Genomic DNA, 72089 nt, shown 5'->3' with positions numbered 1-72089 from the left:
AATTCCTCTTTCTATGCATTTGTTAGAACTCCCAGACATGCAATACAAGCAGGGCCAGTGGAATTATATGATTTTACCACTCCTGCATCTTCCTGAATTTGCCACAAAATCCATTATTTGCTGCATAATCCGCATATTTATTTGTAAAAAAGCGTTTGTAGCATAAATGGATCAAAAATGCAGACACACGTGTTGCCAGACAGCAGAAGTTCCTTCGCAAAGGTTGACTACCTATCTTTATGTTGCTTAGCCAAGCCTGTGGTAAGCACCACAACTCCTGTCCTGCAACCCCCAATCCCAGGATGAGCACCTCCCCACACAGATCCCCCACACTCCTGATGCCCTCGGAGCCCCACATAATACCACCACCACCAATCCAGCCCCAGATCCAACACCCCAGCCCTACTATCCTCACACATCATCCACCTACTCTCCCGCAAGTCTTATACTTCAGTCTCTTTTACTTATAAAGTCCCAAAGGCGAGACCTATTGGCTATGCCAATGCTTGTTTTCATTACCAAAAAGGCAAAGCTATCCACACAGTTCCTCATAACACAATTTAACTCCACACATTTCCAACCCACATGACATTATTTGACACCAAACCACATAATTCAACTCAACAACACAATTACACAACACATCACGTACATCCAAATACACCACTGAATTACACATGATGCCTCACAATTCAAGAGCACACCACATAAATAAACTCCACTACATACAAATTCCAAATACCGTTCCACATAATTACACACCATAACACACAATCCCACTCCACATACTTCCAATACACCCAATACCACATAACTGCTAGCCACATATTTCCACTGCACAGCATGGAACATAATTCAGTACACAAATCCATTGCACACCGCACAATTCCACTACACACATTTCCACAACTGACAATTCCAACCCCAACCACACAATTCATCTACACATCACATGCAGACACTCCATAACACATGGGTAAAAGACATTGTTGTTTACAATGCCAATATCTCACTCAAGCAAGACCCATTGCATTTCCATTGCTTGTTATTTTTGCAGCAGTCAATCAGCTGCACACTGCTACCCAGTGCTCATTGAGCCCATTTGTTAGGCATCCCTTTCATGCATTATTTATTCAATTCATCATTCTAAAATGGATGTTGGCAATATTTGAAAGGTAAATGAAGGATAAAATACATGAAAAATAATTGCAGCAATTAACTGTGTGAATATGCATGCACATATGCCCATGGCTCTCTTGCAATGTTTGTTGTTATAGTTTGACTAAAAAGATTCCTTGATGGATGCACCTGGGTGCTCATAAATGTATCTTCATGTGGAGAGCTGGGCTGCCACCTTGAAATAGCTTGTCAATCTGTAACAAATTCATTGCAAGATATCCGCAAGCACATGAGCATGTGAGTTCATACACAGCTGCAATCTCGCAATTTTTTAAGACATTTACCATATAAAATACCAAAATGACGTCCTTGTGTCTGCATGCATGCACACGCACGGATGGTCCTCATGGACTATTTTGGTCATACATTATGTCAAACCAAACACTGGCAAAGGCCATGCGTCTGCATCCGTCTGTTAAAGGTTAGACCTATCATATGAACCAATGTTTGTTTTATGTGGCATCCATACAGTGTTGCAGTGAGTCCTATTACATCACTGAGCACTACCTGTGGGAGTAAAGGCAGAAGAAAGGAAATAATGGGTTCCCTCGCTTCAGGTGTGAAAGGGTAGCAAGGGAAGGTCATTGAACAGCAGTGATGTGTGAAGTCACTAAGATGTGGAGGGCTGGGTGATTTTTGGATAAGTGGGATATGTATATGTTTGAATTCCAGTTTTCACATTTGGGTTTTCAGCTGGAGGTTTGGAGTACCAATGTCAGCCTTCTTTTGCCTTATGATACTTGTAGTTTGTATTTGCAATGCTTAGAGCAAAGGTCCATACACCTCACATGTGACAACTTGAAATCACTGATCTAGTACCTAGTTGGCAGTGAACCATTATTCTAAGTTAGTATATGTTGTATCATGTGAATTCTTCCCCGAGTATGGTTTTCTGGCACAACGAACTGTGTGGGGTGCCTTGCCACATGTTTCTGAAGCTTACAGCACAGAGTCTAAGTCATTCTCTGATGATTTGTTCTGTGCATTGTGTTGTGGTCTGTCTCTAGCTAAAGAGGCAATGACGTCTGAAATAGAATACATGTCCATTGCACATGGAAATTAATTAGAGTAAAACACAAAAATCCATACATGATGGATCGTGGGAACCCAGCCAGAAAAAGTTGCAAGGTTTGTCCAGATTTTGGGCGTACCTTTGTAGAAAAGAAAAATTATTTTCTTGAGTCCCCTCACTCACCCAAGGTTGCCCCTAGGTGACATGCTTCATCATTGGGGCCATCCCAAGCATCTACTGCTTGGGGCTTGCTGCGACTTGCGAAGGAGACGTAGGAGCACTGATTTGTGAATCTATGTGTAGTGCAGTGTGGTGGTGGTGTGGTGAATAGTGATAGTTAAAAATACCTAACTAGTAAGCTAACGTTTTATTCCTGCACTTAGTCGGTATGGTAATAAGGGGGTAGATAAAGGGAAAAAAAACGTTATGTGGTCATGATCCCTAATATGCTGTCGACATGTTTCAAGGTGTCCCCTACACATTTTCTTCAGGACAACTTGAGGGGATGTTGTCATCAGTGATGTCATTAGTGACGTCATTGACCATGTCATGAGTGATGTAATATGTCACGTCATCACCAGTGCATTGCGGGAGCGCGTGTTATAGTTAGCTCAACAATCTATAACAGGTTCATTTCTCTGGTTTTACATAAGTCAAATATCCAATTAACTATAATTTCCCTGAAACCTATGGTTTTTTCAGTGAATTTCTAAGGTTTTTTAAATACGAATTCCAAACTATAAGGTCTGTAAAACCTATGTTTTTTTCAGTGAATTTCAATGTTTTTTTAAATGTTAATTTCATATGTTAATATTTATAAAACCTATATATTTTTTTATTTTTTTGGAATATTTTGCAACTCTATTATCCTTTTGTTTTATTTAGAAAAATTATCTAATTTTTTATATCTTCCCCAAAAAGTATGTACATATATATTTTTTATTTAGAAAACTAGACTCCCTTACCGGTAGTGTACCAAGCTCCATCACCACGCGAATCCTATCCACGATATTGCGAAACTCGTTAAGGATGCGCATTTCGTATCCGACGACTTCGTAGAACCCTAACATCATATAAGTATAAGGTCACGCCTGCTCCTATTTTGGTATGACGGCTGCGCGGTACCAATACGCATGTTATGTCAACTACGTATACGGTCGTGCCAGCTGCGCGTTCCGTTTGTGATCAGTGCACGCTGCCAGGCCCTGTGTTACGTCATAGAAAAATGATATTGCGCCGGGTACGCCATTTCCTCATTTATTTTTTTATGTCTCCAAACTATATCTAAATAAGTTTAAAGTGTATATGAGAGCAAGCGATAATCTAAAATATTTTCCATATTTCTATATTTCTAACTGTGTTAACCTTATATTATGGTAAATATATTTTCTCAAAATTGCGTCGGGTGCGGCCTCCTTGCGCACTCGGTGCGTGCTTTCCATTTGACCGTAAAAAAAGCTTTGATTGGTTCATAATGTTTCCCATTGTAAGAGTTGGAGGACCCCACCCAATTTAGTCATTCTCTCTACAGCGTTTGATGAGAGACACCTCTTCTGCTTACAGAGTTTTTTTGCAAACTTTTTTACTGTGTACACGTATGTTATAGTACACACAACATACAATGATCATTTTGATCAATAATCATGCTCTGTACAGTAGCCTTCCACGTGTGATAGCCATGCATCTGAAATGTTACATCAAAAAACAAATGTGTGTTGCATGATTCTCCTGATGTGTGTATGCGCGCATTATTGTTCTGCCTTCTGCCTGGGTATTGGTGGCTCGAAGGGGTATCATCAGACACAGGCAGAGTGCAAATCCTTGATCACATGTGGCAAACAGTATAGAGTAATGTGTAGATTTGTGTTGCAGTATGCTCTGTTGTCAGGCTTTACCAGTATAGTAGTGTGTCATATGTGAGACTTTCAGATTCTCGTTTGACATGCATTGCTTGACTGTAATGAGCATTATCACTGTGTATGACGTAGCCTCACTGCTGATCCTCCCTCCATCCGAGCACATCCACATGTGTGTGCTTCGCGATAGCAACACTTTCAATAATACCATACACCATTGACATGCGTGTCTGCGCATATCCACAAGCTTCACAACAACATGTGATGTTCTCCGTTCAATGTTTTCGGACAGCATCTCATTAGCGATAGTTGCCGCCCTCCGGGTACATGCTACATTAATGTAAATTGCGGATTGTGCAACATCAAAACTGCAACAGGGACACACACATAAGTACACTTCCTGCCCAGGCAGGAACTGAACAACAACCAGTTCCCCGGAATAATTATTTACACCCCTACGCTGGCCTGGCGTACGCAAGCCCAGCCCACTTTGCGTATGTATAAATAGGATAACAACAACACCACAGGTCCCAGTTATTCCACACTGCTTCAGGTGATATGGCCGCATCCACCTCAACATATCACAATGCGCAATAAAAAAAAGGGATCCATGAGGTGTACATCATCCTGGCATTCAAAACTACATCTGAATTGTGAACCCTACTGTCCATCGTGTTTGGACACAAACCAATGACAGCAGGTGAGCAGTGGGGCCTGGGTGCTTAGGGTCTGCAATTGAGCGCGGTGCTGCGGAAGGGATGGGGTGCATCAGCCCGGGTGCAGAGGTGCAAACAAGCGATGTTGCCGTGCGTAATGATGTGATCTCTGACCTCATTCAGTCCCATCTCTGTCTCATTTTAAGGACGTGGTGGACCGTACTGTAGGACTGAGCAAGCGGGCAGGGCTGCCCTACATACATGGGCCGTTGTCTTTTGGGGCACTGTAGGAGCTCATTACTAAGTGTACATGCACACAGGCTTGCCCAACTCTATTGCACGCACACATTATCCTTCTAGGATGCACTCTGTTCCTTTTTTATGTGAACGTTGGCATAATATATTATTTTTTACCCTTGTGTATTCTTGTGCACTCCAACTCCTCTTTGAACCACGAGTACCACTAACAGTTGGTAGATTGTGCTTCAAGAAGGAAGGATGCACTCAACTGGTGTTCTCTCTTAAGCTTGAAATACACCTTCATATACCTTAAGACGTTTCCACCAGTATATTATTTCTCCCTTTTCAGACACTGACGCCTTCCATTGTGGTATCAAGACACCATCCCCGACCGGAGACCTGCTGTGCCACCCTAAGAGCGACACCCCAGAGTTAGAGCTCGTACTGGCAAGTCGTTGGACACACCGGTTGTGGCAGGTGAGCAGTGAAGCCTCGGTATGCAGAAGCTGCAATTGAGAACAGTGCGGGGGAAGGGACTGGGGTGCACAGGTGCAGACAAGCAATGTTCGGGTAGATAATACTAGAATCTCTGGCCTCAATCATATATCTGTTTCATTTGAAAGACTTGCTGGACCACACTGTTTCTCGCGGACCCCAGCATCCCAGACACACGTGTGACGGGAGGTGAACAGTGAGGTCTGGGTGCAGTAGGCCGACGCTCTGTCTCCTCCTCCCTCTGTTCTTTTGACTCTCCCTCCCCTTCTCCCTTCCACCCACTCGCTCTCTATCCCATTCTCACTTTCTTCCTTTCATTCTGACTACCTTTAATTTTAGGTCTCACCTACGCAGTGCGCATGCACTGCATAGGAGACCTTTAGTCGTCGTGCAGCTCTTTTTAAAAAGCCAATACTTGTGCTTGTGGCGGCATAGGGCTTGCGGGAATGCATAGCCACGCGCCACAAGCACGAGTATGTGCTTTGAAAAAGAGCAGGATGGGTGATCACACACCCGCTCATCGCCAGCACACTCACTCAAGCGCCTCTGAGCACTACTCGCCTGCTTTTTAAAATTTTCTTTTAGCACGCACAAAACTCCAGGGCTTGTTATTTCATTCTATTTATTTTTACGTTTTTAGAGCACCTAAGTGGTGCCTTACGAGAACTTCAGGGCGCGTGCTGGCATTGCCTATTTTCTGATGCCAGCTCATGAGCACGGCTTAAGGCTGCCTCTGGTCTCATGCGGTGAGCCAATGGTGGTGAGTTTTGGGGATAGGAACCTCATACTGTGAGCAGGAGCCAGTGTCACTGGGCAGGGTCCCTTGGGTCAAAGGGCAAGGAGCCTTTAGTCTTGTGCAGAGGGCGCTTGCTTGAAACGTACAGTGCGCAGAGCTTTAAGTGGGCATGGTCCCTCCTGGTCTTAGACCTGCCAGCAATTAACAAGCATTTGCAATGCAATAGGTCTCGCATTTACGCGAGTTTGAGCTATTCGCAATGCAAATAACAATTCCTTTTATTTTAGTTTTTTTTTAAAACATCAATAAAATGCATTGTCATTTACAATGCCAAAAGCTTAAACTTGCGTTAATGCGAGACATAAAGCATTGCAAATACTTGTTCTCTTGGACATGGCACACATACTTATGTTTCTCTTTTCTCTTGCATGCTTTGTACGCTGCTTCCGGAGGAGTCTCACCCACTTCTTTCATGTTTTACTGTTGTTCGAATTACAGTTACATTTCCATTTATTTGTGTTGGTTTAATAAAAGTTATTTTATTTTACCAATACATAAGTGAGTGTATGGGTCTTCAATTTCTAATAACACTTGTCTGTAGTTTATTGTGAAAATCGGCAGTTGATAGTAGGTTATGAGGGCAAACATTGTTTATTTTGCGGTGCACCTACCAAATATAAACCAACAGACTATTACATAAATGAAGCCTGGGTAATTCTACAATGGCAAGGGTTCTATGAGTGTATCACTTTATAACACAATGAGTACTGCCCGTGTGATTTCAGAACCAATAAGGCACTGCCTAGGGCCACCGAGGCTTCAAGGACTGGCGAGGTCCACCCTGCATATTTAAGTAAAGTCCCGGAGTTGCTGTTCCCCGGTCTTGACTTGGCCTCGAAGTCCCCTGAACAATTCGTAAACAATACCCGGGAAGGTGTCGATCCCCTAGTCTGCGAAACCTGTCTGTGCCCCCCCGCACCTAATTTACATATGAGATTAAGGTCCCCAGTGCTGCAGAGACCACGCAATATAATAATAGGATTGGCCCCGGAACATTACCCACCAGTGGGCTCATTTAAATGAACAGGTGAGACCCGCTTAATTTTTTTTCTCCATTTTTACCATCCGGATCTGATTTATTGAAGCAATATGAGGTTTTCCTCCTCGCTTCAATGAGCCAAACAAGAATTTTCTATCACAGGGTGGAAGCAATGCTCCCGCCCTGTAATAGTCAACATAAATGTCCCGCGGATGCAGACCCCGGGACACTGTATGACCTGCGCCTGGGAGGTGGCGCTCCACAGGGTCATGATGCATTGGTTAATGCATAACTACAGAATTAGTCTAAACGAATACTACCACTACTTGCACACGTGTAGAACAGCAACCAGAGTGTAGTGAAGAGGCAGAGGAAGCCCAAAATCAAAAAATATAAATCCTACCAGAGGTAGGATCACATAGTTCTATCAGCCGACGACCCTGGGATGAGTCGAAACATCTTCACTAAGAAAACGGGTCTTCAGCAGAACGCAAGCAAGCTCAAAATCTTAGTTAGTGCTGCCTTCTTTTTACCTTCTCGCCCCTCGTCGCCAAACTTATGTAGTGAAGAGGAGGACAGCAGTGGATCCGATAAGTAGATTTATTGCAGGAAAAGAAGACAGCTTAAACAGTTACCAACAGGACCAGACAGCAAGGCAACCGTCTTCTCCAGCATCATGTACAAACTCCCCGAGATTCCCCTCATGACAGCCCTACATTCTAACATTACATACTTACATTATAGTAGCATTACATACTAACATTCTACTATGACTTACATTGGAATACTACATAGAGCACATGACTTTACAGCAATGAGTTCACGGTTTAATCCCCCAGACCAGTAGGGGTCAGTAGTTCGCTTCCCCCTCCCTGTATACTATAATCACATACTAACACTACTTACACAGTTATAAACGCATACTAACACTACTTACACAGTTATACTACAGCACCCAGTATGCTACAGTGCCCACAGCCCGTCACTTTACAACAATCAGCTCGGTTTGATCCCCGAGTCTTCACACCAGTAGGCGTGAGTACTTCGCTTCCCACTTCCGGTACAGTATAAACGCACGGTAGAGGTCAGTAGTTTGCTTCCCACTCCCTGTATGGTATAAACGCTTACTAACACTACTTCCAGAGGTATGCTACAAACACTAGAGCACATAACTTTACAGCAATGACCTCACGATTTAGGCTCTCGGTTTTATACCCGAGTATAGAAGCATCTCATCTCAGCACCATGTCACTCTGAGCAACACTGCACTTTCAGTCCGGTATGAGTGACTACTTCACTTCATACTCCCCCACAGAGGTTACAGTGCTCCTATCCTCCTGTTTCCTATTCTTTCCGCCCTTTTTTCCCCTTACTCGTTTCAACGTGATCACAAAATGGCTGCCAACACTTCCTAGTTGCAACAGCTCGCACCGCTCGCAGCCAATAAGCAGCAAGCTCGTGCTCGTAACACCTCAGCCAATCAGATGGCAGAATTCCCAAATATCGATATCTGTAAATTTAGATATTTCTCCAAAACTACTGAACGTATTTACACCAAGTAAACAAAAGCGTGCTTTCTAGACCAAGACCCTTCTCCCTGCCAAATTTGGGGTATTTCTGTTCACCCGTTCGACCTATAGCCTTGTCTAAAGTTTCCTATGGAAATGAACATGGAGAAAACATGTTTTGGGACCTCCTTTTTTTTTGCCCCCCCTTGATGAATCACCCCCAAAAATTCAACATAGGGGCTGATATGAACAAAGAATTAGTTTGGGAAATTTCATGCAGATTCATCAATTGAGGCCAAAGTTGTAAGCAAAACAAAAAATGCTCTTCCTAACTATAACTACCTACAGGCAACCGCCAGTAGGTAATATATGTATGTGTGTGCATATACACTCAAATATATATACAAAGGTAGAAGGAGCTTCAATGAAAACTTGGTTAACAACTAAATAGGGCTTCTTCAAATGCATTACATGTCGTGCTTGTAAATTTGGTGTAAACACAACAAAATACAGCACTCCATTTAAAGAAAAGGAACTTGACATTAAGGGCAAATATAACTGACGTACGGATTTTGCAGTTTATGTTCTCACGTGCACCTGTGGGCTGAGGTATGTGGGAAGTTCGAAGCTCCAGGTGCACGTGAGAATATTACAACATATTAGAGCCATCATGAACTGCGATCCAACCTATCCAGTCGCAAAACATTTTAAATCTGTACATAATAGGGATATTAATTGTTTAACCTACTATGTAATTGACGCTGATCCTATGCCATGTAGAGGGGGCAATAGGGAAAATTGTTGAGACAATTGGAAACAAGATATATTTTAAATTTGGATAGTAAATATCCTAACGGTCTCAACAATACGTAGGATTTACACACATTCCTTTAAACAATCGATTTGACTTTATCATTTAAATATGCTTAGGAGACCATTTAAGAAACTTGTAACATCTAGTTCACTCTTACAGGCTTGTAAATGAGTGAGGCCTCTCAATAACATGGATACAGGATATGGGGTATTTACATGCATTTAGCCCCATCAGTCAGCCTCCAATTCTATATGTGATTCATTGGTTTTAAATGAAAAAAAAATCATTATTCTTTTTGCACATATGATCCGCACTAAGCACTTTTTAAATTGCTAATGGAATCGTTTGCATGACGATTAGATATATTGAGGTTTACACTTGGGATCAGGTATAGACAAGAATGATATTTTAATCTGGACAACAGAAATTATTTAATGATTTTATTGGGGGACAATTCGTGGCAGCTATTCTTATATAGGCTTATTTTTGCACAGATGTGACTGCATTGAGGCAGGAGATTTGCATGATGCTGAGTTAAAATATTAGCAGCATACTAAAAATCTTGCACATTTTGCACAGATAAATGGACTTATTCTGATAAGAGAGAAGCCCATTGTACGCATGGTTGATTTGCACAATGCGGCAGCATTTAAGCTGTGATTTGCACATTCAGTCATCAATGTAAACTAAAGGAAAAGAAATAATTACGTTTTTTGCACAAACCATAATATAGTGTTATGTGATTATAAAAATAAGCTTGATGTTAAATGATATGTTACAAGAATATATATTATTTATTGTATGGATTTTTTAAATAGTATTTATTGCGTATTTTGCACGTACTATTAAGCATTTATGCTGCTATATTTCAATAACATTGCTGCTACACTCCAAAAATGTTTTACTGTCTAGAATTGTAATCATGCATAACAACGAAGATTCTAAAAATAACGGAAGATTCCACGAAATTGATTGTTTTTCACTGAAGTGTGTCGTCACTGTTTATGATCACGTGGTTTTGAAAGGTGAAAAAAACATGTATAAATAAACTGACAAGTACTGCATGCCCGTTATGTGAACAAGGGTATTCGTTACCAGAAACGTGTCATGCTGAGTGAGAGAAGGGATAATAAACCTACCTGAGAAGCTCTACATTGCCTGGTGGTCCGTTATTTCTGTGTTGCCGTCCTGGAGAAACAGAAAGTATCTGTATATATATATATGTGATCAAGATCACATCTTAGCGATCGAAACGCGTCATGGCAGACACTTATCTGTTTCAATTTTGAGGTGAAGGAACAAATAAAAGCACTTTTGTGAACAAGCAACATCAGTGCGTTGGCGTTTTGTGGTCCGTACCTGGATGGTCCCATGGAGTGAATAAGCTGGGCCGGGACTGTGCAAATTTATATATATATATATATATATATATATATATATATATATATTACCTACTGGCGGTCGCCAGTAGGTAGTTATAGTTAAGACCTAGTTTCCATAGGAAATCCGCAACATTCTATTGCGAATAACTTTGGGGCCGGTTGATGAATCTTTGCGAATTTCTCAAAGAAGATGGCCCGCTCCGCTCCTTCACTGAAAGTTTTGGGGGGATTTGTCAAGTGGGGGCTGAGAAAAAACAGCTGAACGGAATTACAAGAAATTTGGCAAAATGGTAGAGTCTGATTCGCAGTTCACGCTTTTGGTCAAATGGTGTAAATCCCTCCAGTAGTTCCTGAGAAAATCAAAAAAATCAACAAAAAAAAGATATATATTAAGGCAAAAAAATCGCGGGGTACGTGTACCTTCCCGAGCACGAGCTGCATGCTGATTGGCTGTCAACTGTCTGCCAACACTCCTAACCAGAATTTGTTGGCAGCCATCTTGTGCCTCGGTAGACTGAGGCACTAGAAAGAAGAAAAACAAATGTTTAGAACTCAAAAAGGGGGCAGGGTAGAAGCACCCTGACCTCCTAAGCCTGCTCAGGTTGGTCCCACAAGGACCCCCAAGGCCCCCCCCCCAATTTTTTTTGGGCAAAAAATCGGGCGGTACGTGTACCTTTCCGAGCACGAGCTGCATGCTCAATGGATTTCAACACTCCAAACCAGGAAGTGTTGGCAGCCATCTTGTGCTCGGTAGACCAAGGCACAAGAAAGCAGTAAAACAAACGTGTAGAACGCAAAAAGTGGGCAGGGTAGAAACACCCTGACACCTTAGGCCTGCTCAGGTGGTCCCATGAGTGATGTCACTGACCATGTCAGGAGTGATGTAATATGTGACATCATCAGCAGTGCATCGCGGGCGCACGAGTTATAGTTAGCTGAACTAACTATAACGGGGGAATTTCAAAGGTTTTGTATGAGTGAAATGTCCAGCTAACTATAACATGTGCGAAACCTATGTTTTTTTCAATGAATTTGCAAGGTTTTTTAAACGCTAATTCCTAACTATAACCTGTGTGGAACCTATGGTTTTTTCAGTGAATATATATATATATATATATATATTTTATGTGTGTGTATGTGTGTGTATATGTGTGTGTGTGTGTTTGTGTGTAGCCAAGTTCTAGTGAATCCATTCACCGGGTAAATGCCTGGTGCTGCCTAGGACCACAAAGTTCCAGCTGCAGCACCCACTGGCTGGTCATGAGGTTGATTTGCCCGCACTGCGATCTGTGTGTGTCCTATGGGTCTTGGTTTGTGCTCACAGGGAGATAGCTCAGTGGGTGTGGCTAAAGGTTCAAGTAACTATAGATTGCGGTCATTGGGGTGCGCCAGTGTTCTGATCATTTTAACATTGTAAAGTGTCCTATTGAAATCTTATTATTAGTTGGCACTAAAGACTTTGGGTTCATTCATTCAAGTCCCATCTTAACAGACTCGTAGCAGGGGGTATTAAGAGGTCAGTTTACAGCCACATTTGTTTTTTAAAATGCATTTGAGCTGCAAATGTAAACACCCCCCTTTAAAATCAAAGTTTTGTTATTATTACTTATTCCGATATTGGAAGGTTGATGTAATTAAATATTGCAGGTCATCAGTGCTCCTGCCAGACACCCTTCTTCAGTGCTTTCCTAGAATCGTTGGCACTTACATCGAAGCGCTCTGCTCAATTGTTCCCAGCTGTTATTCATAACTCGTAATAATACTCCTTTATTAGCAACAACTTAATTAAGAAGTTGATGAATCTAGAAATTGAAACCTATTTCTGACAGTTTGTTTCCTCCTCTTGAGAGACAAAGCATTACTGTAAGCTACAACAAACTCCAAACAAACAACTACTGTCTGCTTTTAATAAGAATGTGGCATAGGAAATCATGTTCCAGCTGGCTGATACCTTGAAAGCACGTGGGCGTGCTCCTTTTCTCTTCTCCATGTTTGTTTTCTCTTGTGCCCACCGCTGGGCATCGCCAGCTCCCATGCAGGGGTACTTTGCTAGGCTCGCACAGTTGGTCATGTTCAGATTTAGTCCAGCTGCTAAGTATTTCCTCCCCCTCAAGCAGCTGTTGACTATCATGGATATGGCCTTGTTGGTGTGGCACATTATACCAAGATGAGAGAGGATGCTATTGAAGAATGGGCCATACATGATGTCAATATCCTTCATGAGTGCTATAAGGATGTTCTATTGGTAAAATTAAGATGTATCAAGATTGCCATTGTTGGTTTTTATAGTTTTATTTGCTGCTTGCAGGTCTCATAAGACCGAATGAAGCTTTCCTGGCTTGAAGTACAGACCCTCATGACTGGTATTGGGGGCTTGAAAGGCATGCAGGCAGATCCCGGTTTCTGAGGCCCTAGTGCCCCAGCAGCCCAATGGGCCCTTGTCCAGCAGCACCTGAGCCAGAGCCCAGCAGCAGACTAGCCACCAGAGACCAGCAGCACCTGAGCCAGAGCCCAGCAGCAGACTAGCCCCAGAGCCCAGCAGCACCTAAGCCAGAGCCCAGCAGGACCTGAGCCAGAGCCCAGCAGCACCTGAGCCAGAGCCCAGCAGCACCTGAGCCAGAGGCCAGCAGCACCTGAGCCAGAGCCCAGCAGCAGACTAGCCCCGGAGCCCAGCAGCACCTGAGCCAGAGCCCAGCAGAACCTGAGCCAGAGTCCAGCAGGACCTGAGCCAGAGCCCAGCAGCACCTGAGCCAGAGCCCAGCAGCACCTGAGCCAGAGCCCAGAAGCAGACTAGCCACCAGAGCCCAGCAGCACCTGAGCCAGAGCCCAGCAGAAGACTAGCCCCAGAGCCCAGCAGCACCTGAGCCAGAGCCCAGCAGCAGACTAGCCACCAGAGCCCAGCAGCACCTGAGCCAGAGCCCAGCAGCAGACTAGCCACCAGAGCCCAGCAGCACCTGAGCCAGAGCCCAACAGCACCTGAGCCAGAGCCCAGCAGCACCTGAGCCAGAGCCAAGCAGCAGACTAGCCACCATAGCCCAGCAGCACATGAGCCAGAGCCCAGCAGCAGACTAGCCACCAGAGCCCAGCAGCACCTGAGCCAGAGCCCAGCAGCACCTGAGCCAGAGCCCAGCAGCACCTGAGCCAGAGCCCAGCAGCACCTGAGCCAGAGCCCAGCAGCAGACTAGCCCCAGAGCCCAGCAGCACCTGAGCCAGAGCCCAGCAGCAGACTAGCCCCAAAACCCAGCAGCACCTGAGCCAGAGCCCAGCAGCACCTGAGCCAGAGCACAGCAGCAGACTAGCCCCAAAGCCCAGCAGCACCTGAGCCAGAACCCAGCAGCACCTGAGCCAGAGCCCAGCAGCACCTAAGCCAGAGCCCAGCAGCACCTGAGCCAGAGCCCAGCAGCAGACTAGCCCCAGAGCCCAGCAGCACCTGAGCCAGAGCCCAGCAGCACCTGAGCCAGAGCCCAGCAGCAGACTAGCCTCAGAGCCCAGCAGCACCTGAGCCAGAGCCCAGCAGCCCAATGTGCCCCAGCAGCACCTGAGCCAGAGCCCAGCAGCAGACTAGCCCCAGAGCCCACACCAAAGAGAAATGGATGGACTTTTGATGGAAAATGTCCCTATGTTTATACACGCCCATTGGGGATTGGTTAAGGAAAACATGTTGTTAGTATACACCAGCTAAATGCCCCTCACAGCTTTGTATGGATTGTGTGGAAGAAGTTACTGGTCATGTAGGCCCCATAAAATAGTACTGCAGCTGAATGTCACACCAGGTGTGCATTTGCATTTTTTTTTTTTGCATTTCTTTTTAGATTGTGCAAATTCAACCCAAAGGTAATGACGCACTTTACATGGGAATCAGTTACATTACACAAGGACACTTTCATGTTTTTTTGGCACCACGAGGTTAAGTGATATTTCCAGAATCACAGGATGTTGTTGAGCCGATGCCGAGACTCCTTCCTTGTTTTTCCACTGTTGGCAGCTCTTGGTGTTACGACACATCCTCTTCCCTTTGCTCCGACAGGGAAGGCATGACCATGTAAGGACAGCGATGAAGACTATGGGGAACTCTTGGCCATATTATCAAGAAAGGGCGATACACTATCGCTGCTTTTATTGGCAGGAAACTGCCGCTAAAGCGGCAATAATGGGCTTGATAATATGGCATTTCTTGATAATATGGCCCTCTGTCCTTGTGCAGGTCATAATGTGGCCCAAGCGAGGGCGTGTTTAAACCTCCCAGTAAGGCATTTAAAATGATTCCTATTGTTTTCTAAAACACCAGCCTACCTTTGCTGAAACATTTGCGCACTCACTCTTTCGGTCAAGGGTGCCTAGAGGTGATCCATTTCCGCATGTTGTGCTATCCTAGTATCATATTCCATTCATCAGTTCCTCCCAGTCATTCAGTCTGGGTTGGTCATTGGGGAGTGGGAGCTTTCTTCCCGTGCCCCCAGTCCTCCTCCTCACCCAGGTGTGAAGTCCTGGACTCGCTTCATTCTGCACCGGCAGGGGTAGAGCCTGTCTAAGCCCATTGGGCCACACGCACTTGGAATGCATCCCTGTACCTGAGGCGACCAGGATGCCAGCTACACCAAGGTGAAACTCCACCCCTAGCAGAGGAAGACGGATTGAGACAGTCCATATGAATAAACACTCGACTTCAACACTGCCAACACGTATGAACAGAGAATTGGTAAGTAAAGCCTGTGTTCATAGAAGCAATCACAGGCAGACCCCAAAGAAGTGGCCGAGCCCAGGAAGGGTGAGAGGGCGGGGCTAGCGGTATGGATGGTGAACTGAGCAGAGCAGTCAAGATCGTGTACAGAAGGCAATGTGGAAATAATGAAAACAACAAGATGAAGGCATGCAAGCAGCATGTGCGCCGCTGCTTTCTCCCGGGCCATACTACATGGGAGTGAACTATATTTAACTAAGGTGGGACATTCACTAATCTTTTGCCATATGGAGGCGACAATTTTTACATGACAAAGACAAAAGCCAATCCAAAGCGTGGGAGGAGTCAGGCTCCACAAGGTACAGACAACAGGTCATCGTCCAGTGCAAGCACTGTAGGCTCGACCTAAAAAGCACATCATTTCATTGTAGCACTGCTTCTGAACCTATATAGGCAGTGTTCTCTAACGGTACCGGTTAGCCTTTAAGGTACTTGACATCTACATAATGGATACATCCCTAATGAAGATTGCAACTGGAACTTGGTGTGAATGAAACCTTTACAGTGATTCAAGTTGTGAACTCCTCTGGAAGAGTGTTGGCGCGCTTCGGCCGGATACATTTAGGCCTTCTCAGGACATTTGCAAGGGCGTGAAAGAACATGCCTGAATTTGTGCCTAAAGAAACGTATGGGAGTTGCCTCTATTGCTGTGTCTCTGGCTATATGAATTTACATGAGCACTACAAGATTATGCAAAATACATATTGTCCCTTAGGATGTCACCTCTATCAAGGGCAGCATTGTGAAAGTCATCTGTAGTTCAGCGTGAGGGAGCAGCCATAGCACACCTATTCTTTCGAAGAGTACAGATGTGTCCATTGTAATGTAATGGTGGTTGGTGATATCTCCGAATAGGACACTTTACCCCACACACTTTTACTCCGCGTGCCATTACCCTGCAGTTTTTACACCGCAAAATATTTTACAACACAGGGCTTTGCAACGCAATCCATTACAATGCATTCCCCATTACATTAGAGCAGGTGATCGCATTGTGGAGGGATTTCACTTGTTTGAAGGGGGAAATTAATCTCAGGAGGGGAAACCCTGCAAAAGAGTGTGAGTTCAGAGGTTTAGGATGGTGGGCAAATAATTTTTGTGGCAGGGATCGAGAGTTTAGAGAAATAGGTGATGGTGGATTGGCCCTTGGGTACATGAAGCTGTGATGAGGCAACAGCCTGGCACAAAACAGATTGCTGTGAGCCAAAGGAGTCTCCTGACCTGAGCCCTGGAGGCCCAGCAGTAAATGTCACCTGGATCTCTGGTACCAGCATTGTCCTGGGAATCCACTTCACCTCAGGTTAACTGGGCGAGAGGAGGAAGAGGAGGAGAATGGGTTGGGCATAGTAAGTAATTGCAGGAGGTAAGAGGATAAAAGGAAGGGCTGCTAGAAGGGAAGGCAGAAGAAGCTGTGGACAGGAGCTGCAATTGTGAAGAGAAACTGAAGTTTGTGAAGCTGAGGTGAGAAGAGGGCGAGGTGGAGTATTTATTTTGTGAGGGCGTGGCACCCAGAAACCACAACGATTCAGGTCTAGAGTGTGGGTTGAAACATTGCATCCTTTGGCTAGTCCTGACTTTAGACACAAAATACTTTGCATTCTAGGACATTTAGAGCCTTACTGAGCCCTTGCCCATTTGGTCTGGTATTAAAAACTTTAAGGCAATCTGCCTTCTGGTTTAAGGATTGCCTTACTGTAAGTGATCCCATTCCACCTTATTAGCATCATGAAAGATAAGCATGTTTATTAACTGGCCCTGTTCATGAAACCTTCTGTGCTGCAGCTTCTTCTCCCAGGTAAATACATTCAGGACACTCAAAGTAGTTCTACAGAGCTCAGGTGGACAGTGAGCTGCAAGGGGCAAACTGTGAGGGACAAGCTGCAAGGGACAAACAGTTATGGACAAGGGACAAACTTTGAGGGACAAGCTGCGAGAGACAAACTGTGAGGGACAACCTGCAAGGGACATACTGTAAGGGACAAGCTGCAAGAGACAAACTGTGAGGGACAAGCTGCAAGGGACAAACTGTGAGGGCCAAGCTGCAAGGGACAAACTGCAAGGACAAGGGACACACTGTGCATCACAAGCTGCAAGGGACAAGCTGTGAGGGATAAGCTGCAAGGGACAAGCTGCAAGGGACAAACTGTGAGGGACAAGCTGCAAGGGGCATATTATAAGGGACAATATGCAAGCAACAAACTGTAAGGGACAAGTTGAAAGGGGCAAACTGTAAGGAACAAGGTGCAATGGGCATACTGTGAGTGACAAACTGCAAGGGACAAACTGTAGGGGACACGCTGAAAGGGACAAACTGTAAGGGACAAGCTGCAAGCGACAAACTATGAGGGACATGCTGCAAGGGACATATTGCAAGGGACAAACTGTGAGCATCAAGCTGCAAGAGACAAACTGTAAGCGACAAGGGACAAACTGTGTGAAACAAGCTGCAAGGGACAAACTGTGGGGCAAGCAGCAAGGGACAAACTGTGGGACAAGCCGCAAGAGACAAACTGTGGGACAAACTGCAAGGGACAAACTGTAGGGGACACGCTGAAAGGGACAAACTGTAAGGGACAAGCTGCAAGCGACAAACTGTGAGGGACATGCTGCAAGGGACAAACTGTGAGGGCCAAGCTGCAAGGAACAAACTGTGAGGGACAAGCTGCAAGAGACAAACTGTAAGCGACAAGGGACAAACTGTGTGGGACAAGCAGCAAGAGACAAACTGTGGGACAAGCTGCAAGGGACAAACTGTGAGCAGCAAGCTGCAAAGGACAAACAGTGAGAGGCAAGCAGCAAAGGGCATACTGCTAGGGGCAAGTTGCATGGGACATATTGCAAGGGCCAAACTGTGAGGGACAAGCTACTAGGGACATAGTACAAGGAACATACTGTAAGTGACAAGCTTCAAGGAACAAACTGTGAAGGACCAACTGCAAGGGACGCACTGTAAGGGACAAGCTGCAAGAGACAAAGTGTAAGGGACCAACTGCAAGGATCAAACTGAGAGGGATAAGCTGCAAGGGACACACTGTGAGGGACACGCTGCAAGGGACACACTGTGAGGGACAAGCTGCAAGGGACACACTGTGAGGGACAAGCTGCAAGGGACACACTGTGAGGGACACGCTGCAAGGGACACACTGTGAGGACAAGCTGCAAGGGACACACTGTGAGGGACAAGCTGCAAGGGACACACTGTGAGGGACAAGCTGCAAGGAACATACTGTTTGGGACAAGCTGCAAGGGACATACTGTAACGGACAAGGTGCTAGGGACAAACTGTGATGGACAAGCTGCAAGGGACAAACTGTCCTTGAGGCACAAAAACCCGCTGCTGCCTTTTGCCATTATGAGGCGATTCAGGTGGGCCACTATGTGGCATGGTAAATCTACCCCTCACCACCCCTGGTGTTACTGATATTGGGGGCAGGGGAAGAAAGGAAAAAACTGCCCCATTACAAATTGGATACTAAGGGTTCACTTATAAAAGGGAGGGCACTGAAGAATCGGGAACACTGCACCCAGGGGCATATTACCAACGTTAAGCGATATTTATCGCTAACGATGCTTAGCAACGAATTTTTTAACGCTAAGCATCGTCAGAAATTATCGCAGATAAACCTTGCTATTATCAAGGTTTATCGCAAATGCGATAAAAAACGGCCACAATCCATGAATTTCGCTGAAAAGTCAGCGATATTCATGCATTACCGAGCTAATGCTCTTAGCCATGTTATCCACCTCCCATTGGATAACATGGCTAAGAACTGCTCAGGGCAGGTGTTAGTTTTTGGAGATATTCGCGCTTAGCGCGAATATCTCCAAAAGTTGGTAATAGGAGATAGCGATGTTAGCGACTGTTTCCAGTCGCTAACATCTTGGCACGCCCACTTTGCATGTCATTAGTGATAAATATCACTGACATGCAAAGTGGGGCCCAAGATGGTCGCTATCTCCAACTAGCTGTCGCTAACTGGTGTTAGCGACAGCTAGGTAATAGGGAGATAATTTTATCTCCGCTTTCTTGGCTTTTAAAGCCAAAAAAGCAGAGATAAACCCCCTTGATAATATGCCCCCAAGTTCCTTGTGTAATTCTTAATATCTCCCAGAAGTTCACATCCAGCGCATAGATACACTCACTGGTGATTGGTCACGCTATATCCAATTGATTGACTGATTAAGGAGTTTCACAAAGAACACTGCCTGGTATTAAATAGGGAAACTCAAGCTGAATTAACAAAGATCCCCAGATTCAGTGTATTTCTCCCAATTCCGATGGAGCCCATAACTCCCAAATTGTAATCGGCATCTAGGCGATCAAGAAGTTACAACCTGTAACAAGCCATCGGTGAACAACCAGAGACCAGCTGGGGATGTGGCATGTCAAGGATCCAGGGGCGTAGGTTCCGGGTGGGGTGTTCAGGGTGTTACACCTCCCTAATAAATGTATTCTGTAGCAGTGGTGGCTGGAAGGGAACGAGATGGCGGGGTTGAAACCCCTCCCCCCAAAAAACACTTACCTCTTCGGCTGGGAGCGTCTTTCCTCCGCTTCCCTGCCGACGTCGCCGAACAAAAGCAGGAACTGGAAGCAGACACAGATTCCCTCCCGAAGCGAATTACAACACTGAATGCAGTGTTGTGATTGGTCTGAGCGCCCTGGTTTGGTCCTCAAATGGGGAATGGCAGACTGGGCATGTTCCTCACCAGGCTGTGTAATGTAGCCTGGTGGGGAACATCCTTAGTGTGCATGACTGTTTGGCCGGCCAAAATGGCTGGCCAAAAAGTCACCAACACTTAGAGTGTGCCCACCACTCTTCCCTCTGTGACCTTAGCCCGCCCGCCCTAACCCAGCCCGCAGTTACCCCCCCAAATTATAATAATGAAGTTATTATCATTTTTTTATTCTTTTTTCTATGCTTTGAAAGAAGTAGGGCGACCCTCCTCCGCCTTAGCGGAGGAGCCGCCCCAGTTTTTGCAGTAAATTGTAGTAAATCGTTGGCTACAGGTGCTTTAAGTTGGATTTGGAGAGGTGTTTGTCGGATTTCCCATGGGATTCTACATATACATGTAAAAAACACCCAGCCACACCCTCTAGTCTCTGTTTTAAAGGTCTTAACATATGGTTATTTTACAAAATATTGAGTTGTAACTACCCCCAATATTGTCAGTCCTCTCCCTTCCTGCTGCTCTTTAAGCAGCCCTTGTACTATGCTCCTCATATAATGTATTTCAACCAGCGTGATTGTTGGGAAATCTGAAGCCCAACCCCCATTGCCACCCAATCCTACTGACAAAGCTCCTTCCCTGCATGGGTCCTCTTGCAAACACTTTTTAACTTCTCACTCCCTAACCTGCCTACTACGGCTTCCTCCCACTGATGCAATTCAAACGCATAAGGCCTGCCTACTCCTCATCCTGCCCACTCCTCGCTCTCCTCTTTACCCTTCCCTTTCTTTCCTCCTTTGCCCTCCTCTCATTCCCAGTCTTTCTCGCTCAACCTTAACCTTGCCTGATTCCTTGTCTCTCCGTTCAGTCCTCCTCCTCCACCTTTAGCTGTTTTATCCCATTAAACTCTCTTCCTCTGACACTCTCCTCCTGCTGACTTTACTATACTTCCTCTGTAGCAACCCCAGCACTGGATTATTCTTGAGGGGATTCAAAAGGATATATTACAACATGAAAATATAGTTTATTAGTATAAAGTATTATTTCACAATCTTTTACAAATATCCTGAGTGAGACAAAATATTTCAGCAAAAGAAAACAAACAATTGACTCTCAAGTAATGAGATCATGACTAGAGACGGATCGTTTTTATTAGGATGACCACCGGCCGACACGTGTTTCTCTGAGTTAAATGGCTTTGACTTCCTCAGGGTAATGTTTTATTGACAACTCAAAACGTTCATCAATTTCGTCATCTATCTAGAACTCACATTTAAAGTTAGCCTTAGTGGCGCTCATTGTCCTCATCTAAGCAACTATCAACCGCACAGTACTTAAGTGCACAGTTATATTCATCTAATGAAAAAGGATTTAATCTAATTCTACGGCTCGTCACCAATCTTCATGAGGAACAGGTAAATACTACCAGGGGCGGCTACTCAGCTAAGGCGGAGGAGCGTCGCCCCACTGCTCTCAGAGCAGGAAAAAGGGAAAATAAAAGGATAATAACATTGTTACAATCGTTTTGTTTTTCGTAGCTACGGGGCTGGGTTAGGGCGGGGCAGGGCAGGTGTCACACGGGGAGGAATGGTTCATGCACTTAAGTGCGCATAATGGTTTCGCCAGGAGTCTTGGGCCGGCCAAACAGTCATGTGCACTTAGCATGTTCTCCACCGGGCTGTAATACACAGTCTGGGTAAAAAACATGCACATGCTCCCAGTCCCTCTCTGAGCGCCGAACCACAGTGCTCAGACCAATAACCATGCTGCATTGCAGAGTTGTGATTGGCTTAGGGGAGCCTGTGTGATTTCTGCTTCCAGGACTCATCAGGAAGCAAAGCAACGACGGAGGAGAGACTGCGGCTGTGAGGAGATAAGTCTTTTAAAAAATATATTTTGTCCCCCCTGCCCGTCCACCCCAATTCCCTGCTAGCCACCACTGAAGGCTACCAAAGAAATCCAAACCTGCAATTTGAAAACCACTATGCATCCGTGCTGGTACTCAGTGAGGGCCGGATGTATCATTCTATTTCAATGCCCGTGCATCTCTCATGGTGTCACAAGGGCAACACAATACTTTGGTCAGATTTACCAAACAACGCACGCAAGGCCATGTTGCCTGGCCCTGCATCACTTGGTAAATCTGGAGTCACACACAGCGGTGCGAGTCCCTGCCTTGCATTGCCTGGCCCTGCATCGCTTGGTGAATCTGGAGTAACGCACGGCGGTGCGAGCCCTTGCCTTGCATTGCCTGGCCCTGCGTCGCTTGGTGAATCTGGAGTAACCCACGGCAGTGCGAGTCCCTGCCTCGCATTGCCTGGCCCTGCATCGCTTGGTAAATCTGGAGTAACGCAAGGCAGTGCGAGTCCCTGCCTTGCATTGCCTGGCCCTGCGTCGCTTGGTGAATCTGGAGTAACCCACGGCAGTGCGAGTCCCTGCCTTGCATTGACTGGCCCTGCGTCGCTTGGTGAATCTGGAGTAACCCACGGCAGTGCGAGTCCCTGCCTTGCATTGCCTGGCCCTGCATCGCTTGGTAAATCTGGAGTCACACACAGCGGTGCGGGTCCCTGCCTTGCATTGTCTGGCCCTGCATCGCTTGGTAAATCTGGACTAACACAAGGCAGTGCGAGTCCCTGCCTTGCATCGCTTGGTAAATCTGGAGTAACGCACAGCGGTGCGGGTCCCTGCCTTGCATTCCCTGGCCCTGCATCGCTTGGTAAATCTGGAGTAACGCACGGCAGCGAGAGTCCCTGCCTTGCATTGCCTGGCCCTGCATCGCTTGGTAAATCTGGAGTAACGCATGGCAGTGCGAGTCCCTGCCTTGCATTGCCTGGCCCTGCATCGCTTGGTAAATCTGGACTAACACAAGGCAGTGCGAGTCCCTGCCTTGCATTGCCTGGCCCTGCGTTGCTTAGTAAATCTGGAGTAACACAAGTCAGTGCGAGTCCCTGCCTCGCATTGCCCTGCCCTGCATTGCTTGGTAAATCTGGAGTAACGCAAGGCGGTGCGAGTCCCTGCCTTGCATTGCCAGGCCCTGCGTCGCTTGCTGAATCTGGAGTAACCCACGGCAGTGCGAGTCCCTGCCTCGCATTGCCTGGCCCTGCATCGCTTGGTAAATCTGGAGTAACGCAAGGCAGTGCGAGTCCCTGCCTTGCATTGCCTGGCCCTGCGTCGCTTGGTGAATCTGGAGTAACCCAAGGCAGTGCGAGTCCCTGCCTTGCATTGCCTGGCCCTGCGTTGCTTAGTAAATCTGGAGTAACACAAGTCAGTGCGAGTCCCTGCCTCGCATTGCCCTGCCCTGCATCGCTTGGTAAATCTGGAGTAACGCAAGGCGGTGCGAGTCCCTGCCTTGCATTGCCAGGCCCTGCGTCGCTTGCTGAATCTGGAGTAACCCACGGCAGTGCGAGTCCCTGCCTCGCATTGCCTGGCCCTGCATCGCTTGGTAAATCTGGAGTAACGCAAGGCAGTGCGAGTCCCTGCCTTCCATTGCCTGGCCCTGCGTCGCTTGGTAAATCTGGAGTAACGCACGGCGGTACGAGTCCCTGCCTTGCATTGCTCTGCCCTGGGAAGGCGTTCCGTGGGTAGCGAGTTGGCGTTCCACCCATCCACCTACAGACTTTGGCACATTCCCTGATTTACCATTACTGGTGGACCTGGGAATGTGTCAGAATGCTCCGCCTTCTCCTCGCTCTTTGTACGTGTGCTGCATTCAGAGAAAAAGCTTCAAAGGATTGATATTGTGTAGCAAGGTGTCCCTGTATGCACAAAACCATCCTGCCTGCAATGGATAAACCCTTGCACCGTGATGCAACCGTGCCTGCGTTGCTGCTAGGCAGGAGACTGTGCACCAGCGCAGGCAGAGAGCAAGGTGCCCCTTTCTGCACAAAACCATCCTGCCTGCAATGGATACACCCTTGCACCGTGATGCAACCGTGCCTGCTTTGCTGCTAGTAAGTGGACTGTGCACCAGCGCAGGCAGAGAGCAAGGTGTCCCTTTATGCACAAAACCATCCTGCCTGCAATAGATAAACCTTGCACCGTGATGCAACCGTGCCTGCGTTGCTGCTAGGCAGCAGACTGTGCACCAGCGCAGGCAGAGAGCAGAAATGTGCTATATCTTGGTAAATATGGGGCGTTCCTGCCCTCGTCCTTTCACGCAGCGCAGTGCAGCAAGGTGGGTGGCTGTGTTGCGTTGCGTGAAATATTAATAAATCTGCCCTAACAGTCCAAACACACAGGTCGAGCAAAGGATTTGTGCCTCAAAAATCCACACGATACAAAAGGGGATGATGGACGGAGTGTTTGAGCAAATCAAACACTCACCCCCAGTCAACTGATCTGGGTTTAATCCATCAGCATTCTTTAGCCCACTCAGCCACCCCAGTTCAGACATGGCTATATGCAAATCAGTCTGACCCTGTGCCTCATGGGAACAGTCCAGCCCGAACTGCCAAGCCATGTCTTCCCTGGACCGGAAACAAGCACCCTGGGACCGGTTTCGGATTCATAATCCTCATCAGCCAGGCTATCTTGAATCCAGTGGCCAAGTGAGCAAGGGACTCACGTATGAGCATACCCTGCCACACTTAGGGCGAACAAAGCAATACAAAAGGGGATGATGGACGGAGCGTTTGAGCAAATCAAACACTCACCCCCAGTCAACTGATCTGGGTTTAATCCATCACCATTCTTTGCCCACTCAGCCACCCCAGTTTAGACATGGCTATATGCAAATCAGTCTGACCCTGTGCCTCATGGGAACAGTCCAGCCCAAACTGCCAAGCCATGTCTTCCCTGGACCGGAAACAAGCATCCTGGGACCGGTTTCGGATTCATAATCCTCATCAGCCAGGCTATCTGGATTCCAGTGGCCAAGTGAGCAAGAGACTCACGTCTGAGCATACCCTGCCACACTTAGGGCGAACAAAGCGATACAAAAGGGGATGATGGACAGAGCGTTTGAGCAAATCAAACACTCACCCCCAGTCAACTGATCTGGGTTTAATCCATCACCATTCTTTAGCCCACTCAGCCACCCCAGTTCAGACATGGCTATATGCTAATCAGTCTGACCCTGTGCCTCATGGGAACAGTCCAGCCCGAACTGCCAAGCCATGTCTTCCCTGGACCGGAAACAAGCATCCTGGGACCGGTTTCGGATTCATAATCCTCATCAGCCAGGCTATCTTGAATCCAGTGGCCAAGTGAGCAAGGGACTCACGTCTGAGCATACCCTGCCACACTTAGGGCGAACAAAGCGATACAAAAGGGGATGATGGGCGGAGCGTTTGAGCAAATCAAACACTCACCCACAGTCAACTGATCTGGGTTTAATTCATCACCATTCTTTAACCCACTCAGCCACCCCAGTTCAGACATGGCTATATGCAAATCAGTCTGACCCTGTGCCTCATGGGAGCAGTCCAGCCCGAACTGCCAAGCCATGTCTTCCCTGGACTGGAAACAAGCATCCTGGGACCGGTTTCGGATTCATAATCCTCATCAGCCAGACTATCTTGAATCCAGTGGCCAAGTGAGCAAGGGACTCAAGTCTGAGCATACCCTGCCACACTTAGGGCGAACAAAGCGATACAAAAGGGGATGATGGACGGAGCGTTTGAGCAAATCAAACACTCACCCCCAGTCAACTGATCTGGGTTTAATCCATCACCATTCTTTGACCCACTCAGCCACCCCAGTTCAGACATGGCTATATGTAAATCAGTCTGACCCTGTGCCTCATGGGAACAGTCCAGCCCGAACTGCCAAGCCATGTCTTCTCTGGACTGGAAACAAGCATCCTGGGACCGGTTTCGGATTCATAATCCTCATCAGCCAGACTATCTTGAATCCAGTGGCCAAGTGAGCAAGGGACTCACGTCTGAGCATACCCTGCCACACTTAGGGCGAACAAAGCGATACAAAAGGGGATGATGGACGGAGCGTTTGAGCAAATCAAACACTCACCCCCAGTCAACTGATCTGGGTTTAATCCATCACCATTCTTTGACCCACTCAGCCACCCCAGTTCAGACATGGCTATATGTAAATCAGTCTGACCCTGTGCCTCATGGGAACAGTCCAGCCCGAACTGCCAAGCCATGTCTTCCCTGGACCGGAAACAAGCATCCTGGGACCGGTTTCGGATTCATAATCCTCATCAGCCAGGCTATCTTGAATCCAGTGGCCAAGTGAGCAAGGGATTCACGTCTGAGCATACCCTGCCACACTTAGGGCGAACAAAGCGATACAAAAGGGGATGATGGACGGAGCGTTTGAGTAAATCAAACACTCACCCCCAGTCATCTGATCTGGGTTTAATCCATCACCATTCTTTAGCCCACTCAGCCACCCCAGTTCAGACATGACTATATGCAAATCAGTCTGACCCTGTGCCTCATGGGAACAGTCCAGCCCGAACTGCAAAGCCATGTCTTTCCTGGACCAGAAACAAGCATCCTGGGACCGGTTTCGGATACATAATCCTCATCAGCCAGGCTATCTTGAATCCAGTGGCCAAGTGAGCAAGGGACTCACGTCTGAGCATACCCTGCCACACTTAGGGCGAACAAAGCGATACAAAAGGGGATGACGGACGGAGCGTTTGAGCAAATCAAACACTCACCCCCAGTCAACTGATCTGGGTTTAATCCATCACCATTCTTTAGCCCACTCAGCCACCCCAGTTCAGACATGGCTATATGCAAATCAGTCTGACCCTGTGCCTCATGGGAACAGTCCAGCCCGAACTGCCAAGCCATGTCTTCCCAGTGGCCAAGTGAACAAGGGACTCACGTCTGAGCATACCCTGCCACACTTAGGGTGAACAAAGCGATACAAAAGGGGATGATGGCCACTGGATTCAAGATAGCCTGGCTGATGAGGATTATGAATCCGAAACCGGTCCCAGGATGCTTGTTTCCGGTCCAGGAAAGACATGGCTTGGCAGTTCGGGCTGGACCGTTCCCATGAGGCACAGGGTCAGACTGATTTGCATATAGCCCTGTAAGGGGTGTCCGGGGGGCCCATGGGACCCCCTCTATCCCCACCAGCGGGCTGCGTCACGGGGTGTACTGCTTTAAGGTGGCGTACTGTCAGTGCGCCTCCAGAGGGCTTCTTTGCCTCTGTCCCTGCATCTATGGCGCTGGCGAAGAGGCAATAGGATTCCCTCATTTGAATGGGGCACGACCCCTGCAGATAGCACTAGCGCTTTATGTGCGCCAGCGTTATCGGTATTACAAAAGGGGACGCACAAGTCTGAGGCCCCTTCTGTAATACCAGAGTGCCCCGGGAAATCGCAAAGTGGGCGCAACCACCCATTGCGCCCCCGGGTCACTCTCCATAATACGGCCCCAGTTGTGTTACAGACATACACATTCATTTTTGTTAGGCACGGGGAGATTTTGTCCAGAATTACAGAATGTTGAGGGTCACTGCAGAGACTCAAACTCAGTACCCCAACCTGAACGCTCTTGTCATTTGGCCACGTCCTCTCCTTATTAGTGTTTAATTGGTAAAACAAATAAGTGCTGGGGTCCAATGGTTTGCTCTGAAGTATCTGGCGCTATCTAACTTTAGAGTGTGAAATACTGAGGCTGCCAGGGCCGGACTGGCCGTAGCGGGCACCTGGCGTTACCCCAGTGGACCGCCAGGGTGGGTGCCGGATTTGGGCCCCAGGGCGGCCGTATTTGTTACTAAGGGCCTGCAGTACCGGCCCCTGGTAACAAAATCGTCCAAAACCGGTGCATGCAAACAGCTTGGCCACACCCCCTCAGCCCCCCAGGGGGGTCAGCCGAGCAGTTTGCCAAGGACGGTTTGGGTTCCCAGTCCGGCCCTGAAGGCTGCGTTGCCTTGATTCCTCCTCAGGCCTCTCATATCCACCACCCAGGGGCTTCCTGCCCCATCTCACTCCTGCAGGTTCTTACTCATCCCTACTTTCTCCCTTTGTGACTGTTTTTCCGTTTCTCCTTCCTTCCTCCTTGAGCGTGTTTCTTTCTCTTGCTCTAGGGATAATAAGTGTCGGTCCCCCAAAAGAGTTCTGGGGGCCCCTACCTGCAACCACCAGCTCAAATTAAGCATGAGTGGTAGACTTGTGATGCTGCTGAAGGTTGGTAAATCAAAAAAAATATATATATTGAAAAATAGTAAGTTGTAAAATCTATTACAAATATATTGAAAAAAAATAACGCTTGGACATGGCAAAACCAATGTAAATGGCATTTTCAACACCCAGCAACAGTGTCAGACTCGCTCTGCACACTGAACCCTTTCAAGAGCAGGGAAGGTTTTGAGTGTGTCTGACGGGGCCGCGAAACTCCTCCTGGCGAGCAGCAGGCGGGGCTTAGCTCAGTAACGATCAATAACGCGCAATACAGCAGTGTCATATGCATTATTAAGTTGTATGTAAGCACATTGCAATCTATTATCTCTCTTCCTTAAAAACACACTTACCTTTACAATATTTGTGTTGTCAGTTCTCCTGCTGCAATATTTTAGGAGCAATATGTTTGTGGCTGATAGTCAACCAATCATCTTCCTCATCACTTTACTTCGCCAGTAGAACAAATCAGCATATAAAGTATTCGACAAACAATACACATAGAATCGTAATATACAAACTTTAAGAGTACAAATATGTGTACAGTTCTTTCACAATTTCCAATTAAACCTCTATGATTTGGCACAGCACAGCTCAAAAGAGAGAGAATAAGTATAAAGAATACATATATTACTTTCATTGTATTTCATATACAGAAGTTGTTTTCTCCTTTTTAAGGCACACCATCAAAACAAGCCAGGCAACAGCATGTGAAAAGGACCAGGCAACGACTGCAAGAAATAGAGAGCGCGGCGACATTGACTAAAATAAAAACTAGGGATGACCGGGAGGAGGTATCTTTTCCTTTCCTCATTATACGACTACAGAAGTACCAGAGATGAGGATCCCCTTGAGAGGACCCTGCATCACATGGGCAAAGTGAAGGAGCATCTCCAGAGTAAGAACTGGAAGGGAAGCCTCACAGGAGGGGAGTGAACTTCAAACCAAACCTCAGCAATACAGATCTGTGTTGTGCGTTCACAACAAAGCATAGATATGTAGTGCCAATTTTATTGGTTCCTGGTGCAAAATGATATTGTATGACCCAAGATTTCATATAATTAGAGCCCCACCTATCTCTGTTGGTTTAGGCAGTCCAGCAGAATTTCTTGAGTTAGCTTTAAGGATCCTCTTCTCCAATCTGGATGCCATAAGAGAGTCGGAGCAGAGCGGATCTGATCCAAATTGTAAGGGCCATCCAGGTCAAAGGGACAATTCTAGCTGGAGCACGATTAGGGGACGCCTACCAATCTTTTCCGAAAGCTGTCCGCCATTCGATGTGAGTCAGATGTATTCGTCATCCCCACACGACTGCCCCATATGTAGTGACCGATATCCATTTTGCCTCATAAATATTTTTAATTGTATCTTTGGATCCAATCGTTTTTATGAATCTAAACGGAGCCCCTCTACGTCCTTCCATTAGAAGCTCTCTGTTCTCCACCATGTTTTGCCATGTATTTCTTTAGTCAATTAGTACTCCCAAATGGGAGAAAGTATCCACCACCTCCAATTTTCTTCCTTCTATAGTTAGTCTTGGGTGTTTTTCAAGTCTCGCTCCTACCACAAGCACATAAGCCGTAGATTAATTTACCCTGAGGTCTAGGTTCTTCATGAATTTAGTATATGTTTCTATGAGGGTCTGCAGTGTGTTGCCAGTTCGTGCCACTAGCACCGCATCATCTGCATATAGGAGTAACAGGACTGAAGATGAGTTAATAAAAGGGACATCTGAGGTAGACCCACCAGCGTGGCTTTCACACCATTAAGCTATAGTGAGACTAGGAAGTGGGCAAGTACACACCCCTGTCTCACCCCACTGGTGATTCCAAAGTGTCTTGTACATTCGCTCTGTCTACCGTAATGGACACACGCTGAAGCCGAAGTGTACATCTCTCGAATGTAATTGATTATGGACTTCTCCCCACCCATACCTTCCATTATTGCCCATAGTTTATCGTGGGCCATGCAATCGAAGGCGGATGATAGATCCATAAATGCCATGTAAAGATGGTCTTCCTTAGCCACAGTGTACTTGGCAATTAACAAATTTAGGTTGAGGCACTGGCACACGATATTACATCATCAAACAACCTCTTGGTTGCAAAGTATATTTCTTTGCAAATATCAACAGATAAGGTATTAAAGTAGGCAAAATGGCAATTAGCAACAAAAAAATATTCAAATAAAATTCTAGGTATCACAATGCATTATGAAATCACATCTAAGAAAAAAATTGGTTAAAAGAAAGATTTATTGTTCTTCATATATCATGAACCTGGGGCCTCCCTAGTGGTTACAATCTAAAAAGATAAAAGATCTTGTCTCCATTTAATGAGACAATTGCAATTAGTTAAAAACAGTCGACGCAGCGTTTCGGTGTAGTTTCCACCTTCATCAGGACGTAACAATTTCTTGTATTTACAATCTTATTGTATTCATAGGGTTATGTGTCATCACTTCCGGTATACTACAATAAATCTTTCTAACATTGTGCTGTTATCATTAATACATTTATGTATTTTAAGTTGCAGTGATCATGAACGAAAGTCATGATTTCTTAATTTGTGAACATATATTAGAAAGTACTGTGTTGCTGAGATATGAATGAGCCAGCAAGTTCTACTGTTTCTATGCCCAGGTGCATAAAGATAGGGCAATCGCCAAGCCTATGCTACATTCCATAAAGTTATATGGAATAGAGTACCCCCTACTATTCATTCTAAGGGCCTAATTATGTGCTTTTTGGTCCATTGGACCTCCAAACATGCGGTGGAGGTGCAGTGGCAGTCAGGTACTGCCGGATTACGACTAAGGTGGTCAGACCGCCATAGGACCACTGCAACCGGTGGCATGGTGGTCTGAAGCCACAATATGCTTGGCGGTGTCGCTGCAGCAGTGCAAAACATATTCGAGTTTCCTCACTGGTAATGGTCTCGTGGCAGTGCTCAAGCCATGAAAATGCGGGTGTGGAGGAAACTAAGTTAGGGGCCCCTGTTGCCTCTGAGCCTATGGATACAGGGGGGGGCACATGATGTATGAGATTGTATGGTTGCAGACATAAAAAGTGAAAGGAAAGTCTGTTGGGCAAAATTAAATACACCAGAAATCAGTTAGTAATTTGAAATACAAATATAATAGAATCAGTTAAATGTTACATCAGAATAAAAAATGTTGTAGCTCAAACTGCAGAGAGTCCATCTTTCCTGTTATGACCCAGACCGTTTTAAAAATAAACTTGTTAACATAAATATTTTCTTTCTGCTGATCACTGTTTATTTTAGAAAAGGAGATCATTAGAATGAAAAATCAGTTAGCATTTTCCTTCTTTAAACAGCAGCTGAAATAATGCACCATCATCTGTCAGCAATGATCCTTTGTGACTTGCCTTTCATCTTGGCTGCTGGCTCCGGCATGCAACATCGCGACACAACTGTGGTAACTTACTGCATCTGAGCAGCAATGCCATTTTGTTAATACAGAAACATCACAACTTGACTGGAATAAGGTAATCAGAAGCAGGATTTTAGACAGGAATTGCAGGCTACAATGAGAGTCATAAGGTTAGAAGATGAATATGGAAATTATTTATTGAGCACAAACAATGACCCTGAGTGTTATCTCACGCTGGCACAACACACACATTACAGACAAACATCCATGAAAGGTCAACAACAAAATTTAAAAAATCTGAAGATTAAAAGAGTTGCCTAAATAAGTACTTTTTCAAATTTGCAGTAGACATCTTACCTCTTGCTCTCCTGGGGGAGTCAGTTCATATATTTAGTGGTGCAGACAGAAAAGAACTAGTACCTGGACCAATTTCTCCAGCTTTTGGGGATAATAAACAGAAGCTATGTACTGCACCTCAAATATGTCAGGAATGTATTCTACAAATGTGTTTTTCAGAAAAGGGCAGCATACTCTGTAGAATGCAGAGATACAGAAAGAACACAGACCTCCGGATAGAGAGACAGTTAAGCTCCACTTCATTCATATCTGATCCTGACTGCCTGGCCTAGGACCTGAAGATCAGAGGGAGACACGTCCGACGTCACTGAATCTCGCTCTGTCACTAGGGCATGTCCCAGCCCTCTGCTGCATGGCCTGGCAGCCGACCCCAACTCCTGAATCTCCTTTCCAGCTAGGATCAACTGAAGCCAAGAACACTGCATGCTCCAGAAATCATGTACCTTAGGGCAGAGCACTTCCTTGGGATACTTTTTCGTTGATGCTAACTTGCTTTGTGATTGGATACAGCAGTAGTCATCCATGCTACAATATATGGCCATAGGAGACTTCTCGTCACTGCCTGTCTGGAGCTTGGGACAGTAACTTATCTTTCAAGCCCTCCCACCCTCTCCTCCAAAGAGTAAACTTAGATTCAAGCCCTGGGCAGATGTTGTGAACAAAGTCAGAGTGGGTGGTGTGTTAGAATGACTGCATCCTGTGGAGGAGAGAACAGACCCCTCCCCTCTGGAAGCTTTTGCCTCCTCACCATGGATAGCTGCACCCTTGGGAGTCAGAGTTCTTATCTCAGAAAGTAACTCTTTACTTCTTTTACAGGATGGCGCTGATGTATTCCCTGGCAGTGTTTGTCGCCATGGTTCTTGCGGCTCGTGGACAGAACGCCACATGCGGGCCTTGCGGGGCATCAGGTAGGAAGCCACCTTGCATGTTTCTTCTACTCTGGGAGGCGGTGAGCAATGTATGGGATAAGAAAATAAAGGCGGTCCAGGCAGGCCTCACTCATCTCAGAATTACTCATTTTACAAATAAATACAGGTGATAAATGAGTAACAGCTTGTACTATAGAGCTGAGTCCATCGATATCCAGAGCATTGCCAAAGACCACATGAACATTGTCAAATGTGAAAAAGTCTGCTTTAATGCGACAGATGAGCGGATTTCACTGAAACAACCCTTGGCATTATGCCGTACGAACTAGCATTGGACCCTGTCCACACTTGTCTTTAAGACAACCTACCCATCCACTCCCCCTCCCAAATAACCCATATCACGTCTTCATTCCCAACTTCATGCATTCGACCATCACTGCGCATGCTCAAACTGTTGCCTTCCTCTTGCCTTCCAACTCCCTTCTCTCTCAAATGGATCTCAAACTCACCAATTTTCTTAAAATAATTTGAAAAGTTGTAAAAACCCAAATGACACCTGAACAAACTCCGCGTTTTTCTGCTCTCCCCAAACCTTAGCAAGGGAAGTGCAACAACTCTTTCCTAGCACCATGCGACTGAAGCAGATAGAGTTCCATACCAAAAACAGTCAGATGCACACCATCATCCCTAAAAAAGTGAAGAATCTCATACCTAATGCCAGGATGCTCCAGCAGGAAAACCCCTTTAACTCTGCAAACCCTGGTCATTTCCCTATTAAACTTCCTCAGTGCTTTGTCAATAGCCCCTGGTTTCTTGGTGCCTCTCCACTCCCTATGGGGCAAAAGCTCAGTCCAAACAACCTTTTTATTCCCATAAGGTCCTCTTTTGTACATTTCAATAGGGCCAAACCTTTCCTGTTCATGAGACTATTCTCTCCTAAATGTAAAACTAGCAAATGTAGGCAAGCAGGTGCTCTCCTCATCAGTTCTAACTTTCATAGGGCTTTGTGCCAATACATTACACCTTTACCGAACCTTTTTTTTTGCACCGTCAGGTTATCAAACCCCAGTTGCTTCCCAAATTTCTATCATTCGGAAATGATGGACTGTCCATTTTATGAAGGAATGCCCTAAATCATGACAGGTCCTGCAATGCATCCTGCAACAAACAAAAACATTACTCTTAAAGCCACCATTCTGCAGTGTCCATCCCAAATGTACAGACCTCTTATAACAGTCTGACCTTCACCTCCCCAAACGCTGACTCTCGGCAGCAGACCAACCCCGGACTTCCGCTGCTGTCACCAAACCAATACAAAATAAGTGAGTACCAAGTTAACCACATTGCAAACAACGCCTTTCTCATTACTCCCAGAACTTGCGATGCCAAGTTATCAAGCTGAAAAACCTCCCTTTGTCTGCTCCCCCCTCAAAAAAACTACTCCCACCCACACAGAGGGCAAATCTTCTCATATGTGTAGCTCTGTAAATTGGCACATTTTACTCTACCAGAGTGATCAGTCTTCCGCCTGGGGGACCACACCTGAACCCCTCCCTCCAAAACCTAATGTCTTCCCCCTGAAGTCCCTCTTTCCACTTCAAACCCCAAAAAACAACCACACCATGACCACAGAGAACAATAAAAACTCCTGTGCATCCACACACCTCCGGAAGCATCCTCAATAATCCCTTAAAAATGCACACCATCTCTGCACTCTGTCTCTTCATCCGCTTTCCTGCACTCAGGCCTCTAATATATTATTTCCAATCTCACCTGTTGACTGTGTATTATAGACGGTTTGTTCAGAACTATGGGACAATAGTGCCCCCTGACAGAACTCACCTATAAAAAGCAGCCCAAGAAAGTCAATTGGACCCCAGAGTGTCAGAAGGCCTTTGACGCTCTATGTTTAGCCCCAGTGTTACTGCCCCCCTCGACAACAGAAAGGAATTTATAGTTTAGGCAGATGCTTAAGAACAAGTTTGGTGCAGTGTTGGCACAAGTAAATGAAATGGGCCTATGTCAGCCACTGGAGTCAAGCTATCCAGGCTGAATGAAGGCTGATAGCCAGAAACCGGTCCTTGGATGCTTGATTCCGGTCTGGGAAAGACAGGGCTTGGCAGTTCGGACTGGACTTTTCCCATGAGGCAAAGGGTCAGAGCTGATTTCCATATAGCCAGTGTCTAACCCAGGGTGGTGTGGAGTGAAAAAAACAATGGATTTAGGCCCAGATCCTTGTACTGGGGTGAATGTATGACATTGTTCTACATTCTGTCCATCAACTGTGTTTTTTGTAATTTTCACCCCGAGTGGGCTGGGTATGCTCAGACGTGAGTCCCAGGCTCTCCACACCACTGGAGTCAAGCTATCCAGGCTGAATGAAGGCTGATAGCCAGAAACCGGTCCTTGGATGCTTGATTCCGGTCTGGGAAAGACAGGGCTTGGCAGTTCGGACTGGACTTTTCCCATGAGGCAGAGGGTCAGAGCTGATTTGCATATAGCCAGTGTCTAACCCAGGGTGGTGTGGAGTGAAAAAAACGATGGATTTAGGCCCAGATCCTTGTACTGGGGTGAATGTATGACATTGTTCTACATTCTGTCCATCAACTGTGTTTTTTGTAATTTTCACCCCGAGTGGGCTGGGTATGCTCAGACGTGAGTCCCAGGCTCTCCACACCACTGGAGTCAAGCTATCCAGGCTGAATGAAGGCTGATAGCCAGAAACCGGTCCTTGGATGCTTGATTCCGGTCTGGGAAAGACAGGGCTTGGCAGTTCGGACTGGACTTTTCCCATGAGGCAAAGGGTCAGAGCTGATTTGCATATAGCCAGTGTCTAACCCAGGGTGGTGTGGAGTGAAAAAAACGATGGATTTAGGCCCAGATCCTTGTACTGGGGTGAATGTATGACATTGTTCTACATTCTGTCCATCAACTGTGTTTTTTGTAATTTTCACCCCGAGTGGGCTGGGTATGCTCAGACGTGAGTCCCAGGCTCTCCACACCACTGGAGTCAAGCTATCCAGGCTGAATGAAGGCTGATAGCCAGAAACCGGTCCTTGGATGCTTGATTCCGGTCTGGGAAAGACAGGGCTTGGCAGTTCGGACTGGACTTTTCCCATGAGGCAAAGGGTCAGAGCTGATTTGCATATAGCCAGTGTCTAACCCAGGGTGGTGTGGAGTGAAAAAAACGATGGATTTAGGCCCAGATCCTTGTACTGGGGTGAATGTATGACATTGTTCTACATTCTGTCCATCAACTGTGTTTTTTGTAATTTTCACCCCGAGTGGGCTGGGTATGCTCAGACGTGAGTCCCAGGCTCTCCACACCACTGGAGTCAAGCTATCCAGGCTGAATGAAGGCTGATAGCCAGAAACCGGTCCTTGGATGCTTGATTCCGGTCTGGGAAAGACAGGGCTTGGCAGTTCGGACTGGACTTTTCCCATGAGGCAAAGGGTCAGAGCTGATTTGCATATAGCCAGTGTCTAACCCAGGGTGGTGTGGAGTGAAAAAAACGATGGATTTAGGCCCAGATCCTTGTACTGGGGTGAATGTATGACATTGTTCTACATTCTGTCCATCAACTGTGTTTTTTGTAATTTTCACCCAGAGTGGGCTGGGCATGCTCAGACGTGAGTCCCAGGCTCTCCACACCACTGGAGTCAAGCTATCCAGACTGAATGAAGGCTGATAGCCAGAAACCGGTCCTTGGATGCTTGATTCCGGTCTGGGAAAGACAGGGCTTGGCAGTTCGGACTGGACTTTTCCCATGAGGCAAAGGGTCAGAGCTGATTTGCATATAGCCAGTGTCTAAACCAGGTTGGTGTGGAGTGAAAAAAACGATGGATTTAGGCCCAGATCCTTGTACTGGGGTGAATGTATGACATTGTTCTACATTCAGTCCATCAACTGTGTTTTTTGTAATTCATCAGCAGGCAACGTCTCCCTAGAGAAAACAGATATGGAAGCCTATGCTGTGGTCTGGTCCCTGATGAAGCTGAGGCCAAACCTGTTTGGCACTCACTTCCGTGTTCAAACTGAACACAGACCTCTCAGATGTCTCATGCAGAAGAGGGAGAAAATCCTAAACTGTTGAGGTGGACAATTTCACTGCAGGGGATCGAGTTCACAGTGGTACACAGACCTGGGACTGACGTGTCAAAGCAGGTGAACTCTGCATGTTTTTCCACTCAGCTGATAAGGGCTCCCAGAGTGTAGATTAGTTACCCATCACCTTTCATTTGAGGGATCTGTGTGAGAAAGTCATCCTTTTTCCCCTGATCACCCCCAATGTTTGACTGACACTGGTGGTAACTGACTCTGATGGTGCCCTTGGCTTTGCTAACCAGACCCAGGGCCAGTGCTCTGGTTAAATGGTATATGGTAATTAGGTGTAATTACAATTGGTACTGACAGACTATTTGTAAGTCTCTAGTATATAATAGGGCATGTAGGTTTAGAGGCCCAGTAGATTTAAAGCACTTAAGTGTGTACTGTTAAGGTACCTACTGTCATTTTAAAAGCCATTGCTGCCTCGAAGGCTGCTTTAAAAATAACATTATATGCAAATGTAACTTTGAAATTATAAAAGTACTTCCTGTGACTCAAACGACCTTATTTTTATATTTGAGTCTCCCCGGAAGGTTTCCCATAGGTGCCCTAGTGGAGGGTGCCTTGTAACTATGAGCATGGACATTATAAAAGATATTTTATATGCCCCGATGACAGAAAATCTGCTAAATTCAGTTTTCCCTATTGTAGTGAATTAGCTTGACAGGCTAACATGGGAATACTTTATTAAAGTATAAATATATCCTGGAGTTAGCTACAAATCTATTTCAAAGTATCAAAAGGACAGTTACGATAAATCTAACAACTTGCCACTGTTAGATTTGTAACTATTACACAAAATAAGTTATGTAACTTTCTTTTCTGTGAGCCAAAATCCAGCCTTCCAGCAGCCCTCTCCTAATTGGCCAGCTTTACCAGGCTGAGCCAAGCTGTCTTAATGAGGTGTCAAGCAGCCTGACTAGGGACAAAGGACATCCTGTGAGAGGAGATCTGCAGTTGCAGAGCTAAAGGCAGAATGGGGTAGAGAAGCCAAACTGCCCTTCAAAGGATGAAGGGCAGTTTAAGATAGCACAAGCTCACCCCCACTACCTGCACCCCCAGCGAGACAGGAGCCCCAATAATTGGATTAGCAGAGGGGCTGGAAGGAAAGTGTTAAACAAACGTAGCCACACCAGACCAGTGGGTTGGCTAAGCCAGCTCTAACCCTTCAGGAGAGAGTTTCTCCATTTTGGATTTTGCAAGAATATTGTTTTCTGGGACAATAAAATGGCACACTTTGGAGGAAGTGGTCATACCTGAGGGTGGCACCCTGCATGTCATTGGTCAAGGGTGTCCCCCTGCTTGGCTCTTAGAAACACTGGATAAATATGGGGGAGCTGCACAGCAACTGAGATCCTTATCTGAAGAAGGGCTGCCCTGCTAAACCTTTTGGAGGAAGTAGTCATACCTAATGTGGCACTCTGGATGCCATTAGTCAGGGGTGCTCCCCTGCTTGATGCCCAGGGACACTGGATAAATATGGGGGAGCTGCAAGGCAACTGAGATCCCTGCCTGAAAGAAACATGAAGAAAAAGGGATGCCCTGCTGAACCCCTGGCCTGCACCAGGAGGACTGCATTCACAAGGACTGCACCTGCTGCACACTTTGGGCTCTAGCAGAAGAAGGACTTTGCCTGACTCTAAAAGCGTAAGGCGTGAACTCCCAGAAAGCAACAGGTGAAAAGAGGTCCTTCTGTATCACCACCACCAAGAAGAACCCAGATGGACAGCATCTAGTGGATTTTAAAGGTGTTGGCCAGGTGGATTGTGGGAAACGTAGTCCCAATATCCCAAGGAGAAACTCAGAGCTTCAGGAACCTTGAGTTGGTGTTGTGGACCCTTTTGAACTGAAGAAAGATTTTATGGAAGAAGATCTAGAAGTTTGAGCAACTTTTATAAAAAACTCAATGAGTTGACTGACCCATTGTTGAGAGTCAAGCCGCCGTTGTCGAACTGCTATCCAGCCTGAATTTCAGGTACGTCCGGCTGAAAGACCCGGAGCTCTTGACATCTACAAGACTTCCAGAATTTCTACAGAGGCCTCGAGCTGAAGCAAGCCGCCGTGGTACACTTGAAACCAGGCCCAAAGAGGTGCCTCGCTCATTGACAAGAGAAAAGCTCCAGAAATGATTAAGTGCAAAAGTAAAAACTTGACAGAGACCTCCTACTCAGTGTAGCTGACCTGTGCTCCATAGCGGTGGACCTCAACTTTGCATTTGTCCCAGTCAAGCGCGATCAGATGTCTCAAGCTGTTGCAATTTGTTTTTAGGCACTAGAAAACATTTAAACACTAAACATGTATCTCTCTGTTTCCCCACATTGGATTTTGTTTGTTTGGGTGCCATTTTAAACTTACACATATTTCCTATTTTTATAAATTGGTTTTGGATTTTTATTATGTGTTGGATCTTACACATTTAATGTATTAGTCTTTTTAAATGCTTTAAACACCTGTCTCCTAAGTTGAGCCTGCATGCTCGTAACAACTACCAAGGGGTGAGCAAGAGAATAATTTATTGAGACCTTGACAACGATAATGTAGGGCACAATATTTTTGCATCATAATATTTGTTTTCATTTTTATTGTATCTGATATTTTGTCCAAACACCCCATATTCTGAACTGCACACTGGTGATAATAAGCTGAGGCCTGGAAGGCCCAGGAAATCTAAATAATAATGTCTCAGACATGGCTCAGTAGTAGTAGACCATCCAGCACTTACGTCGCTAAGGGTGCTGTCCATTCTCCAGTAGTTATTATGCTGGTATTATTATGCACTTCATTCATTCTTACCTTGCATACTGAAGTAGGCTAACTGTTTTTTGGAATCCTGAAGAACATATACACACTAACACAAAGACAATCACAGTTCATAAGCACAACAATGATCTCTTTGCACTGTTACTCAAACATGTCTAAGGAGTACCTGAATATCACAAGAGGTACTTTAGGGCTCACTAAAGGTCGCTGACTTGATGCCTTCAGCAAGAGTTCACCTCCTGCTTCCCGTAAACACACTGAAGGGAAAACAGCTCTCCTCTAATGTCGCATTAGTGGATATAGAGCCAACCAATAACTATCACAACTGGCTCTTATCAGACTGAGTAGCAGGTGAGAACAAGGTTCTGGGCACTAACTAGCATGATTGACTATATCCAAAGTCAAGGTGCTATTAGGCGGAGTTCCAAACTACCCCTGTCCCAACCGGTCTTCACCATCGGACAGAAATCAGACCCTCCCTCAATGGAATCATCAACTCGACGTTCAGCTTCGCTGCCTTCCCGGAAACCTGGAAGCACACCGAAGGTAAAGCACTTCTGAAGAAACCCACAGCGGGCCAGTCTGACCTCAAGAACTACTGCCCCATATCAATCCTCCCCTTCCCAGCCAAGGTACTGGAGAAAGCAGTCAACCGCCAGTTTACAGTCTACCTGGAATCCAACCACTTGCTTGACCCCTGCCAATCCGGCTACCCGCTCAAACCACAGCACAGAAACCGCCCTTATAGCTGCCATGGACTACGTCAGAGCCATCCTTGACTGCGGTGAGTCTGCAGCCCTGATCCTCCTCGACCTGTCACCTGCCTTTGACACAGTCTCCCACCACCTCCTCATCCAAAGACTTTACCACATTGGCATCTAAGCAACACCTTCAAGAAGCTATCCTCTTTTCTCACCGGACACACTTAGAGAATTTGTCTCCCGCCGTACACCTCTGATCCCAAGAGCATCATCTGCGGCCTACCCCAGGGCTCCTGACTTAGCCCCACACTGTTCAACATCTACATGACTCTGCTGGCACCCATCGTTCACAGCCACGTTTTCAACATCATCTCTTGCGCTTTATCACCCAGCTTATACTCTCCCTCACTAAAGACACGGACACCACCATGGCGAACTTCCAGAACGCCATGACCGACACCGCCAACTGGATGAGAGCCAACTGCCTCCAACGCAACACTGACAAAACCAAAGTTCTACTCTTCGGAACACCCCTCACTAAGGGATGGTGGCCTGCAGCACCCTACCCCACCTTCCACACCCGCAACCTCAGAATCATCCTCGACAACGAATTCTCCATGAGACGACAGGTCAACTCGGTTGCTTCCACCTGCTTCAGCACCCTCAGACAGATTGCGACGCTGCCCGGTGGCAGTGGGCTAGCGCGCAGTAGCTGAGGAGCAGTGTTTTGTTTGGCTGAGTTTTTAACTCCCCCCCTGCTGATTGCGAGCTGTGGGGGCTCCCCTGGAATCCCAGTTTTAAAAATCGCCACAACTATAACGCTGTAACTAACTTTATTTCAAAGTTGACAGGCTCTTACCTGCTTTTCTTTTCAGGGGCACGGCGGCCGGCTGAGGGCTGATCGCTGGGGCGGGCTCTCGGCAGCCGCGGGCGCCATTTTGGGTCGGGTTGAGTGCCGATCAGGATCTGGGCACACCCCCCTAGTCCCTCCTCTATTTAGGAGTGAGTTCTTTTTCCTCCCAGTGATTGCGACGCTGCCCGGTGGCAGTGGGCTAGCGCGCAGTAGCTGAGGAGCAGTGTTTTGTTTGGCTGAGTTTTTAACTCCCCCCCTGCTGATTGCGAGCTGTGGGGGCTCCCCTGGAATCCCAGTTTTAAAAATCGCCACAACTATAACGCTGTAACTAACTTTATTTCAAAGTTGACAGGCTCTTACCTGCTTTTCTTTTCAGGGGCACGGCGGCCGGCTGAGGGCTGATCGCTGGGGCGGGCTCTCGGCAGCCGCGGGCGCCATTTTGGGTCGGGTTGAGTGCCGATCAGGATCTGGGCACACCCCCCTAGTCCCTCCTCTATTTAGGAGTGAGTTCTTTTTCCTCCCAGTGATTGCGACGCTGCCCGGTGGCAGTGGGCTAGCGCGCAGTAGCTGAGGAGCAGTGTTTTGTTTGGCTGAGTTTTTAACTCCCCCCTGCTGATTGCGAGCTGTGGGGGCTCCCCTGGAATCCCAGTTTTAAAAATCGCCACAACTATAACGCTGTAACTAACTTTATTTCAAAGTTGACAGGCTCTTACCTGCTTTTCTTTTCAGGGGCACGGCGGCCGGCTGAGGGCTGATCGCTGGGGCGGGCTCTCGGCAGCCGCGGGCGCCATTTTGGGTCGGGTTGAGTGCCGATCAGGATCTGGGCACACCCCCCTAGTCCCTCCTCTATTTAAACGCCCACTATGTGTCAGCGCAGCGGCCGAGCGCAGCGGGCGCGACGCAGGTGCGCCGGAGTTGCGCCTGAGTTAAGCCCGTCTGCGCCCGTCCGCGGCCGGACGTGGCACGGGGCACGTCACTCTGCCTCCCTCCTTAAATATTCCCGTTCTTCCCTTATTGAGTGCCATGACCACGCACTCCCTCCCCCCGAGTCCTCCCCCAGGCTTGCCTCACTGGGCTTGCTTACGGCCAGACAAACGTTTCCAGAGATTACTCCCCCTCTGGTCATTGCCAGGCCATCAGTCCCGGGGCCCAGGCCCTGTACACTTTCGCTGGCAAGGGCCCAAAAGTCTGCCTTGTCAGTAATGTACCTTAACACCCGGTCCTTGGTTAGCCACCAGTTAGATATCTTCCACCTTCTGGGGTCGGAACAGCCGGACATCCTGTTTCTGACTGAGACTTGGCTCACGGATGACTCATCCCCCGATATTCTGGCGGCTATCCCCCCGGGCTACTATATTCTGCAAGCAAATCGTCCCTCGGGTAAAGCTGGTGGTGGTGTCGCAGCCATCATTAGGCATCCAATCCGCTTCTCCCCAGTGGCCACTACTAGTATTCCCATGACTGACTGCCTGGTGGTCAGACTGGAGCAGCCAGGGTCATCCCTCATATGTGCCCTGGTTTACCGCCCCCCCCAATCTATGCCCAGTTTCTCGGCGAGGTTTGGTGACCTTATCTCCCAGCTCACCATCAACAATACTAATGTTCTAGTCCTGGGAGACTTTAATTACTGGCCTTCGGATGCCTATGAAACCCCATGCTCCTTGGCCTTTTCGGATCTTATGTTAGGTTTAAACTGCACCCAGCACATACATTCACCTACTCACGTGAAGGGTCACATTCTGGACCAGGTTTGGACTTCCGGCCTGAACATTTCCACGCCCCTTATTCTCCCCTGCCTTTGGTCAGATCATTTTTTAATCACCTTCACTCTAGCTATGCCCCTTCCTGTAACCAATGTGCGAGAAACCAATTTCTTAGCTCGCAATTGGAACAGAGCTGACTTGAACACATTCACTTCCCTTCTTAGCACATCCGCTCCGCCCAGCGCAGGATCTTTTGTTTCTATTGACTCTCAAACACAGGGTCTGACCCACTGGCTCACTTCTGCCGCTAACTCCGTGGCACCTTTGAAACCAGTTAGAGCAAGGCGCTGTCATGACGCCCAAAGGTGGTTCACGGAGGACCTTAAAGCCCAAAAACTTGGGCTCCGACAGGCAGAACGGCGTTGTTGTCGGGGCTACTCCCCTGAGTCCAAACAGATATTCTCCTCTTTGCTTAGAGAGTATAAGTCAGCCATAGCCTTGGCTAAATCTCTCTATTTTTCCAGCAGAATCTTGGATTCATCCAACAAATCCAAAGATATATTTTCAATCGTTGAGGAGCTGTCCAATCCAGCGAGAGTCACTATTGCACCTCTCCCCTCTCAGTCTCTATGTGACTCCTTGAACCAATTTTTCGTGGAGAAAATTATCAAGATTAAAGACAGTATTCCTGTCCAAGCACCGCTAGCCCCTCCTCTGTCTGCTGCCTTTTGCCACTATTCCAATACCCATATCTTAACTCAGATCCCCCCCATTTCGAAAGATAATTTTCTTGCCCTTTTGCACAAAGTCTCTTCTGGTTCACCCAGCGACTGTTGCCCCCCCTCGGCCCTTCGGGAAGCTTTCACCGCTTGCCCTGAACCCCCCCTGGCCCTTCTGAACAACTCTCTTGCCGCGGGGGAGGTTCCTTGCTCCTTTAAGCAGGCCGAGGTGGTTGCCATTTTGAAGAAACCCTCGGCAGATCCCGCCATCATGAGCAACTTTCGCCCCATATCCCTCCTTCCTTTTCTCCGTAAAGTCCTGGAGTCACATGTAACCCAAACTTTCAGCTCTTTTGTTGAGGAATCGTGCTTTTTGGACCCCCAGCAGGCCGGGTTCAGACCTGCGCATTCCACAGAGGCGGTCATCCTCTCTGTGATGGAGGAATTGCGCAGAGGGGCCGACGCTAACATCTGTCAGGCCCTGGTTCTCCTGGATTTGTCGGCCGCCTTTGACACGGTCGACCATGCCATCTTGGTCGACCGTGTCAAGGGGGCCGGCATCCAGGGTACCGCCCTGGACTGGGTTCAGTCTTTTCTGACCAACCGCCAGCAAGCAGTCAGACTGTCCCAGTTCTCTGCCACTCAGGTCGGGCTGACCTGCGGTGTCCCGCAGGGTTCCTCTTTGTCCCCTCTTCTTTTTAATTTATATTTGGCTCCCCTAATCCGCTCCCTCCGTGGGTTGAGTGTCACCGCGTTCAATTACGCGGATGACATTCAACTGGTCTTCACTATTGATTCCTCGGATGAATCAATCTCCACTTTTCAAACCACGCTTTGTTTTATTAGTAATTGGATGAGCTCAAACCATCTGAAGCTCAACCCCGACAAGACCGAGCTGGTTCTTGTCGGGGGACCCTCCAACCCTTGGCAACCTTCTTTCTGGCCGGCCAGTCTGGGCAGTCCCCCTTGCCCAGTCAATTCAGCCAAAAGCCTGGGAGTCATCATTAGTAGCGATCTTTCTATGATGCCCCAGATCAGCGCAGTAGTGTCCTCTAGCCACTTTCAGCTCAGGAAAATCCGTAAAATCTCTCGCCTACTTACCACCGAGGCTCTTACCTTGGCTCTGCTTGCGTTGGTCATCTCCAGACTCGACTACGTAAACGCACTGTATGTAGGCATTCCTGACTATCAAATCAAGAGACTCCAGTTGATCCAAAATCAGGCCGCCCGCCTGATTTACCGCCAACCTAGAGATCAACATGTTCGCCCTCTCTTAAAAAGTCTCCATTGGCTTCCGGTCTCTGCTCGCTGTAAGTTCAAGCTAGGCTGCATCATCTCTAAAGCCCTAGCAGGTCACGGCCCCTTCTTCATTTCTTCTCTTCTCCACCCGTATGTTCCTCTTCGTAACCTCCGGTCATCCCAGATGGCCCTGCTATCAGTTCCGAGATTCAAGAAGAAGAAACATGGCGGCCTCAGGTTTTCTCTCTTGGCTCCCTCTTTTTGGAACACCCTTCCCCTTTCTCTGAGGTTGCCCTCCCCATACACCAAGTTCAGATCCCTCCTCAAGACTTTCCTCTTTATTGAGGCCTACAATTAGTTCTTCCCCTCACGTTTCTTTCACTGCTTCCTCAGCACAAGCGCCAAGAAACCTTAAGGTGTTAGCTGCGCTTTATAAATTTCTTTAACATAACATAAAATAACAAAGTCTTCAGATGGATCCCAACCGACACCAGAAGAACCTTCACTTAAGACCTCATCACCAGTCAACTTGATTATCGGCACGCCCTCTATGCAGGTACCACCACACTCCTACTCAAGCTCCTTCAAACAATCCAGAATGCAGCAGCAAGAATGATCCTGGACCTGTCCAGCTGACCCCACATCACCCCCACCTCCGTAGCCTGCACTGGCTCCCTGTCAAGAGGAGATGCCACTTCAAGCTGCTCACATACGCCTTCACAGCCCTACACAACATGGGACCAGAATACCTGGACAACCGCCTCATCTTTCACCAACCCACCAGACACCTGCGGTCTGCCTCCCTGGCCCTCCCACTGTCCCCCGCATCCATTGTACCCAAGCCGGGGGATGCTCCTTCTCCCACCTCACAGCCAAAACCTGGAACTACCTCCCCTTCCACCTCCGAACCTCTACCTTTCTCGCCAAATTCAGGAGTGCACTCAAGACCTGGCTGTTGAAGTAGCTCCACCTCACGCAGCGCCTGGATACCCATCGGGGTGATCAGCACACTTTACAAGAACTGACTTATTGATTGATTGATTGATTGATTGATAGATTTTCCTGTCATCCTCCTTCCGCCCACCTTTCTCCTATTCCTCTAAATTGTCAGATGTCTGCTGTGGGCCTACACAACAGTTAAAGACTACATTCCGAGAAATCTGATTGGCCGTTCTGCTTTTGACACTTGAATGGGTGCACTGATTTTAATTGTAATTGTTCATGCATCCCTTTTCAAAGTTGAAAGTGTTATATCCTGTTTATTTAAGTATATGTATCCCAGTTTACCTACCTCCCTGCTGATCAGCCAGTGTGAGTGTTGAGCGTGGAATGTTGGTGTGCCTGTGATGCGTGGAATGCCTGGGTGCCTGTGATGCGTGGAATGCCTGGGTGCCTGTGATGCTTGGAATGCCTGGGTGCCTGTGATGCTTGGAATGCTTGGGTGCCTGTGATGCTTGGAATGCCTGGGAGCCTGTGATGCGTGGAATGCCTGGGTGCCTGTGATGAGTGGAATGCTTGGGTGCCTGTGATGCGTGGAATGCCTGGGTGCCTGTGATGCTTGGAATGCTTGGGTGCCTGTGATGCTTGGAATGCCTGGGAGCCTGTGATGCGTGGAATGCCTGGGTGCCTGTGATGAGTGGAATGCTTGGGTGCCTGTGATGCGTGGAATGCCTGGGTGCCTGTGATGCTTGGAATGCCTGGGTGCCTGTGATGCTTGGAATGCCTGGGTTCCTGTGATGCGTGGAATGCTTGGGTGCCTGTGATGCGTGGAATGCCTGGGTGCCTGTGATGCTTGGAATGCTTGGGTGCCTGTGATGCTTGGAATGCCTGGGTGCCTGTGATGCTTGGAATGCTTGGGTGCCTGTGATGCCTGGAATGCCTGGGTGCCTGTGATGCTTGGAATGCTTGGGTGCCTGTGATGCTTGGAATGGTTGGGTGCCTGTGATGCTTGGAATGCCTGGGTTCCTGTGATGCTTGGAATGCTTGGGTGCCTGTGATGCTTGGAATGGTTGGGTGCCTGTGATGCTTGGAATGCCTGGGTTCCTGTGATGCTTGGAATGCTTGGGTGCCTGTGATGCTTGGAATGGTTGGGTGCCTGTGATGCTTGGAATGCCTGGGTGCCTGTGATGCTTGGAATGCCTGGGTGCCTGTGATGCTTGGAATGCCTGGGTTCCTGTGATGCATGGAATGCTTGGGTGCCTGTGATGCGTGGAATGCCTGGGTGCCTGTGATGCTTGGAATGCTTGGGTGCCTGTGATGCTTGGAATGCCTGGGTGCCTGTGATGCTTGGAATGCTTGGGTGCCTGTGATGCCTGGAATGCCTGGGTGCCTGTGATGCTTGGAATGGTTGGGTGCCTGTGATGCTTGGAATGCTTGGGTGCCTGTGATGCTTGGAATGCCTGGGTGCCTGTGATGCTTGGAATGCTTGGGTGCCTGTGATGCTTGGAATGCTTGGGTGCCTGTGATGCTTGGAATGCTTGGGTGCCTGTGATGCTTGGAATGCTTGGGTGCCTGTGATGCTTGGAATGCTTGGGAGCCTGTGATGCTTGGAATGCTTGGGTGCCTGTGATGCTTGGAATGCTTGGGTGCCTGTGATGCTTGGAATGCCTGGGTGCCTGTGATGCTTGGAATGCCTGGGTGCCTGTGATGCTTGGAATGCTTGGGTGCCTGTGATGCTTGGAATGCCTGGGTGCCTGTGATGCTTGGAATGCTTGGGTGCCTGTGATGCTTGGAATGCTTGGGTTCCTGCGATGCTTGGAATGCTTGGGTGCCTGTGATGCTTGGAGTGCTTGGGTGCCTGTGATGCTTGGAATGCCTGGGTGCCTGTGATGCTTGGAATGCTTGGGTTCCTGCGATGCTTGGAATGCTTGGGTGCCTGTGATGCTTGGAATGCTTGGGTGCCTGTGATGCTTGGAATGCCTGGGTGCCTGTGATGCTTGGAATGCTTGGGTTCCTGCGATGCTTGGAATGCTTGGAATGCTTGGGTGCCTGTGATGCTTGGAATGCTTGGGTTCCTGCGATGCTTGGAATGCTTGGGTGCCTGTGATGCTTGGAGTGCTTGGGTGCCTGTGATGCTTGGAATGCTTGGGTGCCTGTGATGCTTGGAATGCTTGGGTTCCTGAGATGCTTGGAATGCTTGGGTGCCTGTGATGCTTGGAATGCCTGGGTGCCTGTGATGCTTGGAATGCCTGGGTGCCTGTGATGCTTGGAATGCTTGGGTGCCTGTGATGCTTGGAATGCCTGGGTGCCTGTGATGCTTGGAATGCTTGGGTTCCTGCGATGCTTGGAATGCTTGGGTGCCTGTGATGCTTGGAATGCTTGGGTTCCTGCGATGCTTGGAATGCTTGGGTGCCTGTGATGCTTGGAGTGCTTGGGTGCCTGTGATGCTTGGAATGCCTGGGTGCCTGTGATGCTTGGAATGCTTGGGTTCCTGCGATGCTTGGAATGCTTGGGTGCCTGTGATGCTTGGAATGCTTGGGTGCCTGTGATGCTTGGAATGCCTGGGTGCCTGTGATGCTTGGAATGCTTGGGTTCCTGCGATGCTTGGAATGCTTGGGTGCCTGTGATGCTTGGAATGCTTGGGTTCCTGCGATGCTTGGAATGCTTGGGTGCCTGTGATGCTTGGAGTGCTTGGGTGCCTGTGATGCTTGGAATGCCTGGGTGCCTGTGATGCTTGGAATGCTTGGGTTCCTGCGATGCTTGGAATGCTTGGGTGCCTGTGATGCGTGGAATGCCTGGGTGCCTGTGATGCTTGGAATGCTTGGGTGCCTGTGATGCTTGGAATGCCTGGGTGCCTGTGATGCTTGGAATGCCTGGGTTCCTGTGATGCTTGAAATGCCTGGGTGCCTGTGATGCATGGAATGCTTGGGTGCCTGTGATGCTTGGAATGGTTGGGTGCCTGTGATGCTTGGAATGCTTGGGTGCCTGTGATGCTTGGAATGCCTGGGTGCCTGTGATGCTTGGAATGCTTGGGTGCCTGTGATGCCTGGAATGCCTGGGTGCCTGTGACGCTTGGAATGCTTGGGTGCCTGTGATGCTTGGAATGCTTGGGTGCCTGTGATGCTTGGAATGCCTGGGTGCCTGTGATGCTTGGAATGCTTGGGTGCCTGTGATGCTTGGAATGCTTGGGTGCCTGTGATGCTTGGAATGCTTGGGTGCCTGTGATGCTTGGAATGCTTGGGTGCCTGTGATGCTTGGAATGCTTGGGAGCCTGTGATGCTTGGAATGCTTGGGTGCCTGTGATGCTTGGAATGCTTGGGTGCCTGTGATGCTTGGAATGCCTGGGTGCCTGTGATGCTTGGAATGCCTGGGTGCCTGTGATGCTTGGAATGCTTGGGTGCCTGTGATGCTTGGAATGCCTGGGTGCCTGTGATGCTTGGAATGCTTGGGTGCCTGTGATGCTTGGAATGCTTGGGTTCCTGCGATGCTTGGAATGCTTGGGTGCCTGCGATGCTTGGAGTGCTTGGGTGCCTGTGATGCTTGGAATGCCTGGGTGCCTGTGATGCTTGGAATGCTTGGGTTCCTGCGATGCTTGGAATGCTTGGGTGCCTGTGATGCTTGGAATGCTTGGGTGCCTGTGATGCTTGGAATGCCTGGGTGCCTGTGATGCTTGGAATGCTTGGGTTCCTGCGATGCTTGGAATGCTTGGGTGCCTGTGATGCTTGGAATGCTTGGGTTCCTGCGATGCTTGGAATGCTTGGGTGCCTGTGATGCTTGGAGTGCTTGGGTGCCTGTGATGCTTGGAATGCTTGGGTGCCTGTGATGCTTGGAATGCTTGGGTTCCTGCGATGCTTGGAATGCTTGGGTGCCTGTGATGCTTGGAATGCCTGGGTGCCTGTGATGCTTGGAATGCCTGGGTGCCTGTGATGCTTGGAATGCTTGGGTGCCTGTGATGCTTGGAATGCCTGGGTGCCTGTGATGCTTGGAATGCTTGGGTTCCTGCGATGCTTGGAATGCTTGGGTGCCTGTGATGCTTGGAATGCTTGGGTTCCTGCGATGCTTGGAATGCTTGGGTGCCTGTGATGCTTGGAGTGCTTGGGTGCCTGTGATGCTTGGAATGCCTGGGTGCCTGTGATGCTTGGAATGCTTGGGTTCCTGCGATGCTTGGAATGCTTGGGTGCCTGTGATGCTTGGAATGCTTGGGTGCCTGTGATGCTTGGAATGCCTGGGTGCCTGTGATGCTTGGAATGCTTGGGTTCCTGCGATGCTTGGAATGCTTGGGTGCCTGTGATGCTTGGAATGCTTGGGTTCCTGCGATGCTTGGAATGCTTGGGTGCCTGTGATGCTTGGAGTGCTTGGGTGCCTGTGATGCTTGGAATGCCTGGGTGCCTGTGATGCTTGGAATGCTTGGGTTCCTGCGATGCTTGGAATGCTTGGGTGCCTGCGATGCGTGGAATGCCTGGGTGCCTGTGATGCTTGGAATGCTTGGGTGCCTGTGATGCTTGGAATGCCTGGGTGCCTGTGATGCTTGGAATGCCTGGGTTCCTGTGATGCTTGGAATGCTTGGGTGCCTGTGATGCTTGGAGTGCTTGGGTGCCTGTGATGCTTGGAATGCCTGGGTGCCTGTGATGCTTGGAATGCTTGGGTTCCTGCGATGCTTGGAATGCTTGGGTGCCTGTGATGCTTGGAATGCTTGGGTGCCTGTGATGCTTGGAATGCCTGGGTGCCTGTGATGCTTGGAATGCTTGGGTTCCTGCGATGCTTGGAATGCTTGGGTGCCTGTGATGCTTGGAATGCTTGGGTTCCTGCGATGCTTGGAATGCTTGGGTGCCTGTGATGCTTGGAGTGCTTGGGTGCCTGTGATGCTTGGAATGCTTGGGTGTCTGTGATGCTTGGAATGCTTGGGTTCCTGCGATGCTTGGAATGCTTGGGTGCCTGTGATGCTTGGAATGCCTGGGTGCCTGTGATGCTTGGAATGCCTGGGTGCCTGTGATGCTTGGAATGCTTGGGTGCCTGTGATGCTTGGAATGCCTGGGTGCCTGTGATGCTTGGAATGCTTGGGTTCCTGCGATGCTTGGAATGCTTGGGTGCCTGTGATGCTTGGAATGCTTGGGTTCCTGCGATGCTTGGAATGCTTGGGTGCCTGTGATGCTTGGAGTGCTTGGGTGCCTGTGATGCTTGGAATGCCTGGGTGCCTGTGATGCTTGGAATGCTTGGGTTCCTGCGATGCTTGGAATGCTTGGGTGCCTGTGATGCTTGGAATGCTTGGGTGCCTGTGATGCTTGGAATGCCTGGGTGCCTGTGATGCTTGGAATGCTTGGGTTCCTGCGATGCTTGGAATGCTTGGGTGCCTGTGATGCTTGGAATGCTTGGGTTCCTGCGATGCTTGGAATGCTTGGGTGCCTGTGATGCTTGGAGTGCTTGGGTGCCTGTGATGCTTGGAATGCTTGGGTGCCTGTGATGCTTGGAATGCTTGGGTTCCTGCGATGCTTGGAATGCTTGGGTGCCTGTGATGCTTGGAATGCCTGGGTGCCTGTGATGCTTGGAATGCCTGGGTGCCTGTGATGCTTGGAATGCTTGGGTGCCTGTGATGCTTGGAATGCCTGGGTGCCTGTGATGCTTGGAATGCTTGGGTTCCTGCGATGCTTGGAATGCTTGGGTGCCTGCGATGCTTGGAATGCTTGGGTTCCTGCGATGCTTGGAATGCTTGGGTGCCTGTGATGCTTGGAGTGCTTGGGTGCCTGTGATGCTTGGAATGCCTGGGTGCCTGTGATGCTTGGAATGCTTGGGTTCCTGCGATGCTTGGAATGCTTGGGTGCCTGTGATGCTTGGAATGCTTGGGTGCCTGTGATGCTTGGAATGCCTGGGTGCCTGTGATGCTTGGAATGCTTGGGTTCCTGCGATGCTTGGAATGCTTGGGTGCCTGTGATGCTTGGAATGCTTGGGTTCCTGCGATGCTTGGAATGCTTGGGTGCCTGTGATGCTTGGAGTGCTTGGGTGCCTGTGATGCTTGGAATGCCTGGGTGCCTGTGATGCTTGGAATGCTTGGGTTCCTGCGATGCTTGGAATGCTTGGGTGCCTGCGATGCGTGGAATGCCTGGGTGCCTGTGATGCTTGGAATGCTTGGGTGCCTGTGATGCTTGGAATGCCTGGGTGCCTGTGATGCTTGGAATGCCTGGGTTCCTGTGATGCTTGGAATGCTTGGCTGCCTGTGATGCTTGGAATGCTTGGGTTCCTGCGATGCTTGGAATGCTTGGGTGCCTGTGATGCTTGGAATGCCTGGGTGCCTGTGATGCTTGGAATGCCTGGGTGCCTGTGATGCTTGGAATGCTTGGGTGCCTGTGATGCTTGGAATGCCTGGGTGCCTGTGATGCTTGGAATGCTTGGGTTCCTGCGATGCTTGGAATGCTTGGGTGCCTGTGATGCTTGGAATGCTTGGGTTCCTGCGATGCTTGGAATGCTTGGGTGCCTGTGATGCTTGGAGTGCTTGGGTGCCTGTGATGCTTGGAATGCCTGGGTGCCTGTGATGCTTGGAATGCTTGGGTTCCTGCGATGCTTGGAATGCTTGGGTGCCTGTGATGCTTGGAATGCTTGGGTTCCTGCGATGCTTGGAATGCTTGGGTGCCTGTGATGCTTGGAATGCTTGGGTTCCTGCGATGCTTGGAATGCTTGGGTGCCTGTGATGCTTGGAGTGCTTGGGTGCCTGTGATGCTTGGAATGCCTGGGTGCCTGTGATGCTTGGAATGCCTGGGTGCCTGTGATGCTTGGAATGCCTGGGTGCCTGTGATGCTTGGAATGCTTGGGTTCCTGCGATGCTTGGAATGCTTGGGTGCCTGCGATGCTTGGAATGCTTGGGTGCCTGTGATGCTTGGAATGCTTGGGTTCCTGCGATGCTTGGAATGCTTGGGTGCCTGCGATGCTTGGAATGCCTGGGTGCCTGTGATGCTTGGAATGCCTGGGTGCCTGTGATGCTTGGAATGCTTGGGTGCCTGTGATGCTTGGAATGCTTGGGTGCCTGTGATGCGTGGAATGCTTGGGTTCCTGCGATGCTTGGAATGCTTGGGTGCCTGTGATGCTTGGAATGCCTGGGTGCCTGTGATGCTTGGAATGCCTGGGTGCCTGTGATGCTTGGAATGCTTGGGTGCCTGTGATGCTTGGAATGCTTGGGTGCCTGCGATGCTTGGAATGCTTGGGTGCCTGCGATGCTTGGAATGCCTGGGTGCCTGTGATGCTTGGAATGCCTGGGTGCCTGTGATGCTTGGAATGCTTCGGTGCCTGTGATGCGTGGAATGCTTGGGTTCCTGTGCGGATGAGTGGGGACAGTTGGAGAGGGGCTGAGCAGCAGGGAGGCTGCTCCTGGGGGGGCTGTAGTATGAGGATTACCAGGCTGAAGGGCAGATGTACATGGAAACCAACTTATTGTACTTGAATGCCATCCTGCAACTTTATCCTAATAAAGAAACACTTAAAATACAACTTGGCTACGTCTGGTAAGATACAAGAGAAAGCTTAGCCACATGTGTTAGGTCTATTCACCTGGATGTGAGGCCGGAGTTATTTTACTAACCAATGAGCGGCATCACCTATAATCTGTACAAATGCACGATTAGGTAAGATGACATTTATTTACAAAAGTATGAGAAGTATAAACCATCTCTCCTCTTACAGATGGCTCCCGTGGGTTCATGTGCACCCCGAGGGGGGTCTCCTTGCAGCTGGACATCGGCCAGTACTGGAGCTCGACGTCCGAGGGGTTCGTGGGTCAGCTGGAGAGGAACAGCAGCACCTGGCTGCAGGTGTGCGTCGTGAACGGGGGGAAGGTGGACATCACCGACTACCAGGACGCGTATCTATGTCTGCGCCCAGGACCCGCGGATCAAGCCATCAGGGCAGTCAAAAACAAGACGTCTCCCGACTGCGACTTTGAGCTCGAGTATAAAGGTCAAAGGGTGTCTCTGAGGGCTTCCAATGGGCTGTATTTGGCCAGAGTTGCCCGCTCAAACTCAATACAACACTTAGAGGCAGCAAAACAATCAATTGATGTCTTTTCCTCTTTCTGCCTGGTGGGGGCCGATGCCTAAGGCTCTCTCTGTTGCTGGGAGAAGAATATGACGTGTGCTGATTATATGAGGTTGTATTCGACAGCCTTCAGCCACATTCATTGTAACCACTGCAAAAGGCAACAGAGAACCTGAGATGAAAAATGTGAATTGCGCTTTAAATTGCGTTGTAGCGTAGAATCCATCACTGACACTGGCAAAAAAATCTATGCAACTGCAAAAAACAAATCAGATTTTGAAAACAAAAGAAAATAAAGTGTCCATGCTTGACTCTGGATTTATTGTTTGTATGATACATATGTTCATGTGTTTGATTGTTCCTGTATTCCCGTACCTTGCATATTTCAGTCCAGTACAGCATACAGTCTACACTTGTGTCCTTATTTGAAGTGAATGTGACACATTTATGTACCTACATAGTACATATATCTTCAGGGTACTTAGATGAGGAGTTAGCTATAGTATATCTACACTTCCCTATACACACTTCATTTGTCCCTTGATTTTCTTGCACCAAAAGGCTGTTGTGGTCAATATTCAATAGTACACATGTGCCTGGATGAGCTCACAATCCAACCATGAGTCAGGAAAGGGCCCAGGAGCAGGCTGCATAGACACCATTAGACTGTGTTAGTACTTGAGCCATCAGAGTTTCAGGCATCCTAGCCTTGATTGAAACGCTGCTTATCATGTCACTGACATGACTACAATGAGATACTGCCTTCATGATGTAAATATGGAATGTCTAAAATTAGCACGCTAAATCAATCAATCAATAGGGGAATTGTGAAGCGCGCTACTCACCCGCGAGGGTCTCAAGGCGCTGGGGGTGGGGAGTGCAGGTCCGAGTCACCTGAAGAGCCAGGTCTACACACTGGTTATGAAATGTCAATACAATTTATGTTTTAAATCAGAATTCACAAACTTTTGTAACTCACAAGAGAAACATGCTCAGCATATCATTAGCAGGACAGGACAGACCATTCACCCTCATGCAAGGACAACAACAGTTTGGACCTACTACAGAAAATATGGACAAACTACCAAAGTCAGGCCCAGCAGGTCCCCTCCCTGAAAAGTATGTCTGTCCATAAGAGAGCCACCCTGCTGGCCAAGCCCATGCCTATCCTAACAGGGACACACTCTGGCCTGCATGGCATGACAGACAATGGTTTCCAAACATTGACAATGGACACACTCATCATCAAGTTGCAAAAGCACAAATAAATGCCTACAGCCAGATGGACAATCAAGAATGATACATTATGTGAAGGACCCCACAGACATCAATAGTACTGTTGGACATTTATGCAATTCTATTGTAAACAGGAGATTGTGGGGGTGATCCGGAGTACTAATGCACTGGTAGTTTTCAAAAAAGCCAACTAGAAACCTTTTAAGTAGGACAAATGTTGAGACATTTACCCCTAGATTCATCAAAGTCCCGTTTTGCGAGTGTGTAATAGCGATTATTAAGGAATCGCTATTACAGACTCGCAAAACGGGATTCATGTACAAATCTCAGTTTTTTTTGCGAGTCCTACAGCTTCCTTATTTGCGATTAGCTAATTGCTAATCGCAAATAAGGAATAACTCCCCATTCATCCCTATGGGCCTAAAGGCCCATAGGGATGAATGGGAAGACATATCAATGTGCGAATCGCTATTAGCGATTGGCATTTTGAGTTTGCGATTTCAAGGCTGCAGGGGTGTCCAAAGGACACCCTGTTGCACCCCTGAAATGACATTGGACGCTGGTGTTACGCACACACATGTCCCAAGGACATGTGTGTGTGTAACATACAACTTAGAAAAATGCACTTAAGTGCATTTTAGTTTCCGCTATTTACCACGAGGTTTGACTTCGCGGTAAATAGCATCCCAGATTTGCGAATTCGCAATTTTTATATGTTTCATGAATTGCATTTAAGGAATCTCAAATAGAGATTCCTTAAATGCAATTCCTCGCACAATTGCGAATTCTATAATAGCGATTATTGCATTTGGGATGATGAATCCATAATGCAATAATTTTGCGAGCCGATTTTCGTTTCATGAATCTGGCCGTAAATGTGTTACAAAGAGAAAAACTAAAATACAATTACCCAAATAGTCATCATATACATTATCAATTTCTACTGAAAGTCTTGAAATGGGACTTTTAGAGTAATCGGAGTTGAAAGCAGTGCAGTGCAAAACTAAGGGGAAACACTTACACACAGTTGGTTGGGTTGTGTAGGATACTTAACAATCAGTCTGAATCTCCAGAAAATTTGCAAAAATATGTTGCAGAAAAAGAGCTTTTATATGAAAACTGCACCAGATATGTGATAGAGCCTAGACCCATATAAACATTCCCAATAACTCTGACAACCTTTTTACCTGCTTCAGAGGTAAGAGGGAGAAAACATTCACCATTTAAATTTCATACAGTGTAACCAATTTCGCTACATATTAACTCACTCAACCAATTCAAGGATTTTAGTTACAAATTCAAAAACAAATTGATATAAACCAATCTCAGCATTATGGTATAGAAATACATAACAAACAAAGGTGGCATTCACAAGGACTTATCTCCAATTGATCTCCACCTTAAAGCATCAAAAGTGGAGATATATCTAACACCACATTCACCACCTGGTGCAAACTGCAGACATTGCCAGTATTCCCGCTCTAACTGCCCCAAAATTTATCTCCATGGTGGACACCACCAAATAACCCTAATGAGATGCAGAGTAGACGTTCCCGTGCAAAAACACATGAAAAACCACAACAACACTTTCACAACGAACTGCCAGATCTGCGATGCGAACCAAACACAGACGATAAGCCGCGGTAGCAACAGGGAATTAATACTTGCTGGTGTTAAGCAGGCTGACTACCTGCAGCATAAAAGGAAGACCAGCCAAGAGCCAAACCTGAAAACCCACAGATGCCATGGAGACAATGATCATGCACCGTGGATACCCATGAGGGCCACAACACCGACCGCAACCACCCCAGGCCTGCCACCACCCCCAGGACCCGTCCGACCCCACCCCCGGGAACACCACAGAGGCAGCGTACACAAAGACAGCGGACCCACCTGAAACGCATCTGCCATCCAGACCCAACACCAGAGGAGGACAATGCCCACTATAGGCCCAAAAGGACAACCATCCCCCGCATCCTGACCCACATCCCCCACCTGCTGACAGTACCAACCCAGCGGACAACCAACATCCCTCCGCAGATAAAGCTGCCGGCTGTGCAGCACATGCCGGCCTCTGGTACCATCCAACCTACGACTGCCAGAGTTGGATGAGTTACACAGCCAGCCCTATCCAAGGTCATCACACCTGTCCTGGATGACAACATCAGCCTGGTACCCCAGCACCCCCACGTCACCCACACTGAGCAGGAGAAGCTAGAGACCAAGCAAGGCCCCTAGGTCATAGCTGGATTCCCTCCTGTTTCAGGGAAAATCAACTGCACACATCTACCCCTCGTGCTCCCTGCCCACACTGCACACAACTACCACAACAGAAAGCACACGCTTACCATTAATATGCAGGCAATAGTGGACCGCCCGGCACAATGTCATGGCCAACTCCCCAGGCAGAATGCATGATATTCACATCACCCGACAGTTCATTATCCCCCAGCGCTCCAAGGATGACACACATGGAAATGCAGTGCCCTTTGGTAAGTCCAAAATAAACACACCACACACCTCCGGCCCGCAGTCATCCAACTCACAACACTGCCAATGGGCACGCAGCGCAACTACATTCAACATGACATACAACTTGCCAACCCACCAGGCACGACAACACAACTTTATTGAGAATCCGGCCTTGCCATGCCCACAACCCAGCCACGTGGTAAAAAAGGGGGTGGTGATGGACGGAGCACCTGAACCAATCAAACAATCACACCCAGTCAAAAGATCTGGGTTTAATCCATCACGTTCTTTAGCCCACTCTGCCACCCCAGTTCAGACATGGCCATATGCAAATCAGTCTGACCCTGTGCCTCATGGGAACAGTCCAGCCCAAACTGCCAAGCCATGCCTTCCCTGGACCGGAAACAAGCTTCCTAGGACCGGTTTCTGGCCTTCCAGCCGTCTTCAGCCAGGCTTGCTTGAATCCAGTGGCAAAGTGAGCAAGGGACTGACGTCTGAGCCTACCCTGCCAAACTTATGGCGAACAAAGCGGTACAAAAGGGGGTGGTGATGGACGCAGCATCTGAACCAATCAAACACTCACACCCAGTCAAAAGATCTGGGTTTAATCCATCACCTTTCTTTAGCCCACTCTGCCACCCCAGTTCAGACATGGCCATATGCTAATCAGTTTGACCCTGTGCCTCATGGGAACAGTCCAGCCCGAACTGCCAAGCCATGCCTCCCCTGGACCGGAAACAAGCTTCCTAGGACCGGATTCTGGTATTCCAGCCGTCTTCAGCCAGGCTTGCTTGAATCCAGTGGCAAAGTGAGCAAGGACTCACGTCTGAGCATACCCTGCCAAACTTATGGCGAACAAAGCGGTACAAAAGGGGGTGGTGATGGACGCAGCATCTGAACTAATCAAACACTCACACCCAGTCAAAAGATCTGGGTTTAATCCATCACCGTTCTTTAGCCCACTCTGCCACCCCAGTTCAGACATGGCCATATGCAAATCAGTTTGACCCTGTGCCTCATGGGAACAGTCCAGCCCGAACTGCCAAGCCATGCCTTCCCTGGACTGGAAACAAGCTTCCTAGGACTGGTTTCTGGCATTCCAGCCGTCTTCAGCCAGGCTTGCTTGAATCCAGTGGCAAAGTGAGCAAGGGACTCACGTCTGAGCATACCCTGCCAAACTTATGGCAAACAAAGCGGTACAAAAGGGGGTGGTGATGGACGCAGCATCTGAACTAATCAAACACTCACACCCAGTCAAAAGATCTGGGTTTAATCCATCACCGTTCTTTAGCCCACTCTGCCACCCCAGTTCAGACATGGCCATATGCAAATCAGTTTGACCCTGTGCCTCATGGGAACAGTCCAGCCCGAACTGCCAAGCCATGCCTTCACAACCCAGCCGCGGCATGGCACCACAGACACACAATAGCAAGATGTGAGGAGAGGCATTGAGCAGGCATGTGCAAGAGCGGCAAGTGACTAAGGAATGTGAACCTACCCAATGTCAGGTGTGGCGTGGAGGTGCCGGACAGACCCCAGAGTGCAAAACACGGAAATGGCCATGTGGAGATAAACTACTGGTGCATAGAGTGTCGTGGCCTATGAACGCTACCATGTCCCCACAGGCTGTTGGGCAGAACGCAGAAATGTCGCACACATTCTGACCCCCCTGCATGCGTGTGCATAGTGTGTTGGACCTGAGTACACAAGGCCTGTGTAGAGTTGTGAACACAAAGCCCGTTGCACTGGTCGTGGTTCTCATATGGTTTGTACAACGCGTGTGCTAGGGCGGAGCCTCTCTCAGCCCACTACGAGTCTTGTGCCGAGCTCGGTGGGCCATTGTCCCAGTGCGCCTGCTGCACCCCGGGCAGCTGGTCCACAGACTTGTCATGCCTGCCCTAGCGCACCAACGAGACTCCGCTCACCTGCCTACACCGGTGTGTGTCAAAGAGGGCCCACCACGTGCCAGTGGAAGCTCCAAGCATCAGTCCCGCGACTTCTGCAGCCTCCACAGACAATCGCTGGTCCCCCCTGCGCTGGCCCACATTACTCCTTTCTCATTGACATACACCACCGGCGTCCTCTTTGGCCCAGTAGGTCCCACATGTGGAACTGTGTCCTGAGTCCTTAATGGCAGTGACCCCAAGTCCGTGGCAGTGGCCACAGCACCAGACTCCCTTCAATCAGTGAGGCATCATTTCATATGGCAGGCCTACGACACGTGGTGCCACTAACCCTTTTCAACGCAAGCCGTTGACACTTGGTGCCACTAACCCTAGTTCAACGCAAGTCGGCGACACGTGGTGCCATTAACCCTGTTTAAGCAAAAACAACAATGATGGACAGAATGTGGATCAATGTCACACATTCACCCCAGTCAAAAGATCTGGGCCCAAATCCATCGTTTTTCCACTCCACACCACCCTGTGTTAGACAATGGCGATATGCAAATCAGCGCTGACCCTGTGCCCCATGGGAACAGTCCAGTCCGAACTACAAAAGCCATGTCCTTCCCAGAACGGAAACAAGCATCCGAGGACCGGCCCGGTTTCGAGGTAACACCTCTCATCAGCCCGGCTAGCTTGCTTCCAGTGGTGTGGAGTGCCTGGGACTCACGTCTGAGCATCCCCAGTACACTTAGAGCGGTTACTGCAAAAACAACAATGATGGACAGAATGTGGATCAATGTCACACATTCACCCCAGTCAAAAGATCTGGGCCCAAATCCATCGTTTTTCCACTCCACACCACCCTGGGTTAGACAATGGCGATATGCAAATCAGCGCTGACCCTGTGCCCCATGGGAACAGTCCAGTCCGAACTACAAAAGCCATGTCCTTCCCAGAACGGAAACAAGCATCCGAGGACCGGCCCGGTTTCGAGGTAACACCTCTCATCAGCCCGGCTAGCTTGCTTCCAGTGGTGTGGAGTGCCTGGGACTCACGTCTGAGCATCCCCAGGTACACTTAGAGCGGTTACTGCAAAAACAACAATGATGGACTAAATGTGGATCAATGTCACACATTCACCCCAGTCAAAAGATCTGGGCCCAAATCCATCGTTTTTCCACTCCACACCACCCTGGGTTAGACAATGGCGATATGCAAATCAGCGCTGACCCTGTGCCCCATGGGAACAGTCCAGTCCGAACTACAAAAGCCATGTCCTTCCCAGAACGGAAACAAGCATCCGAGGACCGGCCCGGTTTCGAGGTAACACCTCTCATCAGCCCGGCTAGCTTGCTTCCAGTGGTGTGGAGTGCCTGGGACTCACGTCTGAGCATCCCCAGTACACTTAGAGCGGTTACTGCAAAAACAACAATGATGGACAGAATGTGGATCAATGTCACACATTCACCCCAGTCAAAAGATCTGGGCCCAAATCCATCGTTTTTCCACTCCACACCACCCTGGGTTAGACAATGGCGATATGCAAATCAGCGCTGACCCTGTGCCCCATGGGAACAGTCCAGTCCGAACTACAAAAGCCATGTCCTTCCCAGAACGGAAACAAGCATCCGAGGACCGGCCCGGTTTCGAGGTAACACCTCTCATCAGCCCGGCTAGCTTGCTTCCAGTGGTGTGGAGTGCCTGGGACTCACGTCTGAGCATCCCCAGTACACTTAGAGCGGTTACTGCAAAAACAACAATGATGGACAGAATGTGGATCAATGTCACACATTCACCCCAGTCAAAAGATCTGGGCCCAAATCCATCGTTTTTCCACTCCACACCACCCTGGGTTAGACAATGGCGATATGCAAATCAGCGCTGACCCTGTGCCCCATGGGAACAGTCCAGTCCGAACTACAAAAGCCATGTCCTTCCCAGAACGGAAACAAGCATCCGAGGACCGGCCCGGTTTCGAGGTAACACCTCTCATCAGCCCGGCTAGCTTGCTTCCAGTGGTGTGGAGTGCCTGGGACTCACGTCTGAGCATCCCCAGTACACTTAGAGCGGTTACTGCAAAAACAACAATGATGGACAGAATGTGGATCAATGTCACACATTCACCCCAGTCAAAAGATCTGGGCCCAAATCCATCGTTTTTCCACTCCACACCACCCTGGGTTAGACAATGGCGATATGCAAATCAGCGCTGACCATGTGCCCCATGGGAACAGTCCAGTCCGAACTACAAAAGCCATGTCCTTCCCAGAACGGAAACAAGCATCCGAGGACCGGCCTGGTTTCGAGGTAACACCTCTCATCAGCCCGGCTAGCTTGCTTCCAGTGGTGTGGAGTGCCTGGGACTCACGTCTGAGCATCCCCAGTACACTTAGAGCGGTTACTGCAAAAACAACAATGATGGACAGAATGTGGATCAATGTCACACATTCACCCCAGTCAAAAGATCTGGGCCCAAATCCATCGTTTTTCCACTCCACACCACTTGGAGTCAAGCTAGCCGGGCTGAAGAGAGGTGTTACCTCGAAACCGGTCCGGTCCTCGGATGCTTGATTCCGTTCTGGGAAGGACATGGCTTTTGTAGTTCGGACTGGACTGTTCCCATGGGGCAACAGGGTCAGAGCTGATTTGCATATCGCCATTGTCTAACCCAGGGTGGTGTGGAGTGCAAAAAAACGATGGATTTGGGCCCAGATCTTTTGACTGGGGGAGTGTGTGACATTGATCCACATTCAGTCCATCACTTGTTGTTTTTGCAATTGCCGCCCTAAGTGCGCTGGGGATGCCCAGACGTGGGTCCCAGGCACTCCACAACACTTGGAGTCAAGCTAGCCGGGCTGAAGAGAGGTGTTACCTCGAAACCGGTCCGGTCCTCGGATGCTTGATTCCGTTCTGGGAAGGACATGGCTTTTGTAGTTTGGACTGGACTGTTCCCATGGGGCAACAGGGTCAGAGCTGATTTGCATATCGCCATTGTCTAACCCAGGGTGGTGTGGAGTGCAAAAAAACGATGGATTTGGGCCCAGATCTTTTGACTGGGGGAGTGTGTGACATTGATCCACATTCAGTCCATCACTTGTTGTTTTTGCAATTGCCGCCCTAAGTGCGCTGGGGATGCCCAGACGTGGGTCCCAGGCACTCCACACCACTTGGAGTCAAGCTAGCCAGGCTGAAGAGAGGTGTTACCTCGAAACCGGTCCGGTCCTCGGATGCTTGATTCCGTTCTGGGAAGGACATGGCTTTTGTAGTTCGGACTGGACTGTTCCCATGGGGCAACAGGGTCAGAGCTGATTTGCATATCGCCATTGTCTAACCCAGGGTGGTGTGGAGTGCAAAAAAACGATGGATTTGGGCCCAGATCTTTTGACTGGGGGAGTGTGTGACATTGATCCACATTCAGTCCATCACTTGTTGTTTTTGCAATTGCCGCCCTAAGTGCGCTGGGGATGCCCAGACGTGGGTCCCAGGCACTCCACACCACTTGGAGTCAAGCTAGCCGGGCTGAAGAGAGGTGTTACCTCGAAACCGGTCCGGTCCTCGGATGCTTGATTCCGTTCTGGGAAGGACATGGCTTTTGTAGTTCGGACTGGACTGTTCCCATGGGGCAACAGGGTCAGAGCTGATTTGCATATCGCCATTGTCTAACCCAGGGTGGTGTGGAGTGCAAAAAAACGATGGATTTGGGCCCAGATCTTTTGACTGGGGGAGTGTGTGACATTGATCCACATTCAGTCCATCACTTGTTGTTTTTGCAATTGCCGCCCTAAGTGCGCTGGGGATGCCCAGACGTGGGTCCCAGGCACTCCACACCACTTGGAGTCAAGCTAGCCGGGCTGAAGAGAGGTGTTACCTCGAAACCGGTCCGGTCCTCGGATGCTTGATTCCGTTCTGGGAAGGACATGGCTTTTGTAGTTCGGACTGGACTGTTCCCATGGGGCAACAGGGTCAGAGCTGATTTGCATATCGCCATTGTCTAACCCAGGGTGGTGTGGAGTGCAAAAAAACGATGGATTTGGGCCCAGATCTTTTGACTGGGGGAGTGTGTGACATTGATCCACATTCAGTCCATCACTTGTTGTTTTTGCAATTGCCGCCCTAAGTGCGCTGGGGATGCCCAGACGTGGGTCCCAGGCACTCCACACCACTTGCAGTCAAGCTAGCCGGGCTGAAGAGAGGTGTTACCTCGAAACCGGTCCGGTCCTCGGATGCTTGATTCCGTTCTGGGAAGGACATGGCTTTTGTAGTTCGGACTGGACTGTTCCCATGGGGCAACAGGGTCAGAGCTGATTTGCATATCGCCATTGTCTAACCCAGGGTGGTGTGGAGTGCAAAAAAACGATGGATTTGGGCCCAGATCTTTTGACTGGGGGAGTGTGTGACATTGATCCACATTCAGTCCATCACTTGTTGTTTTTGCAATTGCCGCCCTAAGTGCGCTGGGGATGCCCAGACGTGGGTCCCAGGCACTCCACACCACTTGGAGTCAAGCTAGCCGGGCTGAAGAGAGGTGTTACCTCGAAACCGGTCCGGTCCTCGGATGCTTGATTCCGTTCTGGGAAGGACATGGCTTTTGTAGTTCGGACTGGACTGTTCCCATGGGGCAACAGGGTCAGAGCTGATTTGCATATCGCCATTGTCTAACCCAGGGTGGTGTGGAGTGCAAAAAAACGATGGATTTGGGCCCAGATCTTTTGACTGGGGGAGTGTGTGACATTGATCCACATTCAGTCCATCACTTGTTGTTTTTGCAATTGCCGCCCTAAGTGCGCTGGGGATGCCCAGACGTGGGTCCCAGGCACTCCACACCACTTGGAGTCAAGCTAGCCGGGCTGAAGAGAGGTGTTACCTCGAAACCGGTCCGGTCCTCGGATGCTTGATTCCGTTCTGGGAAGGACATGGCTTTTGTAGTTCGGACTGGACTGTTCCCATGGGGCAACAGGGTCAGAGCTGATTTGCATATCGCCATTGTCTAACCCAGGGTGGTGTGGAGTGCAAAAAAACGATGGATTTGGGCCCAGATCTTTTGACTGGGGGAGTGTGTGACATTGATCCACATTCAGTCCATCACTTGTTGTTTTTGCAATTGCCGCCCTAAGTGCGCTGGGGATGCCCAGACGTGGGTCCCAGGCACTCCACACCACTTGGAGTCAAGCTAGCCGGGCTGAAGAGAGGTGTTACCTCGAAACCGGTCCGGTCCTCGGATGCTTGATTCCGTTCTGGGAAGGACATGGCTTTTGTAGTTCGGACTGGACTGTTCCCATGGGGCAACAGGGTCAGAGCTGATTTGCATATCGCCATTGTCTAACCCAGGGTGGTGTGGAGTGCAAAAAAAACGATGGATTTGGGCCCAGATCTTTTGACTGGGGGAGTGTGTGACATTGATCCACATTCAGTCCATCACTTGTTGTTTTTGCAATTGCCGCCCTAAGTGCGCTGGGGATGCCCAGACGTGGGTCCCAGGCACTCCACACCACTTGGAGTCAAGCTAGCCGGGCTGAAGAGAGGTGTTACCTCGAAACCGGTCCGGTCCTCGGATGCTTGATTCCGTTCTGGGAAGGACATGGCTTTTGTAGTTCGGACTGGACTGTTCCCATGGGGCAACAGGGTCAGAGCTGATTTGCATATCGCCATTGTCTAACCCAGGGTGGTGTGGAGTGCAAAAAAACGATGGATTTGGGCCCAGATCTTTTGACTGGGGGAGTGTGTGACATTGATCCACATTCAGTCCATCACTTGTTGTTTTTGCAATTGCCGCCCTAAGTGCGCTGGGGATGCCCAGACGTGGGTCCCAGGCACTCCACACCACTTGGAGTCAAGCTAGCCGGGCTGAAGAGAGGTGTTACCTCGAAACCGGTCCGGTCCTCGGATGCTTGATTCCGTTCTGGGAAGGACATGGCTTTTGTAGTTCGGACTGGACTGTTCCCATGGGGCAACAGGGTCAGAGCTGATTTGCATATCGCCATTGTCTAACCCAGGGTGGTGTGGAGTGCAAAAAAACGATGGATTTGGGCCCAGATCTTTTGACTGGGGGAGTGTGTGACATTGATCCACATTCAGTCCATCACTTGTTGTTTTTGCAATTGCCGCCCTAAGTGCGCTGGGGATGCCCAGACGTGGGTCCCAGGCACTCCACACCACTTGGAGTCAAGCTAGCCGGGCTGAAGAGAGGTGTTACCTCGAAACCGGTCCGGTCCTCGGATGCTTGATTCCGTTCTGGGAAGGACATGGCTTTTGTAGTTCGGACTGGACTGTTCCCATGGGGCAACAGGGTCAGAGCTGATTTGCATATCGCCATTGTCTAACCCAGGGTGGTGTGGAGTGCAAAAAAACGATGGATTTGGGCCCAGATCTTTTGACTGGGGGAGTGTGTGACATTGATTCACATTCAGTCCATCACTTGTTGTTTTTGCAATTAACCCTGTTTAATGCATGCCGGTGACACGTGGTGCCACTGAACCTGAAATACGTAGGCCGGTGGAGTCATCCAACCTAAGCCGCAGACACTCGGTGAATGGCCTGTGCCGACTGCTGCCTCAGGCCTACACTGCGGTCCAGTAGGTCACACATGTGGAACTGTGTCTTGGGTAAGATGTGGAGGAGTGCACACCATTGGACATGCTTCATCACAGGCAGCATCCCCTAACAGCACTGGTGCCACTAACTCTGTACTCAGTGAGTCATGGGCACTATCTGGTTGGACCTTGGTGGCGTCTGAGTCCATGGCTTTTGGTTTTCTGCATCTTCATCTGGCTGGACCGGACTTGGTGTCCGACATGTGTCTGTTCCATTCATCGCCACCATAGTGACTGTTTGAGTGTGGTCCTGCCCTCTGCATCATGCCCTGGGGGTACACCTTCCACTGTCCATCGAGACACTCCGCGACAAGCCCTTTTGCCATCTACGGAAAACTGCTCTGCACTCTTGACCCAGCCCCAGTGCCCTGCATGTCAGCGGGCTGTGGCGGTAGGCCCATGCAGGACGCTGTGCATCCGGTCCACTAACTCCATGCAGCACAAGTCATGGGGCCTTTGTGGTTGAATGGTTGTGTCCTTTACGATGTACACTGTTGTCGATTTCTGACTGCACCAGGCTGCCCTTGCCGGCTGGTGTGCACACACCCCACACACATCCAACATAGGTGTCACTCGGTATGCGTACCTGCTAATAAATGTGGCCGTGCGCAAATGCCCGTAGCCATTCACACCATTTGAGCAAATGTGTCCATGTGGTCATTGTATCAGCATGATGGGCACGGGTGCTGCAACATCACAGTGTGCTGTCTTCAGCAGATGTTACCATGTCACCTCAGCATTGGCAGTGACCATGGACAAGTAGCTTCGCACGCACCACCTTGAATGCACAAGCGGCATGTGCTGGTCTGGCGTACATCAGGTCAGCACAGGGTTGTGCTGATTCGGCAGGGGGAGCAAGACGTGGCTCAGACCTGGACTTGGGCAGGAAGTGCGGTAAGTGTGTCTCTGTGTTGGGGTGTTGTTGCCACCAGGGACACAGTAGTCGATGTTGCAGTGTAGCATGCACCAGGAGGGCGGGCTAGCACATACGGGGACATGTAGGTGCGCAAATCTGCTCGGAGTCTAAGCAAATGCATGGCAAGTGTTATGTGCTTAAGTCCTGCGGATGCAGGAGTCAGTTGCCTGGTTTCATTCGCAGCCCGATCACAGCCAGCCATGGGCTGTACACCTGTGTCCGCCCTGTCCGGACCATTGGCCTACACTCACGTGGCCGCAGACCTTCAAAGGCCAGCGTCACGGTGTTGTTGGCATGCCGCTGTACATTCACGGACAGGCATTACAACGGTGTGCCGAGGGAGTGCACGTGATGCAACCGCGCAGCGCACACAAGTGTGGGGGCTCATGGGAGGGAGAAGCAGCTGTGTGGCAACGTAACACACAGTGAGGCCCCCCATGTGCCACATGCTGGGCATATCATCCATGATTCCCAGTGTCACAGACATCCCACCACACCCATGACAGGCCTCTGCACATCTCCTGCATGCATGCAGATGGTGAAGTTACTGTAGGGATGAAAGGTCCTTTGTCTGAACTATCAGGCGGTAGCACATCTGCAGCTCAGAGCAGGTACTTGCTTGTGGCCAGCACCCCCTGCCAGATACAATAGCATTTGCCTGCGACTCTCACACTGCACACTGCCCGACATGAGACGACCGTGTACACATCCCGCATGCAGAAGTCCTTGGTCAAAGTTAGCGTGCATGAAATGGCCTTCACACGTACTGCCACCCCACCCCAGGCCCGCACCCGTTGCACACAGACACTGCTCATTGCACCGAGCTGTGTCATTTCATCCACAGGACTGGTGAAGGGAAAGCCAGTGCCACTTCAAGCAGAGCCACTGACGCAATTGCAGACCATCCCAGACACATGATCGACTCCAGTCACGTGGACCTGTACCATGCATGTCTGCTGCATGTACTGGGGGCACTGCCATTGGCAGTGCTGTGGATCAGTTACTGGCTGAGCTTCCGCCTTGCAGACGTCACATGCGTTCAGCCTGTGTTGCAATGTCGCTCGTGCATATTTGAGTGCTCCATGGATGTTTGCCTCTCCAACGTAACCGTAGCTGACCTGGATTACGAAGTGTGTGTGCGCCCCTGTTGGCCCATGACCAGGAGTGTCACAGTGATGCATGTTTATGGCATGCATGGATGTTTGGCATGCAGGCTGGATACTGAACCTGGGAGATTGCACATGTCGTTGTGTGCAGGGAGCACATTGAGCCACTACCCGATTGGGCTTGGTTGGAGTCTGCACATCTGTCCGGTTCAGCTGATGGATTACGTCGACAACATGTCGGATGTGGTGGAGAACGATCGCTCATTGGAGATCTTGGCCTATGCTGCTGCACTCACATTTATGGATGAGTGACAAGGTACCTGCAGCCACAACTGGATGTGACCCATTCCACGTGTTCAGACGCCTGGTTGCATTTTGGGAATCTGGTCACATGTCCCAATACGACAGTGGACATGGCTGCATTGGCCTGGACTCATGATCCAGGCGCGGGCATCCAACGTGGGTTGGCACTGACTTTTGTTGGTGATGGACTCCCCCGAGGTAGACATGGACATTTTCCTACGTTCTTCATTAAGACATGCTGCTGCATTGGTCAGCATAATGTTGCACTTCTCTTGACCGTACTGACATGCACTTGTTGATAAAGTTTCCGCACTTTCACTTGTCTCCAACTGTGTTCTGATTTGTATGCCAATGTATGTGTCACAGACTCTCTGGCTCCCTGCCATACGTACATTTCTACCCCATCAGGACTATGGTTTTGTACTTGTGCATTATCATGTCCCTGTTTCGGGCTTTGCTAGATGCGTATGGCCGTTTACTGGCCACAGGCGGGTGCACTTTTGTCCTGTTATTGGTTGTGCAAATGTTGCTGTTTGTACCACATTGTGTTCGATGTTGGGGTGTTCTGCTTCCTATGTGTGTGTGCTGCATTGTGTGTGAGATGTCCCTTCAGCTCTGAATTGGCTCACCTTTCTCCCTTTCAGGCAATGAGGTTTTCACTTCTGTGCTTGTTCAGGGGTGTGATATTGCCGGTTTGTGTGACTGCTCTTGGTTGGTATTGTTACTCTTGGGCATGGTTTGTCTGCAGTTGTGCTGTGCTTAATTGTGCATCTGTGCTAATGTGCCCATCTTCCCCCGCCGCCCCAGTCCCTGCTGGTTCCTCTCCCTGTTGCTGTTGTGTCTGTAGTTTTGGGCCTTTTGTTGTGCTTATTCCCACCTGCTGTGTGTGTGTCGCGGGCCGGCGGTGCTCCCTGCTTTCCTCATCGCGAATGGGCTTCATCGCCGTTTTTTTGTGTTGTGGTTTGTGTTTTTATCTCCATCGAGGTAGTTGTATCACAGACATTGGGCGCGGTTTCGGCAGACTATCACATGGTACCACCTTGTTGTGAATTCCGCGTCGATACAGGGCTATTTTCCCGCGATAGGCTGCGATGTGTAAAGTTGCGTTAGCATTTTTGGGTGATGGTTAGCACACGTTCTTGCGAATATCTCCCAAAGTGAGTCCAAATACCCGGAAGAGATGAACTCTATATAACAAAAAGCATACGTCTAACTCTATTACAGTGGTAGAGGAGAGGAGGAAAAAAAATTTGATTCAAATGCATCTGGTGATTCTTGATGGTAAGCATGAGTACACTCTCTTTCGCTACACTATCTGCAAAAGGGATACCCTAAACTAAGAAAGCATTGCGCTTAATTTGAGTTGGCAAATAGAAAGGTGTCAACCATCAAAGATTTCAGTAGAAGAAATTCAACCAAGGATCATGTGGCATGGAGTCACACAAAGCATAAGAAGAGGTCTGTACCCCTCGAGGTACAGACCTCTGTGTCCCGCTGTGTCCCGCTCCACAATACAGCATTAGATATGTTAATAAGCATGTGACTCCTCAGTAATAATTCAATCTTCCTAGCACCAAAGGGATGCAGGCACCACCTTTCCCACGTCGATAAATTGTTACTTCTTTCATCCTTGCCATGTTTCTCCAACTCCATGAGAACTCGTCTCCTTGCTCGTTGCCACATTTCTGCTTGCCAAGATTCCCCTTATCATTGCTTGCTATCTCACGAGAACAAAACCCTCCCCTTGTAACTAACGAGGCCCTGTCCCACCCCTTGCAGTGGGAACAGAATGAAAGCACACCTTCTTCAGTGGAGATGGCTGCATTGGCCTGGACTCATGATCCAGGCGCGGGCATCCAACATGGGTTGGCACTGACTTGTGTTGGTGATGGACTCCCCCGAGGTAGACATGGGTATTTTCCTACGTTCCTCATTAAGACATGCTGCTGCATTGGTCTGCATATTGTTACATTGGAGATCCTAACTTCTAACTAACGAGGCCCTGTCCCACCCCTTGCAGTGGGAACAGAATGAAAGCACACCTTCTTCAGTGGAGATGAAGCAATGTATCATGTTCCTATGAGCTTGAGCTGAACTCATTAGGGTAAGGGGTGCACTGAGTCTCAATAGGTGCCCATCTCCACACATAGAGCAAATGCAATGTCTTAAGAAATGAATAAATGTAAACAACATGAAAAGATGTAACTTCACATACAATATCATTATCAATGTACGTTTCTAGTTACGTGTATACAGTTAAACACCATTCTCTACATGCAGCGTTTATTGGCTCCACACCGTGAACACGTTTATAGGTTCGGTTCCCTCTCGATTGTTAATACATAAGTAAATCAGTCCTTTCAAAAGCCACACTTCTAAACATACTTGAAATACACAATGCCCCAACTATCATTTAGTAAGGTTAATCACACAGAATATCTTCAGGTGCTGACTACACATGATTATAACGCACTCCTTCATCCTATCAGGGTGGAATCAAAATGATGCTACTCCATATGCAAGTGGATTTTTTAAAGTGCAACTTAATGGAGGGAACTCTGATGAACTGTGTCTAATAACGACTGAGAACTTTGCCCATCCTGAATAGAAGTTCATGTGGCTTCAGCAGTTGAGGTTGATGTGCTTGGAGATAGGCAGAGCATGACTGTGTGGGGACAGAATCTGCATCTGTAGGCAAAAAGCATGCCTGTGATATGGGTTCATTAATGTTAAGCAGAGCAAGCATGCAGAATGTTTTGTTATTAATAATGAAGACATGATATTATTGATATTCAATTTATAAAGGAGTAGTCACTAGTGGGATCCTATATTTAGCTCAGAAAAGAACATAAAGTATACATTGTTACCAAAAGATTTTTACTGTTTAATTGATAATGCACTTTAGTACATGTTTAGGGACACGTTCCTAGGTATTGTCAACTACACACACACACACACATGATAAGCACTCTCGAGAGGCATGTCAGACTCTCAAATCCCATAATAAAGAGTTCCACAGCACAGCATTTTACCAGAAATCCATGGCCACTTCCCCATTCCCATCAAAGCCTTACATTACCCTTTTATCAAGAAACCGTTACCATATGTTTTTTAATTTTGTATTAATCTCGACAAAGCATTTTATCTTTTGGGGTCTACTCCCCAAAGCACTCCATCTCTATAACACCTTGTGGAAGGAAGACAAAAAGGTAGAAGCAATGAATTGCTGCAAGTGGCAATGGTGACTCCTAGGCATGGGCCACGTGCAAGTGCCCATTGGTGACTCCTAGACATGGGCCACGTGCAAGTGCCCATTGGTGACTCCTAGACATGGGCCACGTGCAAGTGCCCATTGGTGACTCCTAGACATGGGCCACGTGCAAGTGCCCATTGGTGACTCCTAGACATGGGCCTCGTGCAAGTGACAATGGTGACTCCTAGACATGGGCCACGTGCAAGTGCCCATTGGTGACTCCTAGACATGGGCCACGTG

The 72089-nt window shown here is 48.6% G+C and overlaps 1 protein-coding gene across 1 annotated transcript; it reads left to right on the top strand.

Annotated features, from left to right (window-relative positions):
• Positions 1 to 17063: 17063 nt before the first annotated feature.
• On the top strand, positions 17064 to 54400 carry LOC144754112 (uncharacterized). Its single transcript, XM_078641679.1, has 3 exons — positions 17064 to 17119; positions 32991 to 33082; positions 53734 to 54400. The coding sequence occupies exons 2-3, from the start codon at positions 32992 to 32994 to the stop codon at positions 54144 to 54146; spliced, it is 504 nt and encodes a 167-aa protein (XP_078497805.1). The 5' UTR covers positions 17064 to 17119; position 32991; the 3' UTR covers positions 54147 to 54400.
• The last annotated feature ends 17689 nt before the right edge of the window (positions 54401 to 72089 follow it).

This window comes from Lissotriton helveticus, chromosome 5_1, assembly GCF_964261635.1.
Source record: "Lissotriton helveticus chromosome 5_1, aLisHel1.1, whole genome shotgun sequence".
NCBI lineage: Eukaryota > Metazoa > Chordata > Amphibia > Caudata > Salamandridae > Lissotriton > Lissotriton helveticus.
This window is presented reverse-complemented; position numbering and strand designations above follow the sequence as displayed.

Bases quoted from the DNA above. Each gene is read 5' to 3' on its own strand.
- LOC144754112 (XM_078641679.1), top strand. From the start codon at position 32,992: ATGGCGCTGATGTATTCCCTGGCAGTGTTTGTCGCCATGGTTCTTGCG. The intron at 33,083-53,733 runs GTAGGAAGCCAC...CTCCTCTTACAG, and splicing joins CGGGCCTTGCGGGGCATCAG to ATGGCTCCCGTGGGTTCATG.